At 38.8% G+C, this 72,089-nt stretch overlaps 2 protein-coding genes across 2 annotated transcripts; one reads left to right on the top strand and one right to left on the bottom strand.

The window, feature by feature from the left end:
- Nucleotides 1-2,282: 2,282 nt before the first annotated feature.
- Nucleotides 2,283-15,112, bottom strand: slc26a2 (solute carrier family 26 member 2). The gene is made up of 5 exons (XM_042493789.1): nt 15,032-15,112; nt 11,759-12,375; nt 11,241-11,531; nt 9,377-9,825; nt 2,283-5,676 (listed from the first exon to the last, which is right to left on the bottom strand). The coding sequence occupies exons 2-5, from the start codon at nt 12,359-12,361 to the stop codon at nt 4,848-4,850; spliced, it is 2,172 nt and encodes a 723-aa protein (XP_042349723.1). The 5' UTR covers nt 12,362-12,375; nt 15,032-15,112; the 3' UTR covers nt 2,283-4,847.
- A 4,548-nt stretch (nt 15,113-19,660) lies between these two features.
- Nucleotides 19,661-60,494, top strand: pde6a (phosphodiesterase 6A, cGMP-specific, rod, alpha). Its single transcript, XM_042493607.1, has 23 exons — nt 19,661-19,989; nt 22,158-22,299; nt 27,787-27,939; nt 30,148-30,237; nt 31,116-31,256; nt 32,780-32,854; nt 34,016-34,080; nt 35,109-35,175; nt 38,791-38,838; nt 42,373-42,522; nt 43,453-43,596; nt 44,541-44,606; nt 44,992-45,138; nt 45,726-45,833; nt 47,169-47,278; nt 48,584-48,671; nt 49,976-50,076; nt 50,769-50,876; nt 51,806-51,869; nt 56,080-56,154; nt 58,893-58,976; nt 59,343-59,511; nt 60,451-60,494. Exons 1-23 carry the CDS (start codon nt 19,661-19,663, stop codon nt 60,492-60,494), a joined length of 2,568 nt encoding a protein of 855 aa, XP_042349541.1.
- The last annotated feature ends 11,595 nt before the right edge of the window (nt 60,495-72,089 follow it).

The following is a 72,089-nucleotide window of genomic DNA, read 5'->3' on the forward strand; positions in this document are numbered from 1 at the left end:
TTCAAGAGGGTGGGGCTGGATGGTTTAAAAACAAAAAGTAGAGGAAGTGCAAGCCCCAACAATGATGTTACACAGAGCAACATTCCTGCACAGCGGTTTGCGATTGTCAGAAGTGTTCTGTAAATACACAGAGCTGCATTCAGTCGATGACAGTTAAACTCATTCATATTTGTACAGCCGCAGTAAAGGCCTGGTGCTCTAAGGCTGACAGTGGGACTATTGATGCTCTGTCGCTAACAGATTATAGTTAATTCTAAACACAGATTCAGTAAAACACACAGCTGCTGGATTTCCTTGACTCAGAAAAAAACATACACCATAGCTGTTCAATCACAAATAACCTGGATACACAAAAACAATCATTTTGAGTGCTATTTAGGCAAATATCCTTGTTCATATTTTATTTCATAAAAATACTATGATATATTAAAGCACACATACATGTTCAGTATATGTAAGACACATCTTTGAACAGTGACAAACAAAAACTCTGCACTGATATAGTTTTGCATAGTTTTAATATATGCATATATATTTTAACATGACATGTAAAATAAGGGGATAACTGGAATTTAAAATGCTTCAACCAGCAAATAGATTTCCAAAGAAAGTAAAAGTGAGTAATAAGCAAAGTAATACAGATTTGAACCAAAATAAACTGTTTCTTCTACATTTACTTAAGATGCAACATAAAAGCAGATGAAAACTTCTGCAACCCCAAAATCCCAAGTCAGCAGCTTTTTTTGCAGTTACATTTTTAGCTTAAAAAGAAAAAAAAGGATGAAAAAGAAAAAAACTAATGTAAACTACAAAAGGCTCTTATTTATATTTCATATAGTGCTGTCACATGTCACTACTTTATTAGAGAAAATACCTAATGTGAACTTTTTAACTGTTTCCGTAAGTGCTTTAAACTGTAAATAATGTTACTAGGTAGTTGTTACAGAAACAACTAAAGCTACAAACACAATTACAACAAAAAGTATCCACTGAGCTTATACCCAACACTTATTATTCTCCCTCCATGTTGGTGTGTGAAAAGCAAAGCATATTAAGGCAGATTAATTTTATTAACATCTGTCAACAAGGCACACCTGATGTGACACACCGGTTAAAAAAACACACAAAAAAAACAGGAAGGCATATTCGTCTACTGGCAATGGAAATATGAGTCTATTGCAAATTTTTAGCAGATTTTCCCCTATTAAAGAAAATAATAAATCTGGGTTATAAAGGTTAGAAATAGTCCTGTGATGTAGTACTGGTTATTAACTGAAAAAAAAAGAAAAATGTTGCTCAAAGTGAAGTACAGGTGTTGCCACTGTGGATTTTCACTTTTTTCCTACATGCACTGTATACACTGGCACCATTTCTGTGGAAGAGCTAAAATAGTTTTAGCATTTAACATGTGAAACATTAATAAATATGTACTTGTCTGTGGCAGTCACGTAGCATCTGTCAACATCTGTTAACATTAGACATGAACGTAAAGCAGTTTGAACTGAAAGACATAAATCCAGTTTTTAAACATACCGCCTTTGTTTTCTGAATTTCAGTTCACATGTTAACGATTTATTTCTTATATGATTTTATTCATTTAATTGAAATAAGTTCTCATGTGAGGCCGTAGTGAGCACTGTAATAAATCTGGACTGCCCTCGATTCAGATGACCCGATTCAATCCCCTGTGACGGTATTTACCCTGCACAAGTCCTTGAGCAGAGCCATTCCCTTTAGCTCCAGTACACCTGGTGTTTTGGGGTTTTTTTGGCCTTAGCTGCCTACCTGACATTCAGCACTGCTCCTCCAAAACCTCCTCCTCCCTCCAGCAAAGGCAAAAGCTATTCAAGTCAAGAATATCCTGTCTTTTCAGCTGCTATTTTTGGGACGTTGTTTAAAGGTGCCCTGTGGAGTTTGTTTACAGTTACTTGACAAAGTGGATTGTGTGTGTCCTTTAGGTCTAACAAATTAGTGCTTTGGCAGGGTCCCTAAAAAAATCAGGCCCAACCCTCCATGATTGTACAAGGTTTATGTCTAAGCCCTACCCGAGCCTGACCCATGGGAACAATTTGGGGTCCGAGCCTGATTAAAAGCCGGAGTCTTTTTTCCAGCCGCTCTTTTCAGTGCCTCCGCCGGTGTCCGCTCCGCTGGCGTTCTCTGCCGGTGTCTCTGAATGTCCGCTACGCCCTCATTCTCCGCCGCCGTCTCCCCCCTCCCCCCTCCCTCCTTCTGCTCCGTGTGTGTGTGACGGGGACATGATGAGAGGACACGCTGGGCGCGGTTTGAGTTCAGGTGTAGTGAGTTTCCAGCTCTGTTGTGCTGAAAGAATAAACTGATATCTGATGTTTGATTCCTTCCACAACAAAGTTGTTAAGTTTTCTTACATACCTTTAAATCAAGAAGGCCTCACGACCCTCTGTGAAACTTTAAACAACTTTTGATAAACAGTATTTAGTGTGAGACCCAATCAAAAGTTCCACAGCACTGCCATAAGTAAAGAAAATCTCCACAGGGTACCCTTAACTTAAAACACAGCATCGTGTAGTCAACCCTGAGCATTCCTGTATTACCGAAAAGAAATGACTGGACCTCCATAATTTAAATAATAACAATTTCTAATAATTTATTAAACAAAAAACTGGCTTGCTTTCTTGAGCCAATTTCTTACACACAAAGAAATGAGCTGTTTCCAGGATTGACGACGCAATTCAACATTATATTGAACAAAACAAACTCAAGGAGGCTGTTTTGGTGTAAATCTCACATGGCACTCACTGCAGATCACAGTTCCTTAAAATCGAACTTTGATCCCATTCATCACACAGCTGACAGTTGTGTAATTACCGAGTTACAGTAACAGTCAGTAAAGCTGTCACCCTCAGCAAACATAGATTGTAGACAAACATAAAGCACTATATCAAAGTGACATTCAGTACAGAGCTTCCAGCATAGAAAAAACACCAGAGCTGAGGACATCTGTCCCGAAACAAGGTCGATCATTTCAAACAACATAACCTTTTGTTTTTATAAAATATCTGCAAAGAAGTTAGAGGTTGTAAAATCAAAAGGTGCTCTATGCATATGTCAGAAGACCTGATAAGAACAAATGTAGAATTTAAATATTTGCACAATATACAGATATCGCTAAAGGCACAGAAACGTGAATCTTGCAAAATACAAAGTAAATGGAAACTGTACTGGTGTTTGTCTGCGCGAGTCAAGCACTCTCTCCCATTCATCTAACAGTCAGTGTGCATTGACTGCATTATGGCTTTGTAAACATGATCAAGTATTTCCCCCAAAAAAACCCTTCTCCTTTGATTATCACTGGTGTTAGAGAAAACTGCATTATGTAACTTTAATCAGTTACATTACAATCATGTTCAGAAAAAAAAAAATATTAAAGGCAGAAAGTAAGATTCTGATCTGTAGAAAAACTGCATGTTTCATTTTAGAGGATCAGACCTTTAGAGTGATGACTTGTGAGATCATAAACTTCATAAACATAAGTTTCAGAGTTCCTCTAGAAACAGATTTCTCCACTACAGACCTTTTTACTTTTTTGCACATATCCCAACCTACAACAGACATTATCTGCCCTCACAGAGTAACAGGTGGAAGTTGCACATTTTTCCAGGATTGCAATTTATGGGCAAGGACTCTGTGAGTAAATTATATATAATTTTAGTTACCTATGGTCCTTTGCTGAGATATATAATAAAAGTTATCAGCAACTCTGGATGCCACTCAGTTGCAGGGGCACTTAAGGTAGCATTAAAAACTGATCATTAAAAATGCACTATTATACAAAACATGTTACCTTAACATTAGCTGTAACTTTAAGGGTCACAGTTTTAAAATGAGTTAGGATGTGACTCTAAAGCCACTTTCTCTATAGAAAAAAAAAAACAAGAACAAAACACCAACATCTGGCTTTTGTCTTAAATAAGAACGGTTACAATCAACACCGGACCAATGACTGCATTAGTCACAGCTATTCCCCGTCTCCAGTTCTGATCGACTTTGATTGGCAGTGATAAAAACATTACGCAGTTATTGTTGTTTTTGCTCCTTTTCTGGCCTGATGCAATGACGCACCACCATAACCTCCTTCCATTTCTGTACAAGCAGCGCTTAAAAATTGTTCCAAATTAGTCAGTCAAGTTTGAAAAGCAACTGAATAGTAACAATAACAGATAAAAAGAAGGTAACCGCTGTAACATTTTCTCTGGCCTCCATGCTGCGCTAATCCCATAAAATCATATTGTCTATTACCTACTTTTAGCGTGTTCTCTGGTGTTTAAACTAAAACAAATACGGCCACAATCCACAATAAATTATCTTAAATCAATCTTTGAAAATTCATAGACATGGAATAAAATTTCCCCTTTACCTTAAGTAATTGATGTTGGTACATGTTTTTTTTCCTTCAATATTGGCCACTGTAAAAAAATGTCAAATTTAAATTCAAGTGGCATTAAAAGAGTCTTAAAAAGTCTTAAATCTCACTGGCTTGAAGTAGTCAGAGCCCTGAATAACTGTCGGTGCAGTGTTGGTGGGTGACTGTTTATGAAGCTGTTTGGGTGTACGTGTGCAAAAAAGAGAAAATGTAACTTTAATTGAAGTACAGATGTTGCCATTGTGCAGTTTCACTTTTTACTATAAGGACTATGTAATTTGGCTCCATTTAAAAGTTATTTAAAAGTTATGGAGGATAGATGTGGGATTCTTGCATTCCAGAAATCACTGCAGCATCACAAGGCACCGAGGCTGTAATGGACCTTTGTCTTTTACTGTGTGAACTGTAAAACTGCATTTATGTAAACAGATATTTGGATGGACCTTCCTTAACATTTGGTGTCATAATCTCCGTTCGGAGCTGAGAGGCTTTGGACATAATGGATGGCATCTGCGATGGTGAAGAATATAAGTTTGTTCTCTCCTTCATCACTTCCTTTTTTGTCGGGGAAGTATCCGCCTCTCTCCAGTGCGTCCAGTACTGAGGTATTACAGTGAGCCAGGACCACTTTGATCCCAACTTCTCCATAATCTTTGCGGACCTCTTTCAGAGCATTCACTCCAGCTGTATCCAGGAACAGGACGGCGCTGCAGTCGATCGCCAAGCTGCGTACGCTACGGGAAGATTTCTTGTCGAGCATCAAGGTTGTGGTCGCACCGGCTTCAGCGTCACCCTCTTTCATTGCACCGTCCGACTTCATATTCTGGACTCCTGCAACCTCTCCTTGCTGTCTTTTCTTCTTCTTGAGCTTCATTAGCCGAGTTTTCTCCTTCAAAGGATCGAGTCCTACGCACCTGTAGAGAGATTTTTTGAACAAGCTCTGGTTGGCGTAATAGATTGGAGCTTCGTACCTAAAAACAGCCACTCCAGGGTGTGTCTGAAGGCCGCGGTAAGACGACAGGTCCTCGTAGTGCTCCCTGGTCGGAGCCCGACCAAGCTCCAGGACCTGGGCTTTCTGCGTTCGGCCCAGGACGCAGAGCGCTGACACCAAAACCCCCACAAGCAGACCGAGCTCTGTGTTGACCAGCGCAGAGGTTGCCATGGTGATCAGCCAGATGCACGCATCGACGCGGTTGACGCGCCACATGGCGGGAATGTCTCTGAACTTCCTTAAAGCTCCGCGAAGGTTAACCAGGATGATGACGGCTAATACACATCTGGGCAAGAGAGGGAAGAAAAAAAACAAGCAGGAAACGCCAAAGTTTAAGAGCGTCAATAAAGGTATTCATGGAAGAAAGCACTTATGCCACATTACCTCTACACGGTACTCAACTCACTCTTTTTGGTGTTCTTTTACCAAAGGTTGCGGTTAGTATCAGGTACTCTTTTTTTGGTACTGCCTCGGTCGAAGTCGTGGAGACAGTGGAGTTAAAACACTGCAGATCACTGATTAGTACGAGAGAATCATCACTAAAATTGTTACTTTTCTCAGGACACCCTGCAGAACCCCGCCACTGCTGAATAGCTAAGTTACCGTCTAATTCACTTGACTCAGATTTTTTTTAAAATGGCAGCCCTAACTGTAAACTACAAAGGTACAATTAATGTGGTACGGACGTTCTTCTGTTTGGATGCTGATAAAAGAATTCACACAGTGGGCTCGTTCAAGATAAACTGCGCCTCGCCCGGAGAGTAGATGAGATCAGGCAGCAGCAGCAGCAAGGGGCGGTAACAAAAAGCTGCAGTCAAGTCTGACAGATTCAAAGATCCTGTATTTTCAGCAACCTTCAAAGAATATATAGTACTATATATACTACTATAAACGTTAAATATTACAGTTAAAAGGTTCTACAAAATGTGATGTCTCTGGTTTAAACACAGAGCCAGTCCGCTCTTTGATCAGGCTGCAGCCACAATGCCCTCGGTCATGCAGGCAGTCAAGCAGTCGGTGGAGAGCAGCTGCAGCTCCAAAAAACCTCTAAAAGCTGCATCGGCCTCGATAACGGAGAATATCGCTGCCCACGTGTGCATGATGTCAAAGCAAGTTGGTCACAAACCTAACCGGCGTGCACTGTGAAAACTCGGCGGCCGTCGAGTCTGTGCTGGCCTGACTCATCTCAAACAAGCCTAGTGTCCCGTTGCAGATGATTAAAATAGAAATAAAATGAAAAATAAAAATGAAATAGAATACAGGAAAAAAAACTGGTACTAAATATGATTTGAGTTGACCTACCGTGCAGTAGAATTTAGTCACTGCTCTGACGAGTGAAAGCTAAAAGGTGTTTAAAAAAACCCAGTTTGAGTCCTCACTTCACATTTACAAAAAGAAAGCTTAAAATTGGAAACAGCATTTGACTTCAGTTAGCCTAAATGTTTTTAAACTGCCAGTGTAAGTTTTGCCAATTGTTTTTCATCTTACATTTTTTAAAAGCAAAACCACTGAGGGGAGATGGTGACGCTACTGGGAGCACCAGACAGAATCAGCTCGAGAGATTAAAAAAAAACCAAAAACTACATCAATAAAGAGAGAAGAGGATAATAAAAGAAAAAGGGAACAAAGATATAACAAGATGTGGCCTCATTGATGAAGCTACTGTATAAGATCACAGTGTGTTTCTGCTACACAGTGTGTGTGTGTGTGTGTGTGTGTGTGTGTGTGTGTGTGTGTGTGTATGTGCGTGCACGTAGATAACACACCAGAGGAAGATCGATACCACTCATCAGCTGCACTCACACTGTTTACTCTCTAGTTGGTAATGAACTCATTCTTTTGAGTCATATTTCTGCTCCTTGTTCTTCTTTATTCCATGTTTTTTTTGTTTTAGTGTTAAATGAAAGCATTTTAAAAACTATTTCTCTGCACTACAAGGCCGTTACCTGAAGATATTTGAACTAGTGCCGCTTCTGCAGAGCGAGCAAAGTCAGCATTAACAGTGAACTGTGTATTTGTCGACCCTTGAAGTCTCTTTTCATGGCAAACAAGATAAGAACCACCAGCAAATGTTTAAGTAAACCCGAAAGAAAACCCTTCAGTCCTGCAACAACTGAAACATTTGAAGTTTTTTCTTTAAAAAAAACTGTATCGACCAGGGCACAAAAATCAAACATCATGTGGCTGCTCAGCACCAAAATGTGCATGGCTCTCAGCTGCACGTGGCTGATGCTCCATAATGATTAGTCTGCTGAACGTGCAGTTTTCAGATTAGAGATAAATGCCGTCTCAGGTTTGGAATCTGACTTTGGCCTCTGAGAGCAGAATAGCTGCTTACAGGTGAAAATCATGGAATGAGTCAAACAGGCACAACTGCCCTGGCCAGCTTTTTGCAGAAGTAGAAACTATTTTTAGGAAAAAGTTACAGCTTGGAGTCACTGAGGATTTTCTCAGTTACTTTCGACTTGACATCTGTACTTTTTAAAGCCAGATTATTTTTCTTATTTTATCACCCCCATCCATATGGTTTGGACCCGGGCTTCTTAAACTTAATATTTAGAGCTCCGAATCTGATTTCTGTTCAAGGTCAAACGTCTGGAACGATTGGTGCTAAGCAAATGACTTTTATTAAACTTGCTTATAACTGAATTCTCTCGAACAGCCTCAACTATCTATCTGTCGTCAGCGCTGTATTCTGAGGACATTGCTGTGTGAATGTCTGTGCTTTGTGTCGTAGCGGCGTTTAACATTTCCACTCTTCACAGCTCCAGCTGTCTCTGTGTAAATTAAACACATGGGCTTCGTGCTGGATTGGGGCAAAATGAAAGCGTATTTCTCTGTCCACTTTTCGTTTCATTTGGACGCTGAAGTTTCACTTTCTCGTGCTCAGCAGGACAGAATGTGAAAGCCCATTGCCGTTAGCTAACTTGCTAATTTTGAACAGGCGCCTGTTAGCCGATTCCTAAACTCTGACACGTGATGACTTAAAGTCAACATCACCATGACAACGATGTAAAACATAATAATAATGATAAAGTAAAGAGAAAGGACTCCATTTGGGCCCTAAATAAGTAAAAGGGTCTCTTAAGTGTGCAATGTAAAACTAAAAGCTTCTAGAGTTAATTAGGATGTTCAATCTTAGACCACAGTTGGGACACACCCTGGGACATGATCAGCCCCGGCGGGCCCGAAACACTCAGTGATCTCAAGGTCCACTACTGATGATGTGTCCAACATTTAATCATAGAGTGAGATTAAATCATAGAACAAGTAGCAAATACATTTATTTCTGCTGTATATTTCTCTCCTCTGAGAGAGATGGGGATGTGATGGGAGGAGGAGGCAGAGCGACAGCCTGATCCGGCGCGGAGGATATAGTCTGATCCGACCTCCCTGGTTCTGCTTCCTCTCTCTGTCTCTCTCTCCTTCCTCTAACTTATGTTGACCTTCCCACAGAGTCTTCATAGCGTGTTTCAGGTGTGCAATTAGAGGATAATAACAGCTAGTCCTTATTATTATCCTCTCTCGCCTGCTCTGAAGTGGTGAATTTACAGCTTACAGCACCTTAATACCACTCAGTCTCTGGCTTTAGTCTGGTAACGTCGCTGAAGAAACACATCGCTGATCTGTCGTTAGCACCGTTATGCTGCTGTCTCAATGAACGTCCCGCTGAGCCCATTCGAACTTTAAAAACTTTATGTGGAAGACAAAAAAATCAGCATCATAATATTCAGAATTGTCAAATCTCAGTTGACTGATATATTTTTGAGTCTGGTAACAACATATTTGTGTAGCAGAGGTCAGAGCTAATGCCAGGATTGGCTGAAGGAGTTTGTTGGTCAAGGCGAGTACCTCAGTTCAGACTGATACAGAGAACGAAGCAGGGTTGAGCTCACGTCATCAGGATCTTGGTCTTACTGGGCTTACTGATAAGATTATGCAGGTTGTCATTTAATGACAATTAACTAATGATATGTTGTACTTACTTTTGAAGGGAATAGAAAAGTGGCGCGATAACCAGCAGCACCAGCAGCAGGACCAGAGCGCTGACCAGCCCTGATACCTGAGTCTGGCACCCTGTTGACTCCTTGACGAGGGTCTTGGTCAGCGCAGCGCTGGTGGTGAAGCAGCGGAAGAACGACGGCAGGATGTTGCAGAAGCCGATGGCGTACATCTCCTGGTTGGCGTCCACCGTGTAGCCGTGCTTCTTGGCAAACATCTCTGACAGTGAGACGGTGATGGCGAATCCCACGATGGCGATGGAGAAGGCGTCCACAGCTACGTTGGGGATCAGACTCCACATCGGCAGCTGGGGAGGGAGGAAGCCTGTGGGGATGTCACCAGCCACGCCCGACCCGTAGTCTTCGTTGAAGCGGCCAAAGTGAGAAGCCAGCGTCGCGATTACCACCACGAAGAGCTCAAAGGGGATTGGAGCCTGGGTAAGAAAAAAAAAACACGACACATAACTCTAGGATGGATTCAAAATTAAGACCACTGGTGGGTGACGAAAATGTAAAGTTTAGTCTGAGGGTGGCGAGGAGAGACCAACATACTAGATATGTTCAAGAGTTTAATGGGCTTTTTAGGAGATTTTAGGCTCAGATTTCGCTTAACTTTCGAAACTTCTGTTTTATCTGCAGTTTCTATTCGTCAACTGTCATTTGTCAGCCATCTTTTCAACACTCTGCTCTGCTTAAGCTCAGCTGTGCCTTAACTACTATACCAACGCAGTTATAATAATAACAATAATAATAACCTTTATTTCTGTAGCGCTTCTCTAAACCAGTTACAAAGTGTTTCATAATACAATACCATACAAGAAATATCATTCTTCATCATTCACAGAAAATGCAATTAAATTCAAATATATACACATCCATATATGTAGACTATATCCACACATACAAATACACACACAAATATACATACTTCCATATATACACACACTACATACCAATATATACACACACACACATACAAAGTAATACAAATGGCAGTGTGTACAAGTGTGTTTTTAAACTGAGGAACTGACTCGGCTGATTTGATGTTGATGGAAAGTTTGTTCCACAGATTTGGGGCTAATTTTAAGCTCATATCAGCATTAACAATGTATAGCTGAGGCTAATGTGTTTAAATGGATCCCATCACAGTCTTACATTTCATTCCCACATCAAATATTTATCTAAAGCCAGGCTTCGCTAAAGCTCAGCTCAGCTCAGATTACAGGACGGGCTGATTTATCCGTGATTCACCTCACAACAATCAAAGTAAAAATCTGGTTATTTTAGAGGTTGACAGGTCAAGTCTTAACCTCCTCAACTGCTTGCAGGCTCCTCAGGGCTGCCCTGGTAATTTTAAACGTTTGATATTTAGTGTTTTAAATTTGGATAATTATGGTTATGTCACTAATAAGCAGCTGATGATGTTGGCAAGCAGCAGTAAACATTCCAGCCCTTAAGGCTAACGTTACCTCGCCTACTTCTGTTGACAGATATCAACACTGACAGTTAAAGGCTCACGTCTAGTTCTCATTCAAGAATAGACGACACATTTTCTCATCCAGACTTGTTCAGCCTTCTGCTTTTGTTTCTCTCGTTGTCACAACTCAACACGTATTAAAGCTATTAAACAAATGTGTGGAAATAACCTGAAAAATGATATTTTAACAAGTAATTTCATTATACACACAAAATTCTATGACTTTTTAAAAACTTTTTACAAATTCAACAACTTTTCCATGCCTGGAAAATGTCACTGTAACATTCCATGACTTTTGCCAGTTTTCCATGACCGTGGGAACCGTGGAGGACTAACGTCTGGAATGAACTCAGCAGTACTTTCTGTGTTTACCTTGAGTTTGGCTTTGAAGCGATCGTTGAGCTCTTTGGTGGGTATCAGTACCAGCAAACACACCAAACTGGTCACCAGGTCACAGATGTTGGTGTTTCCCACGTTGGTGAGCACACTGTACCAGGTCTTAAACAGAGTGAACCAGCCCTGAGGTCTGGGGATCTTCAGGCCCAGAAGGTACTTGAACTGGGACGTGAGGATGGTGAGGGAGGCTCCTGTAGCGAAGCCGCTGAGAAGGGAGTCTGAGAGGTAGACTGAGACGAAACCAACCTGGAAGATGCCCATCAGCACCTGAGAGACAGAGAGAATAAGAAGAAGTGAGGGGGACATCCAAGGACATATTTGGAAAAAGACACTTGCGATATTCTTGTCTTCATTGCTGCCAGCCAAAGAGAAGAATAGATGCTTTTGTTTACACAGCATGTAGGGATGTCCTGATCCGATCTGAGTCATTTGATACTATCTGCCGATACCGAGTCCCAACCCAATACTTGAAATGATCGCCCCAGCTCACTCACCTGGTAAACTCCGGCGGTAAACGTTACGGTAGCTCCCACTGTGATTGCATAGCAGCTTCGGTCACATTCCACGCTGCCGTTCCCCTGGCCGGCCAGCAGGACGGCGCTGCTGTTTCCGCTGCTGCCGCTTTCTGTGAGGTATCCTGCCAAAGCTAACTCCCTGTCCACAACCTGACCCACCAGCAGGCAGAGCACCCCAAAGATCCCCACTGAGATGTGCTTAGAGGAGCCTAAGAGGGCGTAGATGATGGACGAGAAGAAAGAAGTATAGAGACCGTAGATGGGGTCCTGACTGGCTAACAAGGAGTACGCAATGGACTGAGGGACCAGCAGGATTCCCACAATCAGTCCCGACATGACATCGCCCAGGATCCACTCCCTGAGCTGGTAGCGCGGCAGCCACGTCAGAATCGGGACGAAACCCAGTACTTTGGATTTAGCTTTCTTTGGGGTGCACGAGCAGTGTTTCTTTAGACGATGTGACACAACGGATTTCCAGCTTTTGGACTTTTCCTTCTCGATTCTTTCCAGGATGAGAGGCTGCAGCTGGTCGCTCTCCGCTCCGTCTTCTGCCGATGTGCAGCAGTCATCGCCATGAGTCATGATCGAGCCCTGATCTGTGGAGATTTAAAGAAAAAAAATTCAGTTTCACGCAGACACACGCCAAACTGAATTTAGACAACTAGTGGTGGCGAAAGCCCCCAGCTGCTTCATCGTGTCTCAGCCAAAACGTTGGAGATGAAAACACCAAACCAACCGCCGAGCAGCACGTGCGATCGGTGTCTGCTTGAGTGGAAATATCCCTTTAGCAGAAAGCATAGTCTGTAATCGTAATTCATAACGGGAAACCGGAAGACCGTCTTGTCGCAAGTCAGGCGGTTAGCTCATTAACAACATAACCCAGTGCTGAAGAAACAAAGCGTATTTACCGTGTGCACGAACAACAACGCAAACAATCAGGCAACAACTTTACCATATATAATAAATTTCAAGTTTCAATCTTGATTCAGTGATACTCAACTTAGGGCCTGCGGGTAAAATTTACCCGGTCTGGGGGTAAAATCTGGCCCCCAATAAGTTCCCAGTTGGCCCCCCACCATAATCATCATAATAAAAAAAATAAAGACATCGACACTGGGAATATTTTTTGTACTTTAGTATACATAAGGTGTCAGAGAACATAAAACAGCATCAAAACAGAGCTTGTTTATTTAAAAAAAGTGCCTGTGGAGGATCCCCCACACCCCCTAAAATCCTAAAAACATTCTAAAATTCTAGAAATGCCTTAAAATTTTGGAAATGTCACATTTATTGGCCTGCTGCAAATGGCCCCGGGCCTCTTGTCATTTTGCAAAAGTGGCCCTCAAAGCAAAGCAAGTTGAGCATCACTGCTTTAACCCTTTGTTTAAATTCCTCACTTCCATACCTCTACTCATGCACTGCGGTGGAGGGAGAGAAGATTAAATGTCAGGTTAGTGGGTGTGGACCTGACTGTATGTGTATGACATTTTACCAAACAGGAGATACATTTCCTCCTCTGATGTAGCATCAAGATAAGAGAAATGCCACTTCCCCTTACTCTTAGAAAAACAGCGTATTCTTTGAAAGTGACTAATGAAAAATAACTCTGACTGGTCATACTGATATCTATCAAATTAAGGAAACAGTAAGCAGAAGAAGCTAAGAAGAATCACAAAAACCTGCAGTAATAAAACATTTACTTTATTACTGCAACTGAAACTTCTGATTCAGTGAGTCAGGGAGTCAGTTTGTACGACAGACCTCTTTTACTGTTTAAGCCTTTAAAACTTATATATTAAACTATATTTATATATATATATATATATATATATATATATATATATATATATATATTTTATTGTTATTTTTATATTTATTTATTTATTATGTTTTTATTAAATTTTTTAAAATTATTATTGGGGTTCTTTTGGTGATGATTTTGTCCAAATCCACCCACTCACAAACATTTCAAAGCTAATTTTCAGGTCATTTTCATGTCAACTTTGGCGAGTTTCTTGTAATCTGCAGGACATGCACTGCCAAGTTGCTCTTTGTCTATTTTCTCATGTTTTGTGAAGAAATCGAACCACTTTGTTTAGGTTTCGGAGCTTTAAATACTTGTAAAAGGTGACAGAACTAAACACAACTGATGTTGATCCAGGTTTTAAAGGGTTAAACCACAGAAACTCAACTGAAAGCTGAAAGTAATTGAAATATTGGTCACACCTTTAACACCTGGATAGAGGTCAGTTTTGTAGTGCTGCATTCAAATGCATTTTATTAACAGAAAAACCTTTGAAACCTGTGAAAACTGGTTTGATATCTTTCAAAAATACATGAAAAAATATAATGAGCAACTTGGCGATAAATATCCCACAAACTGCCGCAAATTAAATAAAGGCGATTATTACTGTATTATTGATAACAAAAAATGAGGGAAAAAAATGAGATAAAGCTTAAAATTCTCTTAATTATATTTTTTAAATGAAGTTTCATGGGGAGGGAAAAAGAAAAAAATGTGTGTGTGTTTTTTTTTTTTTTTTTTTTTTTTTTTTTAAAAAAATGTATTTATTTTGTACTTTTTTCTTATTACTAATTTCTTGTATATTTTTGGTCTATTTCATGATAAGTTGAGGTTTAAAAGTTTTAAATAACACCCAATCACGTTTTTTTTACCTGGCTAATGTCCAAACCGTGTTTACTGTAATCCCTGCTGCTCATCCATGCCACTTACTGAGTCCACATGTAGTTTCGTTTCAAAGCCATCGCAGTGGTTTCACTACATTAAAGCACTCTAAAAACTGTAAAAATAATAGGATTGCTGTGTTTTATTTGCTAAAAGAAGCTGTGTGTAGTGGTGTTAATGAGATTAGAGGTCTTGAATAGAGGCTCTTTAAAAGCTGGCGGTTAGTATCTTTAGCGATAACGCTCTAACGGTCCGTTTGAGTAACAGCGAAACTATATCAAAACGTTACTAAAAGCTAACGTATACCACAGCGAGCTTTATATATTATTTACGATGTAAAAGTATCGCTACATTAACACTTGAGCTTGTTGTGAAGATGCCTGTCCAGCGCTGTGAGGGCAGCTAACAGTCCCGGACCCGCAGCGATGAATGAGCGTCTTTGTAAACAAGTTGTCAACGTGGACACGAAGTCGAAACTTTGTCCAACTGAAGTAAATAAGTGTCAAACTTTATTCCACCGCAGGATATATGAAAACACGGCGCTGTTATCGTGTAAAGTTACTGACCTGAGCTCGAGTCGGTCGCGGTTTACCGAGTTAATCTCAGGTTGTGTCCAGAGAGCGGAGTGTGTGATTCCGCCTCAAATTCATTTTACACTGTAGCTCCCTGCGTGATGACGTCACGCGGAGTGCGTGGCCCCACAGCACGTGATGCGCTGAGCCCAAGATAGTGTATGCGGTAAGATGCATCACTTTGTAGTTTCAAAAAAAAGATAAATGTAGGAAAATAGGAATAAATAGTTGAAAGCAGGCCCGGTTCTAGACTGCTTTTTATGTGGGGCAGTAAGAGATGTATGTTGATATTAGTGATTCTTTAAGTGTGTCTGCTGAACATTTTTATCCAAAGCTTTTTGATAAACAAGCTCAATTTTATGCCTTTTGGCATAAATGGCCCCCTCTAGGGTGTGGGATGCTTTCCCAACAATTTTCTAATTTACAATGAAAATAAAGTGATTCACTGTGGAAATTTTGTTTTTGTGCTGTTGGTATACATAAGGTCTCAGAGTGCATAAAACAGCATCAAAAAAGTGCCAGAGCATCCCCTGCACCCCTGACAGAGGTCCTAGCTAAAACCTAATGTCCTCAAATCCTAGAAACATCCTGAAATCCTAGAAACGTCCTAATATCCTAGAAATGTCCTAATATCCTAGAAATGTTCTGAAATCCTAGAAATGTTCTGAAATCCTAGAAATGTCCCAAAATCATTGAAATCACCGTAAATGCTAGAAATGTCCTTATATCTAAGAAATGTCCTGAAATCCTAGAAATGTAGTAAAATCCTGAAAATGTCTTAAAATCTCAGAAATGTCCTAAAATTCTGAAAATTTGCTAAAATCTGAGAAATATCCTAAAATCGGAGATTGTCCCAAAATCGTAGAAACATGTATGGGCAAGTTGAGTATGACAATAACTGCTCAAAGTGTGATTTTTTTTTTTTTTTGGACGCCTATGTTTGGAGTTAGTTGGGCAGATGGAGCATTTTGGGGGCATTGCCTCATGCCCATGAACCTGCCTCGGCTTATAGCAAAGGAAGCTACTTTGTGTGGTTATTGTAATTATAATCATTAAAATCAGGAACAACAGGGTTTTCTTACCCATCAGAAAAAGAAATACTGTTTTATAGTTGCTCTAAAGTAAAGCATATAGAATTATAATAAAGCAGAAATTAGGGTAAAACAAGATGTCTGTAAATCTAAAGATAAAATATTAAATATGTACATTATGCTACTGCGTTTACAACTTGTATTTAAAATAATAATGGTAGAGTGGTCGCCCCATGTCCAAAACATTGATTTTTAAATGTTATTGTTTTCATTGTGCAGTGTAGGATACACACACTCACACTGTTTTGCACACAAAATTTGTCATTATACCACTATGCTCTTAGATGAAAAATAAAACAAAAACAAAAAACTTTGTTTTATTTCAGTATACTACATGCTAAGTATATTATAATTATTATTTTTGATTATCACAGTCTGGGATATGTTAGTGATTAGCAGCAACATTGATTGTGACAGCACAGCCAGTGGAAATAGCATGTATTTACTCCATGTGCCAAATGAGGTAAATAATTTCATCATCAGGTGGAAAATAGTAAAAATGACAAATTCCAAGGAAAAAGCCCAAAATGAAACGTAGAAATAATACAAAGCGTGTTTTTTATGCTTTGATGTGTGTGGGATCAAAAATGTCAGTGTTGATGGGTCTCAATGGCGTATATTTTTGCACTTAACAGTCTGAATGTAACAGTTTTGTTTATGCAGCGTGTTTTAGACTTATTGTAGGAGCTGAGCTGTAAATTCAAAGATTAAACAAAAATACACTGTCTTGCTGAAATGTATGCTAGTTGCATGAAACCAGCCACAATTATCAAAATATGAAGAATGAAAATTGTTTAAAATGCACCAAACAGACCCTAAGGGTTAAAATGATCTTTAAAACATTAAATGTTAAGTGTCAGATACCTGTAGATACACTGGACACTGAAAAACCCGACAATGGTAAATCTGAATGTGTCAGCTGGAGCTGTCCCGCCACCCCTCTCTTCTCAGGTCTAATAAGCCAGTTACTCACGTAACTGCTGTTACAGTTTGATTATGGAGTATCCAGGATTAGTGAGCGCTCTTTATGCTTTGCACCTCTCTCAACGGGCCGTCACTGATTGACACCATCCAAGTGAAAGCAGCTGCACAAATCTGAAAGGGTTTATTTTGGCACCAGCAGAGATATGACTTCTGTTCTCGCTGTTTGTTATTCTCTCTCTCGGATTTCTCAGAGAGGGTGTGAGGGTGACTGATGTTTGCAGATCATCACCACATGATGCGTGATGCAATACGAGCGACGGGAGACAGTGAGTGTAATACTGTGACACACTGTGCAGGTGATGCAAACAGGCTGTTAGTTTGAGGCTGATGAACAGAATATTTCACTTTAATAGTCTGTATGCCATGAATATTCATTTTCATGATGCTGCACGAGAACATCTAAGTGCTGATGCTGACCTGTAGTGATACAAACGATTCTCAGTGTTTGGGGCATTTTACGCGCTTTTCAGTCATAATTTTTGATAATTTTGACTGTGTTCGTGCATATGACATACATTTTGTCAAGATTGTGTATTTTTGTTCAATCTTGGAGTTTCATTTATATTGTTAAATGCAAAAAATGCACCATTGCCATCAAAGCATAAAAACAAGCATTGTATTATTTCTGGGTTTCATTCTGGGCTTTTGCCTTGGAATTTGTCATTGTTGCTATTTTCCACCTGATGACGTCATTTTTACCTTATTTGGCATATGGAGAAAATGGAATTTCTACTAGAAGCACTATGACAGTCGGTGTTGCTGCAAATCATTGACATATCCCAGGTTGTGATTAAAATAATATCTACTTTGCATGTATTATATTGAAAATAATTATATTTTTTAATTTCTTTCCTTCTAAAAACATATTGGTATCATGACAAAAACCTGGCATTTAAAGGGTTAAAATTCTGTAAATTAATAAATATTAGATATTTATGATTAGGACTGATGTTGGTTTTAAAAATAAACTCAGTGAAAGTAGAAAATTATATTACTGTATAATTTTTTATAGCCTTATTTTGAAAATCACAATTTGTGTACAGAGTGGTATGAGTATTTGACACTGCACAAAAATAATGTATAAAAATCATGTTGCTGTTAATCATTAACATATCTCAGCCTGTGGTAATCCCGCATTAATAAACAAAATTCTTATAATAATAATTATTAATAATATTATTATTAGTAGTAGTAGTAGTAGTAGTCGTATTTTATTCATCATGGCAAAAACCTGGCGTTTAAAGGGTTAAAATTCTGAAAATTATAAATATTTGATATTTATGATTAGGACTGATGTTGATTTAAAACGTAAACTCAATGAAAGTAGAAAATGATATTTATGTAATATTAAAGTGCCGTAAGGGTTAAACATGCAAAGGTGCATTGTAATCCCAGTGTTGTAATTGGATGCAAGCTTATGTCCACACATGACCGTTTAAAACCATCCTGATAATCCCCTTTCTTTTCTCAGACACCTGCAGATTTGGTTAGTAGGACAGAGGGATTACGCTCTGCTGGAGACAACACAAGGACTATTACAGGTAGGAGCGTTTACACTTTATTAAATGACTCTGTTAGATCTGTGAGACACATGTAATTTACTGATGACTTTCTGTGTGAAGGACCTCGGACATATCACAACATAAAAATTAATATAAACATAATAAACACTTTGAAACAAGCAGTCATAAAGTGCACGGCGCTTCTAAATGTGTAGAAGCTGCCGTATAACGAAACATCATATCTCTATAGATTACAATACACAAAACACAACCCTAAATAATAACCACCTGTACACTACCTGCCCAGCACCAAACCTGAGCTGGACAATATGACTAAAAATATTATCATAATACATCTTTTTTTACATTTAATTCAATTCATATCTTTTATAAAGGACTCAGCTCATTGATTGATTGATTGATTGAACTCATCTGTAGTCCCTTGGCCAAGGTGTTGCACAAGGTTTCCTAAAAAGCAAATTTTTCTATGGTAAAAACAATTTATTCATTTTAAGAGTGAATATCAATAGAAAAGTTTTAAAAGTTTTAAGGAACATTCAAATGTAACACTCAGAACTTTTAAAATCCATTGTAAAATTAATTTGTAGGCTACATGTTTATCTGTAAAGCAGATTCATTTGTAAAATGTAATTTGCTTTCTTTCTGTAAAAAAAAAAACATACTATAGTAATCTGAAAATTCTACAAAGAAATATCAGAATTTCAACATATTCTTAATTTAAAATTAACAGTTTGGTTCAGTGTTTTACCAAATATCCCTTTAATTTAAACACTGTTTCTTTGTTTATTCTGTTTACAGTTTTTATGATGTCATGATTTTACAGCACTTTGCTGTTAATTTTACGGACATTTTTACAGTGTATGCACATATAGAATTATATTGCAAAGCCAGCGGGACCAATAAAAACCAGCATCAAAAAAGAGTTTAGTGCCTACAAGTGTAACTGTTAATCATTCGTTGTTTTATCTGGTTTCTGAGAGATCTGTGAGAGTTTCCTCAGTCTCACTTTGTCCCCGGCAGCAGCCATGGTGGACGCAGCGGCAGCAGAGCAGTTCCTGGATGCCAACCCGAAGTTCGCCAAGCAGTACTACGACGTCAACTTCAGGCCCAAGGTCATCTCAGACCTGCTGGACAACAACCGCAAGGCGACGATAGACATCAGCACGTTCCACGACCTGACCATGGTGGACGAGAGCGAGATCCTCTTCGACCTGGTGCGGGACATTCAGGACAACCTGAACATGGAGAAGGCCGTCTTCAACCTCATGAGGCACCTGAGCTACATGATGAGGGCCGACCGCATGAGTCTCTTCATGTACCGGCAGAGGAACGGGACGGCCGAGCTGGCGACCAGGTTACTGGGGATTTACTTTTAATTTTAACCCTTTAACTCTCAGACGAAGAAATGCCTGTAAAAACAAACCTGAAAATTAGACCAAAAAAAAACCATAGAAAAATAAGGTACATGACCTAAAAAAAGGACTTAAAAAATAATAATTCTGTAAAATAATTTTAAATATATAATTATGACAATTCTAAATATAGTTTTTGGACATTCTCCCTTTCTTCTTTAAAAAATAAATTTCCAAATCTAAAGATTTCTAGCAATTTGTGGAAAGTTCGTTTGTTTTGGAGAGACAGCAAGCTCAATTTGCGGCAGCGGCACCTAACTGTGGCACCTCGTGTGGCACCCCCAGATGCCGCAGATAGGTGCCGCTAGCAGTCGCAGCAGTCGCAGCAGATGCCACTGGTTGCCGAGACGTGCCGGGAGGTGCCAGGAGGTGCCGGGAGGTGCCAGTGCGTGTGCCACTGCTTGCCAGGAGGTGCCGCGAGGTGCCAGTGCTTGTGCCGCGGTTTGGCGGAGGTGCCGGGAGGTACCAGTGCGTGTGCCGCGTTTTTTTTTTTTTTTTTTTATCGGCTTTAGTCCCTAGATTCGTTTGTTTTGGGGAGGTAGAGACTTCTGTGGAGAATATGACTCCTGGACAAAAACAAACCCAAAAAACTCCTGAACAATGAACACTGGAGGGATTTTAACTGGGAGAAGTTTCAGGTCAACCTGCTTTCACTGCCAGACGACACTAAAAACCTCTAAAGTTCACACACTGCTCTTTAAAACACCTTAATCCATTTAATATGAAAATATGATGGCTCCAAAAAAATATCATCTCATTAATTCTGAAAAAGAGGAAAATACATTTTTACACATTTTCTGAGATAAAAATCTGGTTAATTCAGAAAGACAACAAATATTTTTTTCTCAAGTGAAGGCTTTACTCTCCCATAATAAACCCTACAGGACTCAAACTGTGAGTCTGTCACTGTTTTAAAGTCGAACAGCTTCCTGTTTCTGTTTGCATTATTATTTCCTCCTCCTCATCATCACCTGGTGAGGAGACATTTCTGTCCTCTGCCCGCACGGAGCGCATTACTTACAGTTTCTGGCAAATCTTCAGGGAACCAAACTGAATGAACACAGATGCTGTTTTTCACCTGCACACTGATTCATATTCATACAGATCCAGAAACTCACATTTGGCAGCTTTATGAAATAAGAGAATGTTAGCTGAGTGATTCAGCTTTTTTTAAAAGTTAAATGAACAAAACCAATAACATACAGAATATGGTAAACAAAGACGATATGTATAAATATGTGTATATAAAGACAGAGACAAAGAAGGAAAAAAATTAAAAATTAAATACGCATAATAATAAACCATTTCAGGAGAGTTCATAAATCATTCAAAATTCATGGGTGATTTCATGTTACGGGATTATTACATTAGCAGGTGAGACAAATAGAGAAGAAAAAATGTTCTTTTTGCTATATATTTAATCCATTTCAGCTTTTGTGGTACCATCGTGTTAATGCAGTTATACATTTCCATGCCTGCGATAGACTCCTTCAGGTTACTGTTTGATTAGAAGAATACAGTATATATATTAGCCATGACCTTCACGATTACGACTTTTGAAGGGATGATTTTTTTGTCTCAGAAATAATTGCAATCAATAATTGCGGCCACACTGCTACTAATATAATAGCACAATAATGCAAGTAGACCCCTTCAAAGAGCAAGGTACTTTTAATTCTTCAAAATATTTATTCATATTTGAATGTGAAAAAAGCTAAAATATCCTATATAAAAAAACTCAAATAAAATAAAAGTACACAACCAAAACATAGACTTAGCACGACCAGAAATTACATCAAAACACATCTCAGTATAACTTTTTTCTGTCAATTTGGCCTGAAAAAGGGTCCAACCCTTTCAGTGGTTGGGAACACCCTTCTGTTTATTCTGGCATCATGTCGCTGACATGCTTGTGTAAACAAAAACACAAGTAAACACAACGGGCAAATCAGGTAAGCAAAATAATCCAGGTCATGTCCATATATCGTTTGATCAGCCGCTAACTTCATTATCGTGACTAACCTAAATTATACTAAAAAAAAATCAAAGAAGAAAACCTGCTTTAGTTGCTTAGCACATTATACTTTTGTGTTTTTATATTTTCCTGCAGGTTATTTAATGTCAGTAAAGACTCTGCGTTTGATGACTGCCTGGTGCCGCCTGACAGTGAGATTGTGTACCCGTTGGATATGGGCATCGTGGGCCACGTGGCGACCAGCAAGAAGATGGTCAACATTACCGACGTGTCTGAGGTAGATACACATATTTATTGTTTTCGTGTGTCTGATTTTCTCAAGTGATCAAGGAGTGATGTGGACTGAGGGCAGAACCACGTTAATAGTTTAATTATTCATTAAAAAATCTTTCCTTACATGTCTGTGGCAGCGTGCCACAGTTATAACATCTGCTGCCTCAAACTGATTTAATGTTTTTGGAGATGGGCTGTTCATTCAGAGAACTGTTGGCATATATATATATAAAGTCTATATTATATATACCGTTATGTTATTTATAGCAGAGCTCAGACTGCACAGATGGAGCAGCAGCAGGTCATTTGCAGTGAAAGTGAAACTAAAGCTGCAGATTCACTACACAACTTTCACAATCCTAAAAGATTCTGAAAAGACTGGGAGTGTAAACATGATGCCACTATGTCTTTAGATGGAAAAAAACACAAAAGATAAACTATTTTCAATATACTACATGCAAAATAGATTTTTTTATCATCACAGTCTGGGATATGTCATTGATTTGCCGTAGCATTAATTGTGTCAGTGCACCTAGTGGAAATAGCATGTATTTTCTCCATATGCCAAATATGGTAAAGGTGAATACTACAGTCTTTCGAAAATACTAATAATAGGTGGAAAATAGTAAAAATTGCAAATTCCATGGCAAAAGTCCAGAATGACACCCAGAAATAATACAAGTGATGTTTTTCTGCTCTGATGGCTGTGGAATCAAAAATGTCAGTTTGAATGGGTTTCAATTGAGCATTTTTTGACCTGAACAGTCTGAATGTAACTATTTAGTTTCCACATTTGCGCAAAATTTTCAGATTCTTTCATTTCTTTCTTTCATTTCATTCTTTCATCAGTATTTAAGCCTCTGAACTCGGAGCAAATTGGTTCAATTTCTTTCAGAAACATGAGGGAAAAAAAGGCAATTAGCAGCTTGTCAAAAAAGTTCCACAAATTGCAGGATATTAGTAGATTCAAAAATATATTTAAAGAGAAAAGAAAAAAAGCAAGGGGAAATGTCTAAGTAAAAAAGATAGAGGACATTATTATAACTACAACTATATTCACAATTACCAGAAAATATATTCTAAATAATGTTACTGAATTTTTTCAGGTCATTTCCTTGTTTGTTTGCATTGTTTACATTTTTTCTTCTAATTTTCAGTTAAAAATGCTTTTCTAAATGTTTTTTTTTTTTGCTAATTTCTTGTTTAATTTTGGGTCATTCCTTGTTAAGGTGTTCTTTGCCTTCTTTCCATGTTTTTGAAAGAAATTAACCCAGTTTGTTTAGGCGTCAAAGGGTTAAGCAGCAGGAACCCTTTAACTCCCAGTTATGAGATGGAGGGAAAACCTGTCTGCCGTCGCTCTGCTTCAGTTTAACCACCAGATGGCGCCCTGAAACCACCGTGTCCCCTCCACTAATTCCCTCCATCCAAAGCCGGCTCAATCTCATTACAGCCAATACCTTTGACATTTGAAAACGGCAGGCGAGCTTATTCCCACGTACACTTAAAGTTTGCTCCTGCAGGTCCGCTTCACCTCCACCTCCTCCCTCCTGCAGAGTCCTGCACCAACTGTTACTGTGACATTTACACTTAATAAGGCAGCAGCCCACTCGGCATAACTGATGGATTACAAGCCCTCCTCAGTATCAGTTCAATCGCTTCATTTCATGGGAGATTAGAAAGCTCGGCTGCCGACGTACAAACAAAACACACACCCGGGTCGATGGTTCCCGTTTGGTTTTTTTGTCGGTTCTGCTGCCAGGGCCGGCCTGTTGTGCCTTTTGCCGAGAGCCACAACAGAGCAAACATCGGCGTCACGCCGCAGCCTCACACAAACACATGAAAGCAGGATGGGAAATGTGGCGACTGGAACCATATCAAAGCCTCCAAGCCTCAGTCTCCCCCGTCGCAGCGGAGGAATGGCTAATGTTTCCCTATAATTGGTTGGCTTTATGATGCTAATGCACCGAGGACGGCCTTTCAGAGCGATGCAGTGACTGGGAGTCACTGTCTCTCTCCAATCCAGCACAGGCCGCTCAACCAGTCAGGACTCTTGTAGGTGGAATTTGGGATTGTGATGTGTCACTGGGATTATGAGCAGCAGCTCGGCCTTTTCTCCACGTTCTTCTGTTCGTGTGGATTTCCAAACTGAGTGTTGTCTGAGGTGTGGTTATTAATCGAGGGGGTGTGAGGAAGGTGCAGAGCGTCGGCGGGGGAGGCTGCAGATGAAGCTGGTTAATCTGTCCCGAATTAGAGCGATCCCAGATTACTCCCAGAGGTCACACAGGCTCGGAGCCGTTTTCACAGACTCAGCACAATAACGCACCTTTAATCTATTCTGTTGCACGGTATTCTTCCAACGTATTTAGATTTCTTTTTAGGGAGCAGAGATGTCCACCTAATGTGTCAAATGTTTCCTTCGGGGTTTTTTCGTTTTTTTTTCTTCGATGTCATACTATACTATTATGGTTTTTTTTTCATTATTTTTTACGACATACTATTATATGACTTTTTCATTTTTTTTTAAATACTATATAAAGTTTTTTTTCATTATTTTTTACAACATACTATTATATGACTTTTTCATTTTTTTAAAAAATACTATATAAAGTTTTTTTTCATGTTTTTGGAACATACTGTGACTTTTTTAATGATGTTTTAAGACATTCGAAAAACTATAGTACTCATTTTTTATGTTTTCTTTTATTTTTACTTTGTTTATTGTGAAATGAACAACTAAAAAAAATTAAAAGGGGATAAAACAAGTGTTCAATATGATGGTATGTAGGTTAAGTGGCAAAAAAAGAGTCTAGTCAAGTCTAGCAGAACCTGTATACAGGTGTGTGTGTGTGTGTGTGTGTGTGTGTGTGTGTGTGTGTGTGTGTGTGTGTGTGCGTGCGTGCGTGCGTGCGTGCGTGCGTGCGTGCGTGCGTGCGTGCGTGCGTGCGTGCGTGCGTGCGTGCGTGCGTGCGCGTGTGTGTGTTTGCGATTGTAGGATGTGAGTGAGGATTGATTGACACAGTATATCATATATATACAACTACACATTCATACATAGATATACACATACATATACATACAAACACATACATTAGCTGCACACAATCTCACACACACCGTGTGCACAATCATTTGGGAGCAGACAGAGAGTGAACAGCAAAACACACCTGGAATATTTAAACAAAAATGATATGCAGACATAAACAGTGGATATACATCTGTAATTTGTGGGGTTTTTTTGTCATACCAAAATCATGTACTTAGCTTATATTTCTAAAGTGTTGAGCTGTAGGCAAAGGTCACAGCAAAGCTTCAGCTGAGGATAACAAGCAGGATGAAGACTTCTCTGGGCTTTAGGGGGTCAAAGGTCAGCCAATAACAAGCTGTCAAACTGCCCAGATCTTTGGGACGGGTTTATTTGTAAGCTGTGCGAGGCTTCAGTTGAATCAGCTACTGTGTGGTGCTGATCCAGGATCAGCGTTGTCTCGCTCATAGTGATTTCTCCCCCTTCATTTCCTGGACTGCTGCCACACTCCGGGCCAGAAAAAACTTTAGACATTAATGAATACAAAGGATTATTTACTCGTTTAGTCAGCGGTGCAGGATGAAGGCTGCTCTAATCTCATTACTGATGCTCAAACAGATGCACAAATCCAAAATAAAAATAACAAGACTGACAAAGGGCAGGTCTGTGTTTCAGGCAAACATGTCACAGTTCTATACATGCTGTCACGTTCGTTAAATCATCCAGTCTGTGTATGTGCTGCTGGGTAGAGTGAGTTTACTGAGCCCCTTTTTCACTGCACAAAAACCTGCTAACAGCCGCCAACATTACGCTTTTTAATGCAATGGGAAAAGTAACAGCAGGCACTCACACCTGCGACACGAGTATTTATTTGGGGCCAACCAATTTGGTTTTTCAGGGTCGATACTGATACTGATGTGCTAATTTTGGTGTAAAAAAATATGATTCAGGTGTTTTTGCTCTGCGTGTGACAGCAGTTGTATTGAGGGAATTTGTCACCCGCAAAATGATCATTTGCATTTCAATTGCTCATCTGGCGTTTTGTTGAATTTGTGAAGAACATTACGTTTCCACTGCAACAACAAGAAAAATGGAGAAAATTCTCGATGAATTGAACTCATAAGAGTCCACATTTAAAAACAACAAAACTTTAGCAAAACGTCAGTTCACAAACTCTCACATAGCTCCTGTAGTATAATCAAGTCTCATTTATCCAGACTTAAACTAAGCTCTTCCCAAACACGCTTTTCAGCTGAAGCCTTATGACTTAAAATTGAAAGTGAAACGTATTCATGATCTCTTTAAACTCTATTGGCAAAAAGAGTAATTTCATCACACTGAACACGGGAGCTGCTGGTCTACCACCGCCTCCATTGTTTTCTTTGTGTTATTGTGTGACTTTGGTGAGTCCAAAGTCACACAATAACACAAACAGACATAATAATCAAGGCAGCAGTAGACCAGCAGCTCCCATGTTCAGCGAGGTAAAGTTACAGTTTTTGCCAGCAGAGTTTCACTTTCAGTTTAGTTTCAGATTGTGAAGTTTTGGTGAAACGCATGTGTTTGTAATCAGACTTTAATTATGTTGTGGTTATGAGGTGTGTAAGAGTGTGTTATAATATTACTGTTAAACGCTGATGCCTATGACCTTTAATTCATGAAGAATTTTCTCTGTTGTTGGATTTTTCTTTCACCAGAGGCATACAAGAAAAAACATGTTTTCTTCACCAATTTAACTGAACATGATGGTCATTTTGGGAGGTGAAGTATTCGTTTAAGATTTCTGAGGGTGAAGGATGAAGCTTTGATGATGACAGCGTTTGATTTTTAGGAGTTTTCCCCTGTGGGTGAGTGTGAGTTTGGTAAGGGGGCAGATAAAGCAGTATAACAGTAGTAATTTGACATATCTGCTGATATGACCACATGGCAGATATATGTGTATCGCTGTACGTGTCAGCCAACAAAGTACAATAGATTAAGGTACTGCAGTATCAAAGATATGTTTTAGTGTTTGAAACAGTTTCAAGATTTGTTTGTCCACCAAAGAGCAGTTTATTTTTTCAGCTCTAAAATTTCCTGCCCAGTTCTCTGTTGCAGTTGTGAAAAGGGAAAAAAAAAAAAAACTCACATCTTCTTTTGCCCAAATCAGGACTCAGTCACCAATCGTGGTCCCCTGAGGGTCGCTCTCTGTGGGTTTTTGTTCCTTCTTTGCAGTTAATGAGCCGCTCTTCCTGTGTTTCGCCCCGGAGGAACACAATTGATGACCCCTGCTGCTCGGGAGGAGCAGTAGGTGGAGTGCAGCAGAGAGGGCCCTGAGTTTGTGGATAATGGAAAGCGTTTGCTCGCAGCGCTCGTGGATGAGAGTGGTTTGTTCATCAAAGTCGAGCGTGGAAGTTATGAAGGATGCAGAGGGCAAAGAGCTGCAATTACATACAATCACTCTCTCTTTCTGTCCCTTTCTCTCTATAGAGCCCCCATTACAGCGAATTTGTGGACGAGCTGACCGAGTATAAGACCAGGAACATCCTCGCCATCCCCATCATGAACGGCAAAGACATGGTGGCCGTCATGATGGCCGTCAACAAGGTGGACGGGCCGTGCTTCACTGCCAAGGATGAAGAGGTAACGTCAAAAAATACACCCTCAGCACTCTTTATTCTCAGTCACTCAGATAAACTGTTCGGATAAAAGTGTTCAGCTTGATAAAGCGCCTTTTTAAACCCAGTTACAAAGAGCCTCAAAACAAGAAACCAGCACAGGAACAAAATATGTTTCACATCAGCTTTCATGTGTTTTCCCTTTTCTTTTCTTACTTTTGTCACTTCTACAAATGTTCTCTGTCGTTAACAGGCAGACCAGACAGGGATTCAACACAATGAAAGTCTCACAGACTTTAACAATAATAATAATAATAATTAGCTGGGTTTCCATTACAGATTTGCGCTAAACTTAAGTGATATTTTAAAAAAAAATTGACAAAACACAATTGCGAGATGACTGCGTTTCCATCGAGCGATGTTATGCCACTTCTCTCGCAATGTTGCAACTCTTTTCCTCTCGCCATAACATTACAGTTACCATGGTGATGGTTGTCCAAATCTTGGCAGGTTTATTTCTATTGCAGTAAAAATAAAGCCAATCTAATATCGCTTTAATTTCTGTGTCTCGTATCAGATTCCAGACGATCTCGGTCTCTTCCTCCATCCACGAGTCATGTTTTGTAGAATGTCATGCGACTTTGTTGTACTTTTTCTTCGTCTTTTGGTTTAATGGCTTTTGGCATCCATAAAGCCGCAGTACCGCCAAACAGCGTTACACATCACATGAGCTATAAAAGCAAAAAAAAGGTGCAGTTTTCTGTAATATGCCTTTATCGAAGCTCAAATAAAATCTGCTCCCTCTGTGTATTGAAGACCTGTGGCCTAATTTCACTGCAAACCACAGAAAGTCTGTTTTTATCTGACTGAAACAACTGATGTGGGTTTATTTGCATAAAAACATCAGCCATGTGTTGGGTTGGCGCCTTCCTGCTGCTCTGGCCTGCAGCAGCAGCTGTTGTACAAGTCACCTAAACTCTGCTGATGTATCGCTACACAAGTCGAAAGCCTCCCAAATCATAACTAACAGTTCTAATCTTTTAACTTTATGAAAGCTGCAAAGAGAGCATTTTTGTTCTGCCAAGAGAGGCCTGTCAGAGAACATTTGGGGAGAGAGATTCAGTGGGTGCAGAGGGTCGGGCCACAGTGATCAAAGAGTCACAAGGAAAGGCTAAACTGAAAAATCACTGCCTGTTCCCTCCTGCCAAAACAATGGAAACTGGATGTGAAGTGCAATCGCAAAGTCAGTCAGATGTATAAGTTGAGAAATAATTCCTAAATCAAAGTGTGGATTTACATTACATTCTCAGCCTCTGCCAAGCAGCACTAGGCGGGTTTCCAGTAGCCCTCAAATTATGCAAATTGTTAATTGCAAATATAAAATGCACCTAATAGAAACACATCAATTTCGAAAAAACTGAAGTGGTATTTTAGGTGATCCAAAAAAGCCATATTTTGCAAAACTGCAATGGAAACACTTTTTAGTCTTTTCTAGGTCATATGATGTTATGTCTATGTGCTTGTCAGTAGGAACTGGCTCCCTCATGATGCAGCAGGAGCTACAAGAGCTGTTATTGCATCACATAACTCTTTAACAGTTGAGTGGATCATCTGGAAGTTTTGAATCCACATTTCCTCTGTGAAATCGTGAACTATCAGCTCTCAGAAATCCCTCATACATGGCTGCTCCCACGTATAAGGGGCTCGCCTTTCCATTATTGCTCCATAACACGCCTACGTCGCCTTCGATTGGAAATAAATACGGCTAGTTTGATGGCTGCAATAGAAATAAAGCTGCTAATGTTTTGAACATCCATCGCCATGCTTCTTGAAATGTTAGCGCCAGAGAAGTTGCATAACATCATTCAGTGGAAACACAGTTATCTAGCTCTTGCGTTTTCTTGACTTTTTGAAAATATCGCTGAAGTTTTGCACAAATCTGCAATGGAAACCCACCTACGAAAACTGAGACCTTTTTCTTCAATATCACCTGTCAAACATGGAAGTTTGAACAACATAACTAACAACGTTTTTAAATATGTTACCTACCTACAAAGATAAAAGTGTCAAAAATATTATATAAAACTGGATATTGTCATGTTATTGCAGGGTTTAAACTCATTCATACACAGGTGCTGTGAGGCTAAAGGATGCTATCTTTTGGCGAGATTATTACATTTCTCAGTATTAGATGATTCAAAGCAGCTGAGAGTTTGTACTGTTTTTTTTCCAGACTCTAAAAAAGTATCTCAACTTCGCCAACCTGTTGCTAAGAGTTTTCCACCTGAGCTACCTGCACAACTGTGAGACCAGGAGGGGACAGGTGAGGCTGCAGAGCATGCACTGTTTCTGTTGGCACCTGAATAACCTTTATTCCTTTTAAGAAGTTTATTTTCATGCTGTGTTCACAAACACTCAGGGTTTCACAGAATAGTCAAGCCAACACTGTGCATCATTGTCCACTGAAACACACTTCAGTAATAAAGCAAGTTTCTGATATTTTATTCTTATTCCAAAAATCTTTTAATTTGGGGAGCATTCTCTGCGTAAGCTTTAAAAGTGCCAATCAAATAAAGATTATTATTCTGATTATTTCACCCACCCCGAGGTGCATCCTGCCTACATCCGTCAATCCTTTACTGCTTGCATTCAAGATGTTTATGACAATAATTGATTATTGCTATTGGGTGAAAAAGTATGATAAAACTCCCCAGATGAATTGACAAGTCAGCTGCTTTTTGGGATGATTCAATGACTCAAAAAATGCAGTACTTGTAAATGAACTAATGGAATCCCACCGACACATTTTACAGGCCTGGAAAAGTCAAAGAATCAGTAAAAATCATTGAAAATTGTGAAAAAGTCATGGGATTTTGTTGTGTAGTGAAATTGTTAACTGTAATATTACCTGGATAGACAGATAGATAGATAGATAGATAGATAGATAGATAGATAGATAGATAGATAGATAGATCAACTCTATTGTCGTTCCAGATATACACAACGGTGTACATGGAACGAAATTTCGGTTCCAACTGGCTCTGAAAATAATTAAAGTTTTCAATAACATCCATAAGAAGAAACACTAAATAAGTAACACTGTATATAAAATTATATAATAAATTGATAAATAAAATTGCAAAAGTGTGTGCGTGAACTTTGTAACTGCTGTTTTGTGACGTCTCCTGCTGCCGCGTGCAGGTGCTGCTGTGGTCGGCCAGCAAGGTGTTTGAAGAGATGACGGACATAGAGAGGCAGTTCCACAAGGCCTTGTACACAGTCAGAGCCTTCCTCAACTGTGACCGTTACTCTGTGGGTCTGCTGGACATGACCAAGACCAAGGTGGGTTGCCATGGATACACACTCAGAGTCGAGTACAAGCTGGAAAACACACAAAAACGACAGTGTAATCCACTGTCTGTAGATCTCCATCAGTGCTTAAGTGTTTCAGATTGTCGAAATGCCTCAAAGGTGCTTCAACTCATTTTTAGGGGACAGGTCACCTAAATTAAGCTTAAATTAGCCAAACTTTAACCCTTTCAGACCTAAGCAAATTGGCTTGATTTCCTTCAAAAACACGGGGAGAAGGCAAAGAGCAACAAAAGAAGAAATGACCCCAAAATTAGCAAGAAATTATATGAAATACAATGATTTTTTTTTTAAAGGGAATAAAACTGGAAAGGAAATGGAAATAAAGTGATTAAATAATTCTGTAACATAATTTTAAAGTAATTATGATAATTAGTCATAATATAGTTTTCAACAGCTTTTTCCTGACGTTTTTTCCTAGTTTTTAAAAATAAAATTTTCTCACTCTACTAATTTCTTAAGAATTATGGAACATTTCTTACTAAGTTGCTTATTGCCTTTTTTTCACCATGTTTTTGAAAAAAAAATGCACAAGTTTACTCAGAGCTCAAAGGCCTAAATACTCGTGAAAGACTTCTGAAAACAGCACGATAAAAATGATGTCACTCCATGTTTCAAAGGGGTTAATGCACAAGCAGATTTGGGAGCAAGAATCATTTTTTTCTTGTCTCATGAAGCTCGACTGCAGCAATGTTTCACAAAATCGTATAATAAAAACTTTATATTAGCATGAAAAACCTTGATATCCCTGGAAAAAGGAACCTCTGCATATAACGACACACTTACAGATTTAAAACTGAACGCATCCATTTCTTATTAATTATGCACTGATGTGTTTCTACCATTTTTGTCCCAGCTCAGTTTTGACGAGATCAGTTTCTGTTTTCTCTTTTGGGAAGAGATATTTTCAGAAACTCCTTTGGGGTTTCTTCGCCTAATCGGCACCATTTTTCCGTCTCGATGTTCTTTTCTTTCGCTTCAAACCGTTGTGTCGGTGAAAGGAGTATCACTTAAAACCATCTTCTGATCAGAGTCGTACAGTCCCCGTGTATTTGTGATAACTAAAACGTCATCATAAATGCTATTTATTGTCTGCGGCTGTCACCTAATTACAGGCAGCTGCCAGCTGATTCCTAACACCTGCTATCTGAGAACCAACACATGTCGTCTGCAGACGCAGATGGCCGTCTGCTAACAATACTGGATTTCATGAATAAAGCACTTAAAAACAAACAAAAACTCGTGGCTCAGCTTTTGAGTCCGTGTTTTGGAAACTGTGCACTTTGCAAAGACGGACCGAAAAATATTACACGCTGCTGAGAGGCTGGAATTAGCATTTTGAAGCAGAATGGTGTTTCGACGTGTTTCCAATTTACAGTCAGAGCATCTGAATAATGAAAGAACAGAAGCAGCCGAATCAGCTGGATGTTAACGTCTTCAAATCTGCTGTGTGTGTGTGTGTGTGTGTGTGTGTGTGTGTGTGCGTGTGTGTGTAGGAGTTCTTTGACCTGTGGCCGGTTCTTATGGGAGAAGTTCCACCATACGACGGACCCAGAACTCCTGACGGCAGGGTGAGGAAATATTAATCACTATTACAGTTACAGCTCATTAAATAGAGCGACACCGTCGGGTCAAACTGGACGCTCGACTCTCAGTAACCCCCGAAAAACTAACTCTGAAACACATGGCACAGTTTCCATGAAGTGTGCAGGGATGAGTATTTTTGGCCCATAGAGGATGAATCTTTTGTTCTTCTTTTTTTTTTTTTTGGTGACTTTTCTTCGATTACTCCCATCAGGATTAATTTTCCAAATTATGAAATGCTTGTGGTGTTATTAAAAACTTAAAATCAGGGATGATCCTTCAGGGTTTATGTCTTTTTTTATGTTATCTATCTTTTTAACGAGGATATCGGAACAAAACTATTTTAACACATAATCAAGAAACATGTTCACTTTCCCACTTTCCCAAACAACAACAAAAAAAGATTTCCAGTTTCTCAGTATTATTCTACATCCTGTTGTTGTAGCCTGATGGACCCATAAACTCTTCCATTGTTCAGGGTTCACTTCAACAACAAAATGCAATAAGAGTTTTCAGATGATTTAACAAATATTAATATTTTGCACTTAATTTGTTTAAATGTTTCAGTGATAAAGTGGAAATAGAAGACGTTTGCTTTCTCTACAGTGAAGTGAAAATAAATAAATATATAAATAAAGGATTTAATGCCCCTAAAATACCTTTAAATAACTGCTCATATCAAACAAAAATGATATAATTTTACTTTTTTTATATTACTTTATGTTTATTACAATGACACAGTTAAAGGTAGTTTTTAACACGTCATCTCCTCATCGATCTTCATCCTCTCCTTCTGTGTTTGCCTGCACAGGGGATTCTCAGATTGTCTCTCCTTTCAGAAGTTTTGTCCACTTGTCTTTTCAGCTGTATTTGCATTTGTTTTTGGCCCAGTGTTCAAAATGTTTGATTCGTGCTGTTTACTACCTGATTGCCCATAAACGCCCCGACTGCAGCAAAATAAGAAGAAAATAGGAAAATACAGGCAGAGGGCAGATAAATACACTGACAAACACTTGTAGTGGTTCAGAAGTGATGACTGAGAGGAATAACTTCTGAAAGAGTCTATTTTTTAGCAGAATCCTGCATTATATACCTGTAAATATCTTGTCCACACATTCTCTGATTTTTATGTTTTGTGTCTCTTGAAGGAAATTGTCTTCTACAAACTGATTGACTACATCCTCCACGGCAAAGAGGACATCAAAGTCATACCGTAAGACACAACCGAAATCTAGTTTAACCCTTTGAAACCTGAGCAAACTAGTTTTTTTTGGGTTTTTTTCAAAAACATGGAAAGAAGGCAATGAGCAACCTAACAAGATGTGCACCAAAAAAAAAAAAAAAACAGTGAGAAATTAGTAAAATGTTATAAATCTGACCTGAAAATCTTCAAAAATAAACAATGGCCCTAAATATTAAATAAAATATTTTAAGTGTATAGTAAATTTTTTCTTTTTTTTATATCTCATAATCTCATAATTTTCAAGTTTTTTTTTTTTCCAATTTCCCGCACATTTCTTGCAAAGATGCTCATTGCATTTTTCAAATGTTTTTAAAATAAATCAAATCAAAGTAAAATGGGTTGTCTAAAATAAAAAAAGTCACAGTATTGTATTTCATCCAAATTATCATGAACAAGTCATAGTTTAGTATATCGTCCAAAATATCATAAAAACAGTACGTCATCCAAAATGTCACAAAAAAGTCATAATATTAGTATTAGTATTTCATCCAAATTATGCTGAAAAAATCACAGTATAGCATAACATCCAAAATGTCATTAAAAAAACCATAGTATAGTATGAAGTAAAATATAACTTCTTGTCAAAAATATCCTAAAAATGTTCCAGGAAGGAAATATATTCAGCCTGTTAGACCTCAAAGATACACACACTGCAGCACATTTAAGCTGAATAACATGATTTACATTTTATAGAATAAAAGGTTTGAAGAGATACATTCTGAGTAACAGAAAATAGTCTTTTTGACAATAATTATTTGTTTTCCATTATTCAACATTGCTGTACTTATAAATTTTAAAAACTCCTGTTCGCTGCAGAATAATCTCACCTGTGTAAATTGAACGTTGTGCGTGCATTATTTGATTTGAAAGATGTAACAGTGTTTATTTCATCCTGGCAGAGTCAAATTATATGAACACTGAATAGGAAAGTAATTTGCATGATTAATTTACTTCGTGGTTGTTAAATTTTCTGCTTGTCATATTGTGTTCACTCTCAGGAATCCTCCGGCAGATCACTGGTCGCTGGTTAGCGGTTTACCGACCTACGTCGCAGAGACCGGACTGGTCAGTGTCTGTTTAATCTCTGTCCTTCTTTTCCATTTTCAGTTTGCTCTCATATTTTAATTATCTTCAGCACTGAGAAATGAGCACAAACTCTCAGGTCCAGTCACAAGAACATTCTCACACCATGACAGAATAATCTGGCAGCATCATGAGTTTCATTCCCGCATGTTTATCGCCTGATATTATGACATTAATTAACTCTCTCTGAAGAGTCCAAAATGAAACACAGAAAAAGTTCTTCATTCGGAAACTTGCTGTCGTGTGTTGACGGTGCAGCGTGTTTCATCGCTTAATGCTCTTAAAGGTTTCTGCAAAACTGAAATTTAAGACACCAGCTGTCACATTTACACAGACACATGATGATGATGATGATGATGATGATGATGATAATAATAATAATAACAAGAAGAAGAAGAAGAATAACTTTATTGATATAGCACCTTTAAAAACCGAGTTTACAAAGTGCTTTGATAAACAAAGCAAAGCTGGATGGGAGACAAAGACGAAAAGCCAAACAGTCCTACTGAACACAAGCGAGACGAAACTGGGGTTTAGTTCGGCTGAAATTAAAACCAGAGGACGAATAATTCAAGATGCAAAATAAAATGTCAATACAAAATATTACAAAGAAATAGGCCAACAAGAGAAACAATAAAAACAATAATAGAAGCAATAAAAGCAATAAAACTACAAAGAAAAGGAAAATTAAATAAAACATAAATTAAAAAGGTTAAGTAAATAGAAAGAAATAAAAGATAAAAATGATAAACTTTTCTGTCTGCCAGAAATGTTCTCTGAGGTCATATTTTGAATCTTAAGGAATCTCGCTGTTATATCTAAATTCTTAAGTTACAGTGAGCTATTGTCAACTCAGTTCACGTCAATTTTATTTATAAAGACCATTTTCACAAATCACAGTTTGTCTCTTTACAGCGTACGACACCCCTCTGTCCTCACACCCTCACATCGAATAAGAAAAACTCCCCAAAAACTCTAACGGGGGAAAAATGGTAGAAACCTCAGGAAGAGCGACTGAGGACGGATCCCTCTTCCAGGATGGACAGACGTGCAATTACATGTCGTAAAAAAATTCATTAATTACATGTAGCTACATGATGCCTGAGAATATTGACGTGAAGTTTCAACAACTTCTCGGCCGCCATTTAGCCCAAACACGTATAAATTAAACATTAATGGATAATGAGTGAATGGCCAGCCAGCAGGTTGAACACAAAAAATGACAGCTCTGCTCGGCAGGAGAGTTATAAATGTGAGCAAAGCTATACCAACAAGCAGGCAGACAATACTAGATATCATTTTTTGGTCAGTTTACATCACATCTGATCAATGAGTGGAACTGAAATCCCAACAGGAGGTCTGTTTAAACGTCAGCGTGTGATTTACAGATTTTAATCATAAACACAGAGCTGTGTTGCTCTCATCAGTTCAACATGAATCACAACCTGCAGGAAGTTCAGAAGTTCTTCGGTGTGGAGATCGCCAGCAGCCGAGAGGAGGAATTTACAATAATGCTGTAGGATTGCAATAAACCGTTTTTGTAAGAATAATAATATTAATGCCTGCAGCACTTAAAGTCCAGGAAATGAAAGTCTTTAAGAAACACTGTAATAATATATAAATGTCTGACAGTGAACATTCAGCATTCAGTCCTTCAGGTTACACATAATTAAGGACGAGGCCCCTCGCATCTCCACTGCGCCCAAATATGGTCACAAGAAAGTCGCTACGTTTAATATTTGAATACCGTCTCTGCTGCAAATGTAATATTAGTGGTGGGATATGATAATTCGCTGTGGGAAATAATAAACTCTTTGAGGGACTAATTAGCAGCAAAGCAGAATATACAGACAGTTAACATCAGTTCATGCTGATGAACTGTTTTATTCAAATATGACTTTGGTGTAATTCGTCAGACTCGGTGTAGCGTATATTAATGGTGATTGTGCTGCAGCATTAAGGATCGCAAGATTATTTTCATGATCTAGGGCTGCAGCTAACGATTATTTTGATAATCAATTAATTGGTCAATTACTTTTTCGATTAATCAATAAATCAGATTTTTTAAAAAATAAATAAATAAATAAAATAAAATTAGCATTTTTTTTCCTCCCATCACTTTATTCAAAAAACGATTATCGTTGACTGTTCAAAGTGCATAAACAGGCGTCTGCTGGAACTTCCCTGAGCTGTCAAAATATTAAATTATAAATAATAAATAACTACAAATTCAAAAACTAAATGTTGACAGTTTTTACAACAACACACTGCTGCATCATCACCGCAGCATCTAAAACGAAACAAAACACGAAACGAAACACGCTCGCGTGCCGTGCCGTGTCACTTGTGTATATTTTGCAACTAACACACTTTGTTGTTTTACTTTTTGAAGTTTTCGTGCAAAACGTCCTGTCTGCCTCTTCAAAACATCGGTTTCTCCCGTCTGCATATGACGTAAACAGTCTCGCAACACAGCGAGTGACGTAATAATCGCGCGACACAACAAATTGATAATTTTATTCATTATAACACATTTATTAATATTTATAATTGATTTTATCAATTCGTTGTTGCAGCTCTAATAAGATGCATTCAGTTGTTTTCATAGCTTTGTGATCGTCTTCACGTATCACCGGCTGTGAGCGTAAAGATGTCTCCGAGGTGAAAGATAAAATCCAGCTTTATTGGCCGGATTCAAAACTTCCCCTCCTCATTTCTCACTCTGACTTTTAGAGAGCGACTTTCTCCTCTCTGTGCAGGAGTCCGTGTGAAGCCAGTGTCCTTTAAAACATCCTTATCTGCGAGCTCTCTGCATTGGACGCTGCGGGTGGTCAGACGAGCAGAACGCCATTAGGCCTTATTACACAGTTGTCAGTGTGCACGCCGTTGTGGAAATGAAAAGTGTTCGGCCGCACGCTGCTGATGTATAATTGTAATTTCTGCAGCCGCTGCAATTAATCACAGTGTGCTTTTCCCAAACCGCTGAGCCCGCCGTCGCTCGTCCATCCATCCCTCTTTCTGCCTCGTCCCGTCCGTCCTCCTCCCGTCCCGTCCTTTCATTGTCTTTCCTGCTCATCATTTTTCAACTCTGCATCATCTTTCCTCTTTTTTTCTCCTCTTCTACATCATGTAAAATTTTAAAACTTCATTTCCTCAGAGAGTCACCTTTTCATAAATTGAAGGGACAAAGACGTGTCAGATTGACACTAATGATTTCAGATGTGACACGAGAGGGTTTTGAAAGGATTTACTGCGGGACAATTAAGCTCCGTCAGTACCTGAACGCATCATCTGAACGTGTGGAGGGTGAAGGGGGTAGTTTTTTTTTTTTTTAAGTTTCTGGGTTTTTTTTTTTTACATGAGGACATCGGAGCAAAGATGGCCTCCTCTTCCAGCCAGCAACTCTCATCAGTGTCCTCATCCTGTATCTTGTTCACTTTGTTTTTAGCTTTTTTTAATTTTTTTTTTAATTGTAAATCACTTTAGCAATAAATCAACTTTGTTTCAAAATGTGCTATATAAGTAAAACTATTTTTATTATTATTATTATTATTATCTTTAACTTTTTCATTTCTTCTTGTTTCCCTCTTTTCACAGATTTGTAACATCATGAATGCAGCTGAGGATGAGTTTTTTGACTTCCAGGTAAGATAGCTGCAACTTTTTGTTCTTCTTCCTTCTTCTTCTTTTGTGTAAAGGGGATAATACTAATTTAATTTTTGGAGTATGGCTGTATGAGGTGCTTATTTATAATCGGTGTAAAACTCTACAGTAGGTAGCGGTCAGCACGTCTGAGCGATGTTCTGCTGTGGACGGGACAAAGACAAAATGTATTTTAGACACTAAAAAAAAATCAATATCAGTCTATACACGATATATATCGCGATATTTAGAAATCTCCTCTAAATTACTTAACTACAAAATACAAAATTATTATCCATTTATAATGTTACAGAAATAAAAGTATGAAGTTGAATGAAGTACTTTTATAGTAAAGTTCAATTAAATATTCTTAGAATGAAATAATCAAAGTGGGATACATGGTGCTTTTATTTTGAAGAACCCGGCTTTGTTGTGGATTTGAAGCTTCCCATCAACAGTTGGATGTTAGTGTTTGCAGAAAGTTATCTTGCAAAATAAGGCCAGTTAATAAACTCTTCTTTGCTTCCAAATTTAATAAATATGAAGGTAAGTGAAAATATACAAATTATCGTGTGCGATACATAAACATTAATGCATTTGGTGACACTTCTCTCCAAAGCACAATACAAATATGATCATGCACAACCAGCGTCACATTAATTTGACTTCTAATATTTCTCCTTACACATGTATTTATTCAGGGAAGAATCCATCCAGCACGGCTCAGTGCCACCTTCATATTTTAACGCACATTAGCAGCAGTTATTGCTGTGAGAGAAGAGAGTAATATCAACCATCGTCTGTAAATCAGATTTTTATGTAAAGTAATAGATGGCATTAGCATATCGCACTCACATTACAGTAATTGTGTTATATGTGAGCCTTCGCTCATGAGTGACGTGAATGAAACAGAACTCAGAGTATATGTTGAAATAATGTATTAAAAAACTAATTTAGCTGCATAATGAGCCCTCGTGAGCCATAAGAGACCACCAGGGAACAATCACAGGGAGCGATTCTGCCGTATCGTCCCGACTGAATAAATGATATGTTCCTCGTTCTGCGCTCTCCTTCGCTTAAATTACTTTCCTGAGGGCTCTAAAGCGCCCATTGTATTTATCCTTATTATACTCTGTTTCTGATGGCCGCCGCCCCCGACTCACGCGTCGCTCCTGGTGCTGCTCTGCCCACAATTAGGCTCCGAACGTTAACATGGAAATCCACCTTGAAGTCAGTGTGAGGTTCACGGGACGCAGGAGTCATTTTGGGAGATTTATTTGCAGTTCGTCTCATGAGCTCAGGAAGGGTTGTGGTCACGTTGGGTGAAATATACAGTAAGCTGGTTTGTTATTGAGCTGCATTCTGGTCTTTTTGCTCCTTTGACACTGAAAATGAGTCTTTATGGGCTGTCCCAAATCCGTATTACATACTCATCGTATATCGTATGTGCTACTGCTAATTATCACATGATACTATTCAAGGTTTGTAAATCTACATAGTTTACCATTTTATCCCAAACTGGAAATGATGCAGCATGTCCGAGTCTTACTGCCGAGTGATTACAAAGAGAATGGAAGATGTCCTTTGTTTTGGAATATTTTATTATAGGAGTTAAAGATTAAACAAGATAGAAAATAAGTGCACACATAAACACACACAAAGATCGTTGAGGACTTTTTTTAAATCGGGTGCAAACATCCACTCACTCATGGACCAACTCAGTACAATTTGGTGGTCAAAGTCACTGTGACCTTGTGTTCATCTCATTTTTTGAATGCATTTCTTAAAATGTGGCACAAATTTCCACTTGGACTCAATGATGAAGTGATAAAAGTTTGGTCGTCAAAGGTCACTGTGACCTCATAGCATTTTTTGGCCATAACTCAAGAATTCAGGCGCTAATTATGACAGTATTTCACTCAAATCTGTTTTTTTGGCCATTATTTAACACAATATCTCAGGATCGTAAGAGGAGACAGTTGGTCAGACACTGAAATGTGACACTAAACTGTGCTGATGGTAAAGATCTGTCTGATCCTCCGTGCTGCCGGGGAAAGATGTGTGAAACATCCATGTTTTCACAGACAGTAAAGTAAACGGCAGAGCGTTTGACCGCTGTCGTTTTGCTCATCTCTGTTTTCCCTCTTTTCTGCTTTTTATCACCTTTTAAACCCCCTAAAACTGCATGTGTATGAAGTTGATTGATTTTTAGGGCGTGCTCTCTGATCGTTTAAACATTTCTCATCAAACTCCATTTAACTGCTGTAAATAACTCGGCTCATTTGGCCAAATGTCCACGACAAAGAAGCATGCGACCTCCTGAAGCTTTAATTTGCCCACATGATCGTTTCCCGATTTATTAAGCGGCACCGTTTTCCAGTAAAGGATGAAACTATTTTTATTCATCTAGTTCTTTGTAGCTTTTGACAGATAATCCAAGCAAATCCTGTTTTTCTAAACATCTCTGTGATGACGCTGAAGTGCGGCAGTCGTTCACCGAGAGCTCGTTTTAAAACGTGAGACTTCATCAGCTGCTGCTGCGTTCAGATTTACGGAGCAGTGAGCAGGTGAATTATTGATTCCCTCTCGTATTTCCTCCGACTGTAGAAGGTCACATTACGATTCGGTGGAAAAAAGGGCCCATATTACTGTCTTAAACATATCAAAGGAAGAATATTCAATCAGTCAGTCAGACATTATTTTCATAGCACTTTTCAAACAAACAAACGATAACACAGAGTTTCAAAAAGCGCCCACAAGCAAATCAACACTTTGTGATGACATAACGCACCAAAAAAGAGGAGTACTCATTAGGGGTCGACTGATATTGGTTATTCAGGGCTGATACCAATATTTGGATCTGATATGCATTTATAAAAAAAGAAAAATCCTTCTTAGAATTTGAAACATAAACTTTTTTTAAAAAAAATAAAGTCACTTGAAAATTTAAATAAGAAATGGTTAAATAAAAATAGCTCCATGAGGTTTAACAAAGTAAAAGTTCCTCCCATGCTGACACTTTCTTTGCACTTTTTTAATTTATTGATTTTATCTGCGATCATTAAAATAAAATTTTGATACAGATAATCTTTAAAACGCCAAATATCGGTCGCAGTAATCGGCACCATTAAACTCATTAAAACCAGGAAACGCTGCCATTAGTGAGGAAACTCCAAAGGCAGAAAAAAACCCAATAAACAGAAACAGAAAAATAAATAAAATGATCAGAGTTATGATAAAAGATAAATAAGTAAAATACTCGAGATTAATGACAGGAAAACAGCACAAAGTAAAATAATAAATATATATGTTGAAAATATAAAAATAGTATAAATGAAGCAGCAAAACTGCGAAACAGATTAAAATGTTTAAGAAAAAAAAGCTGATACATATAGATATATAAAGTTCAGTTAAAAGCCAAACTGAAAAGGTTGCTTGCATGTTGATGTGTGTGTGTGTGTGTGTGTGTGTGTGTGTGTGTGTGTGTGTGTGTGTGTGTGTGTGTGTGTGTGTGTGTGTGTGTGTGTGTGTGTGCAGAAAGAGCCTCTGGACGACTCCGGCTGGACCATTAAGAACGTCCTGTCGCTGCCAATCGTCAACAAGAAAGAGGAGATCGTGGGTGTGGCCACGTTCTATAACAGGAAGGATGGGAAACCCTTTGATGAAATGGACGAAACCCTGATGGAGGTACAGGCTGTTTGTGTGTGTGTGTGTTTGTGCGTGTGTGTGTGTGTGTGTGTGTGTGTGTGTGTGTGTCAGCACTGAGTCATTGGTTTATAAATACACTCGGGCCATTCAGAGCGTCTGCATTATTTATCATTTGAGCCTGGAGGCTTTTTACTGAAGTTTCTGTATCCGCCTCGCTGCTCTGGATTCAGTCAGAACACACAGCGTGACAGTTTGATCCTCAACTGTTTCTTAAAATCAAAGTAGTTTGAGGAACATTTTTTTCTGCCGACATTTGGATATGATTTGCGTTTCATATTTGCTGCACCGCAAAAAAAAGATTTGACCAAAATCGCCCTCAGAGAGCTTTTCCATTGGATGATTTACCGAATAATGGGCCTCATGCAAGAAACAGTGTACAAACACATTTTCTCTTATTTTTGTTTGTACCCACATTTTTTTCTTATTTTTGGGATTCACCAATGTTTACCAGTATTTACTGATGTTTTTTATGTTGTATGTTTTTATGTGTTAAACACAGACTTTGATTTCAGATTTCAGATTTCAGACAATGCTAATGCAATCAAGCAGACAGACAAAAAAATAAAATATTCACAGACAATGACAAACATAAAGCTAAATAAACATACAGTGACATGGTATACACATTTAAAAAAGAGTGAGAAGTATAAACATATTTATTCCCACCCCTTCTCCGTAAGGCACTGAATTTTATTTTTTTTATATTTTTCAATTTTAGTTTTCTGCTGTATTCTTTAATTGGGCAATTTTTAACATATAATGACAGAAATATTTTTAAAAATTTTTCTTAGCACTGTTAGTCGAATAGACACCTGTCAGCAGTAATAGGCTATTAACTCCCTCTGTGTCTCTCTGTCTCTGTCTCTCACACACACACACACACACACACACACCTGCTGCTGTGTCCAGTCTCTGACTCAGTTCCTGGGCTGGTCGGTGTTAAACACTGACACCTACGACAAGATGAACAAGCTGGAGAACAGGAAGGACATCTTCCAGGACATGGTGATGTACCACGTCAAGTGTCGCAAAGATGAAATCCAGAACATTCTGGTTAGTAAATAAATGTTTCTCCACCGAAACAAGTTCTGCACGCATTAATACCACCAAGTTTTAACATGTATGGCTTTGTTTTGTTTTTTTTTAGAATACACAGTTTCCAAAAATACTACGTGTGAACTAGTCCTAAATCGTGTTTTTATCTTTTAATCAAAATTTGAGCAAAAGAGCACCTTGAATGTAAAGCTTTTGATAGTTGTTCCGGTTAAAATTAAAGAAAAACTATATTCAGTGTATTTTTAAGTAAATCGAGAAAAAGCGGGCGACAGAACACCGCACCAGGTTTCCTGCGGATCCTTAAAACGCATTAAATTCATTCATTTAAAAATAAGGCCTTAATTGGGATTTAACTGACTTAAATTAATCCTTCAAAAGTCTTAAAATGCTCTGACATAGAAAATAGGATTTTATGAATATTTTTACTTCAGACGTTGTGTTATAAAATCTTAAAGTAGTTGGTAATTTTTTTTTTTGTCAAATAATTTAATAAATTCATTTTCTTACTTGTCATGATGGGAATCTAAGCAGAGGAAACTCACTTGCAGAGTAAAAAACACAAATTTGCCCAGACAGCCCTCCAGAAATGCCAGATTTGAAAAAAGTCTGAAATCTTTTAAGTGTGAAGCTGCAGGAACCGTGCACACTAGTTACAGGGAGCATGAATTCTTCTCTTCAGTTTCGAGCTTTATCTTTTGATATTGGTGCTCGACAGAGTCCAGAAGCCGGTCAGTTTCAGGTGATATGGATGATACAAACAGGAGGAGAGCATCGTTTTTAAGATGAAATAAGCTGTCAGATCGTCTATGAGGTGATTTGTCAGTGGACAGAGAGAACAAAAGCAGAGAGAGATGACCTGTTTGACCTCCGATCAGAAATCAGGTGATTGATGCTAAACCGTTTCATCCAAGGTGAGCTGCTGATGTTGTGTGTTTCCCCAGAACACCAGGGAGAGATGGGGGAAGGAACCGGACGAGTGCGAGGAGGAGGAGCTCCAGGAGATTCTGGTAAACAACAACAAGACACATCCAGCCTGCGATTCAGGAAATTCTGCAAAATTAGACAAACATTTTGACATCTAAATATAGAAGATAGATAGACAGAATAGATAGAAGATACTTTATTGATCCCTGTAGGGAAATTCATGTATACAGCAGCTCAAAAAACACATAACAGTTAATATATAAATAAAATCAGAGATTATAAAAAACCCCACAAGAACAAGTTAAGAGCAGAATGCATCATATCATATCTTCCATGCACAGAAAGAACTACATTTCCCATGATGCATAAATCATAGGAATAAAGTTCCTGTTCTGTGCTTTATTCTAAACGTGTAAATCATATTCACACGATCTGAACTGATTTACGTTTGTCCATCTGTGTCCGCAGTCAGAGGTCCTGCCGAACTCTAAAAAAGTTGAGCTCTTTGATTTCCACTTCTACGACTATTATCACACCGAGATGGACCTGGTGAAATGTGGCATCAAGATGTACTACGAGCTGAAAGTGGTGGACAAGTTCCACGTTCCCAGAGAGGTGGGTGTTTGGTTAGTTAATTCAATGATTTCTCCGTTTGTTGCGTATCTTTTTTAAATTCTCGCAAGAATGAGTTTCTCTGATATAAATCTCTAAGGGTGCAATATCAAACTGACTGAGATTCCCAAAGTTTGAATCTCCTATTATACACTTTTAAATTGATATTTTGTGCCAAAAACAGCAGGGCGGCCTTTCAAAATCCACACTAACTTTTTCTAACAATTTTCCTGTGTATTGTTCTTATGTTTTTTCTTCTGTGTTGTGTTTTTAAAAATATTCCTGTGTGTGTTTTGTGATTTTAAGTGTACAGCACTTTGTAACATTGATATAGTGCTATATAAATAAACTTTATTATTATTATCATTATAGAGAAAGGTTTCTGCCAAAGTGTTATGTCAACCGCCCGTCTGTGTTTAAATTAATTCTGTTGCTACAACCAGATAAGTCATCTGTAAATTTGGTGCTTTTTTGAAGAACGTCCTGCCCTCGTTTATGTAATATTTGTTGTAATTTGATCATGCCATTCGCTATGGTTTTGTATTGTTTTGTTTTTATTCAGTTTATTTATGTTACTGTGTGTTTTTTAGGCCCTGGTGAGGTTTGTCTACTCTCTGAGTAAAGGTTACAGGAGGATCACCTACCACAACTGGAGACACGGATTCAACGTGGGACAGACCATGTTCACTCTGCTCATGGTGAGACACACACTCCTCCTTCATCCCTCCCTCACCTCCCGCTCTCGTCCTCCTCCTCGTCTCTCCTCATCGTTCATCCCTCCTGTTCCTCCTCCTCTCTCTGATTCAAAGTGATAAACGTTCCCTCTTCTCCTCCTTCACTCCTTCATCTGAGTTAATGAAGTGTGTCTGTGAATGAAAAGTGAGTCAGTGTTGCTTGAACTGGTCGTTAATAAGAAAACCAGTGAGCGTCGTTATTGTTTATATTTACAGCCCTTACTGGGAAATGTGGTCAGCCTGTATATTTATAGGTTTTTAACCAGTATGAATGCCTGCACGGCATGCATGTGCACATATGTCATCATGTTTACTTATTTATGTAAATAATATTTATAATATTAATTTTAATAATATTTATACGTGTGAAACATGAATACACCCACCTTGACTCTATGAATAACCTGGATCTCTCCTCCCCTCTCTCTTTTAACATTTATGATTTTTACTGATTAATTGAGAAAATTATCTGCAGATTAATCCATTAATGGTTTGGTCGACAAAATATTAGAAAACAGTGAGAAACGCCTGTTACACTTTCCTTTTTTAATCCTTTATTACCTGAGCAAATTGGCTTGATGTCTTTCAAAGGTATGAGAGGAAGAAGGCAAAAAGTAATTTAACAAAAGACATTTACAGGAAATTTACAAAAAGTTACAAGAAAATTACCTGAAAATAACCAACAAAAAAAGAAAAGTTAAAAAAAGAAGAAAAACCAACACTAAAATTTAGCACTAACCATGAGTTAATGCTAAAAAAGAAAAAAAAAAATTTAAAAATGCGTAAAACATGTTTGCTTTGTAGAATAACTCTAAATAAATAATGATTAGCTTCATAAATGAACATTTCTGGACATTTTTCCTGAGTTTTTTGATAAAATCATATAGTCATAAAGTAAATCAAATTAATTTTCTCAGATTTCAGAGGTTTGTTTCTCCACATTATTCACCAAATTAAGAAAAAAAGAAATAATATAATTTATTTATTCCCTCCCCATCATATTTATAACCATCTTAAGACCCTTGAGAGTGTTTCAGTGTCCCAAAGTGACTTCATTAAATGTCTTGTTTTGTCCAACTGACATTTCCAAACCTCAAAATAATAAATTTGTCCTCAAGCAAGATTTAGGAAAGCTGCAAACTGTCACATTTAAAGACCTGGAATATCAAGTTTGGGCATTTTTTGCTTGAAAAATGACCTAAATGATAAATTTATTATCAGAGTAGGCGCTTATTGATTTTCCGTTGATGAAATAAATAAATATTTGTGTAGTCATTGCAGCTCTTTTGTGTTTCTCAGACAGGTGATTTGAAGCGTTACTACACAGACCTGGAGTGTATGGCCATGGTGACCGCCGGCCTCTGCCACGATATCGACCACAGAGGAACCAACAACCTCTACCAGATGAAGTAAGAGCTGCAGGGGGCATAAAGGCGGGAAGGTGTGGGTGTTTCAGCATGTATTTACATTTTTGAAAGGTAGTTTCTGACCTGCAGAGGTAATTTATAATTTTAGAAGTACCGTAAAACTTGAATTCATAATTATTCGCTTTTATCACTTAACTCTTCTTTTGAGTCCCAAAACATTACATCTGCCCCTGGTGATAATAACGAGAGCTCAGCGCGAGCGGCTGGATGAGACACGGAGTGATGCGTCCTGGTGTTTCTAAATAATTCATCAAAAGTCTGATTAAAGCTGAAACTAACACAAAGTAGTCTGTAGCAGTGTAAAGAAGTCACTTTCACCTCTGCAGATGTGTCTGTTTCAGACACTTTGGTGCTGTGAGGAGAAGCTGCGCTCTGTTTGTCTGTCTCACTGTGCTGCTGACAGACCATCAGCTGTTTGATCCGCCATGATGAAATGCTGTGGCTGTCAAACACTCAGCTGTTCGACAGTCAAAGTCGTTTTTTACATGATTGTTCAACACTTCCGTCTCCGCTGTGTTTTCGGCAGATGCGTGGGAGTTAACAGCCCCGGAGGGGAAAGGGTTAACAGAATGTTTAGATAACTGAAATACCCAACATGGCCAAAATTATGTTGGTTAGAGGTTTCGATCATTTTTTGATTAACTGCCCAGCACTACTCCTTAAAAAATATTGTTCTCATTCTTACATTTTATTACAACTTGGCCACGAGTCCGGATAGGACGAAGCTTGGGTCCAGATCCGGACCACGGTCTGCCAGTTGGTGCTGCCTGATGTAGACCATCCAAGTTGAACAATGAAATCAATAAAAACTGAGGTAAAAACATTTAATTAATCAAATTGAGGAAAACACACTAAAATCAAAGCAGTCAGCGAGCAGAAATAAACAACATGATACATTAGAAATATATTGTATTTATTACCTGCTGCCTCGACCCAATTTCTGTCTCTCAGCTTGTAAATCCGACTGTTTGGTTATTCTGAGAGCGTTTAATTGACTCAAGGTGACAGCAGCCACTCCTCCTGCGTTCAGGCGAGCTGACCTCAGCTCTTTATGTGAAGGTAACGTGACACACTGAGAACATCAGTGAGCAGATATTGACCAGATACACCTCCAGCTGCTCGGCTCCACCTGCTGATGGATGAGCCAGTGAGAGCCGCCATTAGCCGCGGACACAGCAGGCCAGGCCCACCCTGGGTTTAACACGCATGATGTATCACAGGGTAACCTCCCAACTCTGTGTGTGTGTGTGTGTGTGTGTGTGTGTGTGTGTGTGTGTGTTTTCACAGGTCTGGCAATCCTCTGGCGAAGCTTCACGGCTCCTCCATCTTGGAAAGACACCATCTGGAGTTTGGCAAGACTCTGCTGAGAGATGAAGTATGTTGCAGTTCACACACACACACACACACACACACACACACACACACACACACACACATACACATGCATACATGTATACAGGCGGGACACATTAACACCTGAACATCTGAGCAATTTCAAGCAATGCAACACAATATTCCCAAAATATAAAGAGCTGAGGCCCCGCCCCTCTCTTAGCCGGCCTCTAATCGACTCAGTGAGGAGGAGAAAAATTATGAAAAATGATCATTTTTCTACCATTCAATGTTTTGTTGATGGAAGCAGCTGCAGTGTAAAATAATATTTTACTGTCTGGTACAGCAGTTCATACCCATTTAGTTTTGACAAAAAATACAGTATATATTGTATGTATTTATTTATGTAGTTCGTAATTTATTATTATTATTATTATTATTAGTTTTTTTTTCAGTCACACATCATTTCTGTTTCACATCAAAGAAGGCCTGTTTGAGTTTCTTCCTGCTCCTCATGTGTGGTGTAAGGCTTTGAGATCAGATCTGCTACCGTACACATACTACTACACACAATACTTTCTTTACACTTTGAAACCTAAACAAATTGCCTTGATTTCTTTCCAAAAAAATGGGCGAAATGCAGTGAGCAATAGTAATAACCCAAAAATTTAGGTGGGTAATAGCCCAAAAATTAGCAAGGAATAGGAAAAAAGTACAAGAAAATTACCTGAAAATTTGTAACCCTTGCTTTTTATTATTTTTTTCTAAATCTACTAATTTAACTTATTAACTATATTAAAGCAAACACACAAGGAAATCCTAAAAAAGTGCCTAAAATGATTAAAATTCTGTAATGTATTTTGACAAACTTGATAAATATCGTTTTCCTCTAGCTTTTTCTTTTTTCCCTTGACATTTTACCCTAGCTTTTTTTTCTAAATATACTAATGTACCTAATTAAATTTAAAAGCAAACACTCAAGGAAATGATCTGAAAAAAGTGTGTAAAATAATCCAAATACTGTAATATAATTTTACATATGTAATGAAATGATTTTTTTCTGTGGCTTTTAATATTTTTCTAGACATTTTTCCGTAGCTTTTAAAAAATAACTTTCTAAATCTACTAATTTCTTGCAACATGTGGAACATTTCTTGCTAAGGTGGTCTTTGACTTTTTCGCCATGTTTTTGGGAGAAGTCACACCAGTATGTTCAGGGTTCAAAGATTCAGATATTTGTAAAAGACAGCACAAGAAAAGTGATGTCACTCCAGGTTTCAAGGGGTTAAACTACCCAGTATTCGTGTTGATCTCTGACTCTTTTTTAAATTTCCTTTTGTGTTTTAGTCGATGAACATTTATCAGAATCTGAACCGGCGTCAGCACGACCTCGTCATCCACCTCATGGACATCGCCATCATCGCCACTGACCTGGCGCTCTACTTCAAGTGAGTACAGCAGCACGCAGACAGATTTACACATCAGTTATTGACCGAACAGAGACACCGTTCACAGCTCGCATCAAAATGTGTCTCATAGCCACATTGTATCCTGAAATGATTTCATTTAGTTACATTTACACCCAGTTTGGGTCTAGCAAATACACACAATAAAAACGTATGACACACAGAGATGTGCGTAACTGTGGAGGACTGAAAATGATGAAATAACAAATAAATAAATGTGTCAATAAATAAGTGAAAATGCCAAAAATGGCAATATCTATTGAATTTCCATTTTATTTACCAGTTTATTCATTTTTATATTTATTTGCTTATTTATTTATGCATTATTTTCCTTATCGCCTATAAATACATTTATTTATAATAATAAACGTAGGGTGCTGCTACTATTTTCTGGGCTCTGGAGCTTCAGTATAAAATCAGCAACAAATAATCGGATCTTCAGTCAGGAACATGTGGACGAGGTCTCAGCACAGTGTTCCTAACATCAGGAAAAGTTTTTGTATATCAGTCCGTGGAGTGAAACTCTGGAACAGTTTAATGTGGAGCTAAAACAATGTCCAAAGCAGAGCTGAGTGATGTGTGGGAGACGGTGTCACTAATGCCGGTAAAGAACATGCAGTAAAGACAAACAAGACATTAAGTTTATTATGAAATACTGTTTTATTTCTGTGCAGGAAGAGGACGATGTTCCAGAAGATCGTGGACCAGTCCAAGACCTATGAGAACTGGAACGATTGGACCAAGTACATGATGCTGGAGACCACGCGCAAAGAGATTGTCATGTAGGCACAAACACACAAACGTGCACTCACAAACTAAAGCGCCGTCCACATCAAGCACTCTAACTGTGACTATAACTAAGACAATAACGGGGGGGGGGGGTCCACACCAGAAAAAAATGGATGTTGATGACCTGCTACTACTGTACGCTGCGAGGAGGTTAAGTGAGATAGTCTTTGGTCCAGGACACAAGGTGCAGGTCCACCAGCATCCTGTCCAGCTTCTCACAGAGCAGTGAGGGTTGGATGGTATTAAATGCACTGGAGAAATGAAAAAAAGGTGATTCTCAAAGTGTAGCCCCCCCGTGTCAAGGTGGGAGTAGGCCCGCTGCAGTAGGTAGATGATGGCATCCTCAACGCCCACCTCCTCCCGGTAGGAAAACTGAAACGGGTTCTGTGCACGCTGACCTGATCAGCAGTGATGTAGGGAGGGGGTTGATGGGAGGCTGCTGCATTGGTGGGAGTCACAGCTGCATCATCCAGGTCAGAGATGTCCTGAAAATGAGGCTTTAACGGAGTGAGGCTGATGGTGTGCTCCGATATCGGTAGTTGTCAGAGCAGCAGCAGCAGCAGCGGTGAACGTCGCAGTGGTAGCAGTGGCGATGGTCATCCCAGGAGCAGCAGCAGTGGTGGTTGCAGAAGCAGCAGCGTTGGTGGTTGTCGTGGCGGCAGCAGGGGTGATGAAGAGGAGGCAGCCGGGGCTTGGCAGTCAAATCATTATAATTATTGCTATTTTTATTATTATAGTTATCGTCGTAGTTATCATTAACGTTAAAACTGTCGTTATAGTTATTGTTAACCTTATAGTTATCATTATTGTAACAATTATAGTTATAGTTATCGTTCTTGGTGTGGACGGCTCTTAAAACACGAGGGAGGCACCAACAGAGATATACGGAAAAACAAACCTGAGTCATGTGATGTGTTTCCAGGGCCATGATGATGACTGCCTGTGACCTGTCCGCCATCGCCAAACCGTGGGAGATTCAGAGCAAGGTACGAACCTGTGTGATCTCCACACAAGGTCCTCTTCATACTTCACAGCAGTCGGTGTAAAAAAGGCACTCCAGCCTCTCTGACACCCAGCCGTTCACAGTAATAAGGCGCACGCTCGTACACAGGCACCATGAGAGGCTCTGCGAGGGGCGGACCGATGATAAAGTAGACGGAGAAAGACATTCTGTCAGCGCTGCCATTTCTCCCAGCAGTGATTCCTGACGGCCTCATGCATCAAAAGCAACTCGCTGCTTTTCATTCCCCTCATCACCGCGTGGCAGGCTCGGCATTTTATTTCAGTCAAGTACGTAATATACACATCGCCGCCGAGCCTGCACACACAGGCATATCAATATGAACAGGAAGTGTGTCTGCTGCTATTCGACAGATGCTGCCGGAGGGTCATTTTTTACATTTATTTGTCTGCAATTGACTGGGAACATATGCTTTTTATCAGTTACGCCGGCCTCGCATTCTTATACATGCACAGAAGATGGAAACTCATAGCAATTGCATTAACACAGAGCCCATAAAAAAACAAGCAGTGGCAATTTAAAGCGCAGCTAGTTGAGTCGTGGTGAAGGGTTTCACGCGTCTGGGGACAGAAGAATTTCATTTCTGCATCCAAACTTCTGTTATTTTGTCAGATTTTCTTCCAATCTGTAAATTAGTGGATGATTTTATGTCCCCAGGATGCTAGAAATTATTCAAATAAGATGATTTGTGAAGGAAAAAATGTCTGCTTGAACTGTTCCCACCCTTAGACCTTTACTTAACCAGTAATGAGGGGGTCACAAGTAGACATGGCTTCATTTCAGAGGGTCACGAGCTGAAAATGTTAGTGCTCCTTCTCATTTTCTAGATCAGTAGCTCCTGTGCTGTCACGGCATGCATCATTTAAGAGGACTTTTTTTTTTCCTTCTCCCAGGCTCATTCAGAAAATAAGCCCACTCGGTGAAGGGAGTCTATTGTTGTTAATGTGGAATCAACATTAACTTGCAGCTTTAAACACCAGCCGTGCTCAACTTTTCTTTTAAAGCCGGAGCACAGAACTTTTGTCTCGCAGTGAAAGTAACCAGACAAACTGTAGGTGGGTTTCCTTTAACCCTCAAAGTGCGCATTAAAATTGTGACTATAAAATATGCCTAATGGAACCACATCAATTTTGAAAAAACCTAATTATCGCAAAAAAAGTTTTTTTTAGGTGGTATTTCAGGCGATTCGAAAAGGCCATATTTCACAAAACTTCAATGGAAACACTTTTAGTCTTTTCTAGGTCACATGATGTTATGGCTATGTGCTTGTCAGTAGGAACTGGCTCCCTCATGATGCAGCAGGAGCTACAAGAGCTGTTATTGCATCACATAACTCTGAGAAAGTTGTGCAAATCATCCCGAAGTTTAAATCTACAATTCCTCTGTGAAATCGTGAACTATCAGCTCCCAGAAATCCCTCATATGTGGCCGCTCCCACATATAAGGGGCTCGCCTTTACATTATGGCTCCATAACACGCCTACGTGGCCTTGGATTGGAAATAATGACGGCTAGTTTGGTGGCTTCAATAGAAATAAAGCTGCTAATGTTTCGAACATCCATCGCCATGGTTACTGGGATGTTATCAACAGAGAAGAAGTCACAGAAAATCACTCAGTGGAAACACAGTCATCTTCCAATTGTGTTTTATCAACATTTTGAAAATTTCGATTAAGTTTTGTGCAAATCTGTAATGGAAAGGGGAGGTTAGATGAAAATATTTAATTTGGAAGACTGAAAATACATGATTCTCAACGGTTTGGAGCATTATTTGGGTAATGTGTTTATATGAAGCATCATCATCATCATGTAGAAACCTGTCAGGTCAAGTGGGAAAAGTCTTTAGAAGGGCTTGAAAAAAATAGCATTTTGATGTTAAAACATGCGTACTTTGATAAGAAAAAAGTTTAATGTCAAGAACTGAATACATAAGGAACATAAGGGAAGCTACAGAATGATATAAAAACCTAATAATAATCTTAATAATAATGGAGCTACCCTTTTATTATTTAAACAAACAGCCTTTTCTTCACAATCATCCCTCACCTTCACGCTCCGATTATCAAAACCATGTTACATGTAAATGTCTTTTATGGTTGTTTTTGAACAGGTGCATTATGCAAGCTGTTATAAAACAAAAACATAGAGATGGAAAAATATTTATTACTGCACAAAGTGTTATTGCAAACAGAAGTAAAGTTTTATATGTCTTCAGTTCTCTAACTCCTCCTGCATTGCACAACTACTGCCAATTAGGATATTCCCTTTTTATTTTTAAGCCTTTTTTTTTTTTTTTTTTATTTAACCTTTGCCTGCTCCTGGTGAGTCAGCTCTACATCCCACACACACTGTCAGGGTATCTATCTCCGGCTCCGGCCGGCCTCCTGCGAATTGTGCTCCCAAAGTAGTTTGATGACTAACTCTTCTCCTTTTTAAAGGTGAATTCATATATTTCAGCTGCCCTTCGAAATGTTTTGGTGGTTACCGTGTTCAGAGTCTTGCACATGCTCAATTGTTTGTTTTTAACTGAGTGAATCTCAGCTGCTGCCAAATGAGTCGCTATAGTAGCTCTGCTTTGTGATTTATATAGATAAGATGGTCATATTTCTACACAAAAATCTTCCACAGTACAGATAGATTCTCTCAGATTTTCGCTGATGATAGACGGGTCTCTCTAAGATGTTATTGAGAGACAAAAGCGCCGGCTGCTTCACTCTAGATAAGATATTCCACTGACATTTTTATGGCTGATATTTTATTTCGTTCTCAGTTCTGCCGCCCACGCGTGCAGAATATCTGGCTGCACCAGCCGCGTGGCAATTGTTCCCCAAAACCGGCTTGATGACTAACTCTCTAAAATGAGGTTCCTATCGTGAATGCAGAATTCACATATTGTTCATCGGATCTCACGTTGCTCCATTTTAGGTTTGTGAGGGCAGACAAAACAGGCTTTCATCTCGTCAAGACACAAAGCCCGAAACTGCCTTGTGAGCAGTGAATAAGATTCTCATTTATGGGACATTGTGAAAGCTTTATGGGCTGATTTTAGCCACATGCACGGGAAGACTTCCTGCTTGTTAAAATGCCACTCAAATCATGGAAATGGTGCTCCTGCTGTCTTACAGCCTGTGTCTTACAGCCTGTGTCTTACAGCCTGTGTCTTACAGCCTGTGTCTTACAGCCTGCTGTCTTACAGCCTGTGTCTCACAGGAGAGTTTCACCAGAGAGCACTGACATTATTTGTCATAATCAGTTTATCAACTGAGGGGAAATAAATCCACAACCGTTTTGATAAAAGAGCATTCATACAAGCAAAAATGTCAAACTTTCTTTGGTTTCTTTTATTTAAGTGTGCCATTTTTTCCTCGTCCATTGTGCGTTAAACGTGTTTTGGACGGTTTGTTTGCTTTAAGGGGACCTGTTATGCTTTACCTCGGCAATTTGGTGTAATTTTTTTTTCACACGTGAGTAGAAGATGAGCAACTTCAGAGGAACTGAAAATAAGCAAGAAATTAGTAAGAAGTGCAAGAAAGTTATCCATTGTTTTTGAAAGATCAAATTTGTCCGGAGTTTAAAGGTTTAAAAACTTGTGAAAGGTGTCTAAACGCTACTACACGCAGCTACATGCTGACATCAGGGAAACATGTAGTCTTGGTTGCCAGTGTTGTTAATTTGTCCCTGATTTTCGACCAGATTCCTGTTGGAGCATGTCCTGCAGAGTTTAGAAGCTTTCATTGGTGATTTTTCGCGATAGAAAGTGCCGCTCTTCTCAGTTATAGTCATTCCCCAGCTGCAGTGCAAAGATGCAAAAGACCTAAAAAGCTGACGAATCAGAGAAGGCGGGTGATCCAGCACAGACAGTATGAGGAAAATAAATTGTTTTATGAGCATTAAAGCATGTAAACACGCTCTAGGAGAAACAGTGACAACCGAATGCAGCTTGTTTTTGAAAACCTTGATCCCCAAACTATCAAGTTTTTGGAAACCGTAAAAAGCAGCTTGTTTTGAGCCTAACCGTAGAGTTTATCCAGAGGACTCAAAACAACAGGGAGTGCTGAAGTGAAGATGAGAATCAGCTGAAGGGTTTTACATGTGATTGTTGTTATTGTCACTTTTTGTGTTGTTGTTGTTGTCACCAGCACCACTGACTCAAATCCCCTTTGATTCACGCTGTAGGTGGCGCTGTCGGTCGCTGCAGAGTTCTGGGAGCAAGGAGACCTGGAGAGGACGGTCCTGGAGCAAAATCCCATAGTAAGGACACAAAGAGAGCGAGGCACTAAAAACAGGGGTTACAGAAAGCGTTTGGGGGGTGGAGCATGTTAGATGGCATGCACATGACAGTATTATGTAATGTATTAGTATATTTGTATTGTATTCATTCCTATGAGAGCTGCTCATTGGCACATGAAGCAGAAAACGCTCTTTTTCTGGGTGGGTTTCGGATTATGTAAAATACCCGGATCCACTGGCCCGTCGAGCATGTGTAGTAGAGATGAGCGCGTTCGAGTGTGCCCGAGCGGGTAACTTCCACCAGCAGAGCGACTGACTTCTGCATTAGTGCCTTACTAGCTTGAATGGGGGTCTAAAAAATTAAATCTTCTGGCTCTTTTAGACTTTCCAAATGTTATTGAAGCAGATGGTTTACATCTATAAAGTGATAGGAGTCGTTTCGCAGGGGTTTTGATGCTCACAAAAAATTATTCACTGACAGACGTTTCTTTCCCCATGTAAGTCAGTGGGGCCAGTGTGCATCACGTGACCGACTCAAACGGTGTAATCCCACTTCAGCCACTGTGTAAATTTTGCATCAGTGCATGGCGCTCTTCCCGGGGGCAGAACATTGAAGATGATCAATGTTCTTCACTTCAACTGTCTGTGATTTTAATGTTTTGGTGGATTGGTGTATTTTTACATGAACCTTTTTAAGGTTGACTGTGGAAAATTGGGCATTTTTTTCACGTTACACATCCTGAAGTTCATCAAGGTTCAGGGCTTAAAGGTCTGATCTTTATAATGAGCCTCGGGCTCGTTGGATCCTTTATAATTCAAAGTTTTTTTGTTTTGTTTTGTTTATGTAGCGCCTTTAAAAAAACAGTTAACAAAGTGCTCTGACAAACAGAGCAAAGCCGAGGCTGAAAACTCCAGAGTTAATAAGACAAAGGAAGTTAGTCAATAATGCCGACAAAGGGCAGACGAGATTGACGGCAGAATTAAACAGGAGAGTCGAGGCAGAGAGACGTACGGTAACGAAAAAACGATAATCTGAGCAAACCTGGACATTATTCTGTAGTTTGAAGAACTTAATGCTGCACATCTAAAAAGCTGTTAAATGCGAGATCAATCATTTCAATTAATTTGAATTGAAAAATGTTTTTGTGTCGCCGGATTTTTCTGTTTAATTTTATATTTCCAGTGTTTTCTTTCACATAAGTTTGTGCCAGTTAAAGTTTGAGAGGAGGAGGATTTGGTGGGTGGACAGGAATCATGGGAATTAAGGCAGGACAAGGCTTTCCTTGAGGCTTCAATTTAGGACGGAGAGCGGGAAGGACACGATTAGAGAGAAGGAGAACAAGAGACAGAAACGCAGTTGGAAGACAAAATGAAAAGACAGATTTAGTTCCCCGTGGCGGTGGTGTTGAGCGATGCACAGGCCATTATGTGGAGCAGTGATACAGAAAGAGCGGGCGCTGTGGCCCTAACCCAGCCGACCGTTCCCTCCTCTGGCTCTCTCTCCTCCACTCTGCCTCCGTGTCTCTCCCCCCTCGCTCCGTTTCAGTCCCTCGTGTCCTTGAGACACTTGAAGTGCGAGAAGCACCATCCCACACTCTCTAACCTCGCGGTGCTCCGAATTTAATAGCATCTGTGTCAGCAGGGAAAACTTTTCATTTTGATCAGTTTGTGTTTTCCCAGCAGTCGATTGTGTGACTCACTGTGGTCTGACAGGAAAAGAAAGACTTTGCAGAGGCTGCGGCACAAACGTAGGTGGGCAATTACAGCCAGCGTGAACCCTCTGACAGGTTCCTGCGGTCCAGTGCGCCGCGCGCGTCTTTTCAGAAGTGCCCGCTGCTGCGAATATAATGTAACTTCACACCTTCAGAGTTTTATACATGAACACATATATGCTGTTTATACGTACAGCATAGTTTCAAATCTAACTGGGTGAATTAAGGGTTAATTTTAACCAAACCAGAGCAGGCGATTGTTGGAACAGCAGCGAGACAAAACAAGACGCTTTTTGTGAGTTTTAGTTTGTTTCTGTTGACTTTGAATTTTGTTTAAAGGTGATTAAATGAATGAAATGATGTATATTTAAATGAAGACACGTGAGTTTGGAATTGGTGATTTTTGGGCTGTTTCTTGTTAAACTGAAAGCATCTTACTCTAACAAACAGGTTTATCTCTGTAGGGCCCTGTCCATGATGTTGTCTGACACCTATAATAACAATCTGAGCCTGTCAGCGGCGAAAACCAGCACTTTTAATGGATTTAAATCGATGGTGCAAACATGCACAGAATGGTCACATCGCAGTCAGTTTTTTTGGCTCAATAATGGATCTGTTTTACAAATTGTAGATACTTAAACACAGAATCATGGTAAAATTGGGTCCAGGTTAAAAATATCAGACTTACCCTTTAAGTAAGTTGATAAATCCAGTCTTATTTTATTCCTTTTTTTTCTTCAGTCATTTTCAAGGTGAACACTTGCGCCGCTGTTTGTAATGCAAAGATGTTGTGACGTGTGTGCAGATAATGAGGCAGCTAGGTCGGTTAGCCTGCAGGCTGTCCCCCAGATACAAACCAGGGGCCGAATTTATTTTGGTCAGACAAAGTGAGAAGTGTTGAAGGAGCTTTACTGTCCGTAATTGTCGCTGCAAACTGTATTTATTTAATCATAATACAGATGAAGCGATTAAACCGCGGTGGCTCAGCAGGAGGGTCGATGATCTCGTCAGTATTTGTGTTTTAACCACTTTTTTCTTCTTCTTCAGCCCATGATGGACAGAAACAAAGCCGACGAGCTTCCGAAGCTGCAGTGTGGTTTCATCGACTTTGTTTGTGCTTTTGTGTACAAGGTCAGACATCACACCGAACACAAACACACACTTCTGATTCTCTAAACCGACCGAACACTCGCTGCAGCCGAGCATGAGCGTACAGGTGCGACACCTGTTGAATTTGATCTCAGACTGTTCAGTTCTTCTGCTTTATCTGGTAATTGATGGCATTTTAACTCGATATCGACTTTTCGGCTCAGTAACTGTATTTCAAGATGGTTCAGGTGCACAACTTGATTACAGTCATCGACTCTGCGAGCAGCAACTGGAACTCGTTTGTTAGTTTTATATTTCAAAGATTTCATCAATGTTTGGCTCTAACAAAGCTGTATTGATTGGCTGCGATCTGATTTGTGTTGACTCGTCCTCCCTGCGGCTCTCCAGGAGTTCAGTCGTTTCCACGTGGAGATCACCCCCATGCTGGACCGCCTGCTCAACAACAGGAAGGAGTGGAACGCCCTGAAGGAGGTGCACGAGGCCAAGCTGGCGGCCATCGAGGAGCAGAAGAAAGCCAAGGAGGAGGCGGCGCAGAAAGCTGCGGGCACCAGACAAGGTAAGGAGGCTAAACACACAGATGCATCACTCGGTTTCATGAGTGGCGGAAATAGTTTAAACATTTTGGTTGATGACGTTGAGGCAGATTTGAGTGAGAGATTTATGTCAAACCTGCTGCCTAGGGACCATACGCTGCAAAAAATTCAAAGTTAAAAAGCTGAAATTTCTTCAATTGCTTGTTTTTTGCTTGACCTCATTGAAGTAAACTTATGGCTGGTGTTATGAATAAGTTTGAGGAAAAAGAAATCATAAATATTTTCTCTGTGTTTAGGCAAATGTACTTGTTTTTAGTGTAGTTGACTAGTTTTGAGATATTTTTGAGTTCTGTTGAGACTAGATATTTTTAACAAATCTTAGCACGTAAATTTTCCAGTTCTGTTGCCAAATATTTTTACTCGGGGTTCCTGCGGATTCTTAAAAAGTCTTAAAAGGCATTAAATTCATCAACATAAAATTAAGGCCTTAATTAATATTAAAATGTCTTAAATCAGACTTTCAAAAGAACATAACAAGAAGGATTTTGGTTTTTTTTTTTTCTTATGTTGCACTATAAAATTTTAAAATAACTGGAAATATATTTTATTTAGTTTGGTTATGGTAAAATCAGTCTTAAATTTAATCCGAATGGCAATTTAAAAAGCCTTAAAAAGTCCTAAATCTAACCTGCCTTAAGCTGCAGGAACCCTGTTTACTTATTTCAAGTAATATTTCCACCAATTTACTGCTTTTTTTCTTGTTTTTTAGAGATGACTTTTTGCAGTTTAGTAACAGAATAGACACACAAATATACGCACAAATACACACATACAGGTGTAAAAAAACCTATATGTGCATTTTTCTTATTGTCACGTTAAATGATAGAAAAATAACTTTCTCTCTGTTTTTCCTTCCCTTCCTTCCTTTCTTTCTTTCCTTCCTTTTTTCCTTCCTCCTGCAGCGAGTGCAGCCCAGTCCAATTCAAAGACTTGTGTCGTCAGCTAGAGCTGCTGTAACAGCACCAGGTCGCCCGCCTCACGGTGGCGGTCCAGCGTCCACGGTTTTTTAAAATAAAAATTTTTTTTTTTCCATTGTCATTTTTGAGATTTCACCTGAAATCCAGTTTGCTGAAAGCACATCTCTTTCTCCAGCTCTCTCCTGAACTTTGTCTGCTCTGCTTTCCTTCTGCTCTGCTCCTTCCTGTCCGTACTTTGATACTCGGATACTGTGATACTCGGATACTGTGATACTCATTAGATGCTCTCGGCATTACGATGCCTTCAGGCGTTTGTTAGAAACTCAGATTTCTGCAGAACAAAAAGATTACATGCACAGGGTCGCGATGTACTTTTTCTCTGTGTCAGTGCACTGGTGGATGTAACTTTTAAAATTACGAGCGCCAAAATAATTTCCTTTGTAACAGAACCTCCGTTGTTACTGCACCACTTGGTGTATTTATCCTTCTTTCTTGGCACTTTAGCCGCGGCCAGATCCAATTAAAAAAATACAAAATTGACTGAGATGTGCCATCTCATATGGATCACACAATATTGGTATTATTAATAATTCTTTTTTATTTTTATTTTTTTAAGATTATTTTTGGGGCATAGCCTCTGTAAACGGGGCGCCTGCTAAAAGGCGCTCCATCATTTTCTGATATGATTTTAAAAAAATGATCATCATGATAATTGCAATAATTCGACCAGTTGAAATGAAGATGTCATACTGTTACGCACGACAACAACAAACATGGCTGAAAGCGAAATTGCTACCAGCTTCAAAGCGGAGGAGCGCAGCTCCAGAAAGGGGCGTGGCTTCAGTGGCGGCGTTAGGCCTCGGTTTAAGATGATTTTTTCATGAGTCTGTGGGAACGTAAGCCGACACGGGCAAACTATAACATTAACGCTGACATTAGGGATGATAACAATTGATCAATGATTGATTAATCGGTCGTAGAATTTATTTGAACATGTGAAATTTAATCAATTAATAAATAGACTATGAAATGCTGTCGAAGTAAATATGCAATATGTTTCTGTCAGCTTTGACTAAAGATAAAATGCATTTGGTATTGTCTGAAATAAGCAAAGTTTTTATGTTTTGTTTTTTTTAAATAACGATTAATCGATTAATCGGTCGTAATTTTACCGTTTAAACTATTGAGAGTCCTTACAATTTGTAAACCTAGTTAATATATAAAACTGTACACTTATTTTTTTTGCAATTGTATATTCTTAAAATTATTAAGAAAATATTTTTCAGTAATTTGTCATTTCATCAAGAATATTATTATAGATATGATATATCATATATGATATTATCATAGGGCCATATTCTTTCTAAAAAAAAAAATGTACATGGTCACAGTTAGTGTGATCCCAAACATGATTACATGGAGCATTGTAGCAAAAATCTGAAGGAAAATATTTATTCATTTACTTTATGAGACGTATTCAGTAGTTACTGCTTTCAGCCATATTCAGACACATTTTGAGTAGAAATCTACTGCGCTTTTCAGTTGTGTATTTTTTTTAAATTATATTGAGACTAATTTGGTGATGTCACATATTCGATAAGACTTATTTAGTATATAATTAGTAACAAGTTATTACTGTAATTCGAGTCCTGCTCATGCGCACAAACTTTGAGCTTTGTTAGGGTGCAGTAATACCATCATGGACATTTTTAATTTAGGTGATGTCTCTTATAAGTTAAAATATTGATTTATGTCGTCCTGTAATTATGGCATCACCATCTTCCTCATGTGATTTTCACAGTTAAAGCTCGTAAATTCTGAAAACTGTGTTTCTGTGGACTCATTTCTCGCTCTTAACACACAGTATGTATAACTTTTACTGTAGTTACTGATAAAGAAATGTGAATTTCCTAATGAGTCGCTTTGCAGAAATTAGTAAAAGTATGTCGCTATTTTCCTGCTGAACTGGTGTGTGTGTGTGTGTTTTTACTGAGCTGAGTTTAGATTCAGATAGTTTACTGTAGTGTTAGTGTGTGTGTGTGTGTGTGTGTGTGTGTGTGTGTGTGTGTGTGTGTGAATGCTTTCTGCATCCACAAACATTCCTGTGTGGTCTTATTGGTCTAAACAGAAGATAAATGTGTATATTTCCGGATTAAACACAGGTTTTTGCAGATAGACGGTGTTTGAAAGCACTTCTGTCAGTGTTTCGTTTCCAAGACAGCGACCGTTGACACTCTCTCTGCATGTTTGTTGAACTCTCGCTGCACTTTCATTTCATTCCCCGAGAGAATCTGTTTGGAAAAGTTTTGCGCTCTTTTCAACCGTGAGGATTTACAACCCAGCAAGCTTTTGAATGACAGCAGCGTGCAGGAGCTGGCCAACTGTTGTGCCAACATGCGTTTCCCCCAAAGTAGGTATCCCCCGCTGGTAGTGAGTCCGACAGTTTCAGTCAGGGAAAATAAACAAGAAAATCTTTTCAGCCCAAAGCACAGATGTTTATTGATCATACGAGAAGATATTCAGGCTTTAAATGGAGTTGCTTGAAAAAAAAATATCAGTAAGCACTGAATTACAAAAAGCATCAACTAGATTAAAACTGGGTTAATCCGGTTAACCCTTTAGGGCCCGCTTTAATATTATACACTCATATCGCTTTGTGCACAAAATGATCTTTTCAAAATCAAGCTTTAAAAAATATTATACATTAATCTTATTTTCTACTCTCCTTGAGTCAATTTTTAACCAACATCAGTCCTAAACATAAATAAAATATCCATTAATTTTCAGAATTGTAAAACTTAAAAAAAAACAGGTTTTTATGCCACTATCTTTTAAGATAAAAAAAACACACACAAAAAACCCAGAATTATTGTCAATATACTACATGCAAAGTAGATTTTCTTGTTGATATTCACAGTCTGGGATCTGTCAGTGATCAGCAGCTACATTGACTGTGACAGGTCACCTGGTGAAAATAGCATGTATTTCCTCCATATGCCAAATATGGTCAAAATGACCTCATCAGGTGGAAAATAGTCAAAATGACAAATTCAGAGTCAAAAGCCCAGAATGACACCCAGAAATAATACAAGTCCTGTTTTTCTGCTCTGATGGCTGTGGGATCAAAAATGTCAGTTTGAATGGGTTTCAATGGAGCATTTTTTCACCTGAACAGTCTGAATGTAACTATTTAGTTTCCACAGTGTATTTGAGACTTATTGTAGGAGCTGAGCTACAAATTCACTGATTTCAAATACACAATCTGGACTACATTTAGGACACATGCATGAGCACAGCCACAGTTATTATTATATAATTGTGTTAATTCTGTTTCCAGATGTCTGAGTTTTATGTAACTATTGTAGTGACATCTTTCTAATTATTACACAGAAAAATAAATAAAACTATAAATGCAACATTTCTGATATGCTTTTCATAAAATTACTGTCCACCAGAGCTGCTCGTTTTACTCCCATAAGTCATCTCCAGTGCAGTTTCTGAGAATCTGGCAGTACATCCAACCGATCTGGTGAGCCAGCCCAGGACCTGCACATCTGTCTTCTTCACCTACATGATCCTCTGAGACTAACCGCTGAGACGAGCGTCCCTGAGACAGTTTGTGCAGAAATTCTTTGGTTTAGAGAGGCTGTTCTCAGACAGTCTTGCAGGTGAAGATGCTGGATGGAGTTTGGTGTTTTTGATAAAACAGCTTCAAATCTCTCAGTAAGGGCTGTCTTGGCAAAACCAGATCCACTCAAAAAACACTCAGCTCAAGATTTCTATGATAAAGGGGTGTTAAAATTCAAATTATGCATGAAAATAACAAAGTCAGACCGCTCTGGAAACTGTTTTTGTCCCGTTTTTGTAGAAAACAGATGCATGCAGAAGAAGAGAAGTAAATTTTTTTAGCATACATGTCAGTTTCACTGTTGAACATGTTAATATTTGTTGTGAGGAAAACATCTGAAAACTGGCTGTGAGAGAGTGAATCTGTGTGAATGAGAGCGAATGGTGTGCAGCACTAATGCAGGATCACTGCAGGAAACATGCAAAAAGCAAGACTGACACAACAGCTGCGCTATCCATTTGCATGTTTCTGTGTTTGTGTGCGTGCGTGTGTGCGTGTGCACGCAGCGGTTAATTCTCCCACCTAGAGCCATACATAATACTGTTATAAAACACAACATGACGCCTGAGTGGGATAATGAAAAGTGATCGCCACTGGAGCCTCGATGGGAGGCAGGACTCGAGCTAAATTCATCATCCCCCCTCCTCCCTCCTTCGCGCGCTGTAGTAATACAATAATAGCATGGATATATAACCCAAGTGTGTCGTCACTGGTGTATGACGAAAGTAGCCATGACGTCAGGGCTTGCTGGCAGCGCAGAGCATTGCCGTATATGGTTGTGATGATCAGCTGAGCTCGTGAAGCTCGGCTCTGACGCAGCCACAACCCGTGACTGCAGAGAGAGAGGCAGCAGCTGTAGTGCACCCGTGAACCTGCAGGAAGGGAGCTTCAGCCTCATTCCAGCAGCGATCGGGGGCAGTCGTGACTGCAGAGCTGCCAGCCTGCAAGCAACAGCCGAGAGAGCGATGCAGGACTATTTATAGGACGACTGTGCATGGGTCGGCTGCAGTTTCTATGCAGAAGAAGTCACTTGACTGGTTCGCTCAGGCTTTTTTTTTTTTGCCTCAGTGATGCAGAGTCATCAGCATTTTATGATGCACCCTTGTGTGTGCTGTGTTTAGCTGATGCTCTGAACACAATGAGCTCATATTCTGACAGTCGGTCACCTGCGATTCAGGCAGTGAAAAGTGTAAAGTAACCAGAGCTGCAACTAATGAGTTCATATTTTCCTCCTTAACATCCTGTTTTACCCTCATGTTCCACTTAAGTACATTTAAGGTTATTTTTACTGTTTTATTATACACAGTTTAACTGCATAGGACTAAATGTTCATCAAATATTCTGTATACACAACGTTTATTGATAGAATTTTCATCAAATATAAGCACCCACAACTCTTTTTATAGCTGCACCGTTTCATCAAATAGTGACGCTCTAGTTTTTATGCATCATTTTAGACACATTTTCTCCAAATTCAGCCAAATATATTTGATATTTTTGGAAACCCTTGGATCTTCACCTGAATTTGATATAAAGTTATGTGTGGATGTACAATGTTTGGCAGTACAGCATGATTTATTTAAAAGAAATTGGGGGCTTTTTGCTTTTTTTAGAGAAAGGACAGCTCAAGTGTGAAAGGGGGAGAGAGAGAGGGGATGACTGCTGCAAAGATGTTGCAGTTCGACTCACCCACCATGGGTCACTGTTAATTTATCATTCAGTGAATAAAATATCCAAAATAACAAACAGTTCCCATCACAAATTACAATTGGCCAAAGATTTGTCTTGATAAATGTGAAAAAACAGCAAAAAAAATAACCCAAAGTGTTAATTAAGAATCTTCTGAAGCAAAGAAAAGCAAGAAAATATGATGATTTTTTTAAAGTATATTAAAAATGAAAATTTGGCTTTATTTCTTGGCAAATTACTGATAGACATTTTCATAGCAGACAATATTAACACTCTAAATGGTCCCTTTGTGTTTCCAGTTGGCGTGTTTGTTAATGCAGTAGCTGACGAGGTAATATTCGGATTTTGCGTTGGTGACTTCGGTGACACTTCGACTGTAGTTTATGGGGCGAGCTGCTATAACATAAATCATTTCTGTCTTTCAGCTTTAAATGAAAAATACTTCCACAAATCCCATCACTAACTGGCCAACCTACAAGCTGTTAATGATATTTAAATAAAATATTCAGGAGAGCTAACGTGAGCCAGAGTTCTCGATTATTTTCTCTTTATCTCTCTTTCGTATCATTTCGTCATCTACTGTAATTTTGTAGTTCTTTATGAAATCTATTGCACATCTGTCCGTCCTGGAAGAGGGGTCCAGTTCTTCCTCCTGAGTTGTCTAAGTTTTTTGGGTTTTTTTTCCTGTTAAAGGGTTCGTTGGGAGCTCTTCATAGTCGGTGTGAAGGTTTAAGCACAGAGGGACGTCAGATGTTATAAACCCTCTGAATTGTTATTTTGTGATTCTGGGCTTTATAAGTAAAACTGAAGTCAGGAAGAGGGGCTGATAATAATTATAAATCAGGTCTCTAATCCAGACTGTGAACTTGACATAGTGGCCAAATCGTGTAACTTCTAGTTCTGTGAATGAGGCCGTTTGGCTCCCAGAGAGATCTGAGATCTGAATAGACTTAAATTGGCAGAGAGACATCTTTAAAATCAGTTAATTTTTCTGAGCATCAAACCCCAGAGAATCGACTCCTGTCACCATCAGAATTTGATCCATTTTTTCTAACATTTCAAAAATCTAAAAGAGCAGCAAGATGAAATAATTTTATCAACATTTAAGTTAGTGAAGCGCTAAAGCGATAGTCATCTGTTCGGCTTCTGTACGTTTCCAGATCCCGTTCTTTCTGGGGACAATGTTGCAGAACATCTGGGAAGTTTTAAGATTCAAGATTCAAAATTCCTTTTATTATCATTCAACAAAGACATCAGAAATGCAGAACGAAATCACGAGCATGGCTCGGGTTAGAAACACAGATAAAAACAAAGACCGGAGTAACAAAAATAGAGACTTCAATGAATAAATGTGTGCATCAATGAATTAATAAATAATATAATGATATATTTATACCAGGAAAGTTTTTTAACTTTGTGTGCCACTGAGCAACTTTAACAAAAGGCACCCGTCCCCAACACTGTTACAGTGCCTATTTTCTTGTGCGTATAATTGTTTGTATTAAAAAAATTATAAAAAAAAAAAAAAAAAAAACGCTTTTGGAATTAAAATAACAGCTGCAATAGTTTTTTTTTTTTTTTTTTTTTTTTTAAAAAAGTCATTAAAGTTAAAAAATAAATTAAATGTGAGAGGGAAATGACTTTAGGAGGCTGCAGCGATGGGACCGTTTTCGCCGCGTCTTCTCTTTAATGCATGCAGGAGACAATGCCAAATGATTTCGGTGGCAGCAGGTGTGATTTATGTGGCTGCTTGGATCAACATGTCTCATGAGGACAGTTAAGAGGCTTATCCAACAACTCCAGCAAACTGCAGGATCTGTGCAGGAAACCAACCGTGTCACAAACTGCAGCACGTTGAATGTTCCCTGCATCTGTGCGGTGATATAACACCAAATACTGCTGGACTGTGAAGCCGTCGTTCAGCCTCCAAATCCCTCCGGCTGCCAAGGGATGTTTTTGGGGTAATATAATTTATAGTAGTCAGGTGAAAAAAAGTTTGCTGGATTACAGATATGCTGTTATGTATAACCCGAATGTTTTGGAGTTTGATATCTTTTTCTGCAACCAAGAAAAATATTTATATAGCAGGCAACTTGCAACAGCAAAAATAAACCTTTGAGACCTCAGAAAATTGGCTTGGCGTCTTTTGAAAATAGTGGTTAAAATCAATTAACAACTTAAGACGAGATGACCCAAAAATTAGCAAAAAAAAAGTATAAATACAAGAAATATATCTCAAAATTAGGAAAAAAACAAACAAACAAAGAAAGCAATAAATAAATAAATAAATGAAAGGAAACTACCTGAAAAAAGGTGCTTGAAAATAATAATAATTCTGTTAAATATTTTTAAAAACATAATTATAATCATTATAAATATAGATTTTTGGACATTTAACCTACCTTCTTTAAAAATAATTTTCCAAATCTACAAATTTCTTGCAGTTTGTGGAACAGTTCTTAGCGAGTGGCTCATTACTTTTATCCCCATGAAGGTTTTAAATACTTGTAAAAGTGTCTGAAAGAAGAAAAGTGATGTCAGTCCAGGTTTCAAAGGGTTAAAACATCACAAGTAAATGCAGGAAAATGATTAACGTCAAAATACAGCTGGAAATGTGTTTTGTGTGATTCATCTTAAGGGAAATCTGAAGTTATCAGATGTTTTTGGCCGTATGTTTTCCTGTCGTGTGACTCAGCGTCCGCTGAATGTAACTGTGACCTTTGACCTGCTGCTGCTCTCTGCAGCGCGTTGTGTCGCGCTTAATAAGTTTCCCGAGAGAAAACACTCGCTGTGGCTGAAAACCTCATTTCTAAAATGAATTTATCGGTATCCGATTTAAAGCGTAATTGGTTTTTAGAACAAATTCAGCTGTGATGATAAACGTTAAACATCTTAACACGTTTACACGTTCCTCCTCTGGTCAAAGACGGTCCAGCACGCTCCCAAAATCCAAACTACATCGCTCACATTGTGACGGTGACACGTAAATAAAGTCTGGAGCTGCTCCACAAACAATCAGTGCTTTTACATAATGTTAGAAAAAGAGTTATTGTGTTCGAACGACTAAAAACTGACTTTTAAAAACTAAACGTGTGTCTGAATTTAATCGGACTAAACTGATTTTCTCAAAGTCGGACTAACACGTACGGATACTGCATAAACACCTCAGTCTGACTTTAAATGACTCGTCACAGTCAAAGCGAATCAGTCAAATTTTGAAAATCCTGAGGCTCAACATTTGCTTATAAAATATAAAATATAATATAAGAAATCATCAGTCAAAGCCGGCATGTTTTTGAGGGTCAGATTATCTTTGAGGAATATGTGTAACGATCTCACGATGGAAAAAAAAAACCTTTAAATTTTAAAAAAATTTAAGAATACAGAGGAAGACCTTCAGCCTGTTGGTGTGGACTAAGTAAGGAAGAAAGTAATTTACTATATTACTGCGGATGACAACTACACATAAATTTAGGTTGTTTTTTTTTCTTTTCTTCAAATGCTAGAATTTATTCAGGTTTCAAAAACTGTGGCGGGTCAAGTTATCGGTACTACAGGAGCATGAAACATGTTGTTCAGGGTGTCTGGTGGCTTAGTGGGTAAAGCAGGCGCCCCGTGGATAATGGGACTGTCCTTGCTGCCGCGGCCGTGGGTTCGAGTCCAGCTTGCGGCCTTTTGCTGCAGGTCGTCCCCTTTCACATTGTTGATGTGTCCTTTCTAATAAAGGAAAAATGTCTTTAAAAAAAATGTTGTAGTTGCACAGAAAAGCAGATTGAAATGTAAAGTGAATCAACTATATTATTAAAATACATCTTGATTTAATAAATATAAAATAAACCATCAGCATCTGAGACATTTCACTTGACTAATGCAGAAAAAAAGCTGAAACAAACAAACAAATCTGGCTGATGAGTAACATTTTTAAAAATGCCACAGATTTAGCAACAATGCGATCAGGCCGAGTGGAAAAACAAACACGGTTCAGTCTCAGCACGCTGGGGACGGAGGCGGATAAATGGAGTTCAGGAGGTTCATGGTGGACAGTGGCGTCTTGTCCTGGTGTCCCTGTCAGAGTTAAGCTGAAGCTCATGGGGACGACACTGTGTGTCTAATAACGCTGCACTGCAGAGCAGCTCTGTGTTTGCTGCAGTCACGACTGCCCCACAGAAACAACCAAACAGAGGACAGCAGGACAGGAAACGGCTGACAGGAGGATTTCTTGATTTCTAATCGTCTCTGTCCTCTGGCTGTGGGCTCTACAATTAATCACCGACACCAGAAAAAAAAGGGTTAATGCTTTATTTATACAAAACCCAAAGAAAAGTTAGTCATACATGAATTATTTAATACCCGTCTCACAAAGACTTTTATAATCCAAGTAGAAACACTCGGACGGGACGCCAAAATACACCTAAAAAGCAAACAATACAGCAGCCTTGTAACGAGTCCTGAAACGATTCGGAGGACGGAGACGCTCACCCGGCTTTGCTTAGGGGCCACTTTTGCAAAATGACAAAAGGCCAGGGGCCAGTCGCATACGAGTGTGTAGGATTTTAGGACGTATCAAGGAATAAAGGGCATTTGTAGTATTTTAGGACATTTGGAGGATTTTAGGGGGTTTGCGAGCTTTTTGAGTGTTTCTAGGATTTGAGGAAATTTCAAAGATTTTGGGGCAAGGTTTCCAGGATTTTAGGACATTTCAAGGATTTTAGGGAGTTTCCAAGATTTAAAGACATTTTCAATATTTGAGGATGTTTCTGGGATTTTAGGATTCTCTGAGGACTTTAGAAGGTTTCCAGGATTTTGGGGCATTTCTAGGACTTTAGGAAGTTTCTACGTTTTTAGGACATTTTTATGATTTTAGGAAGTCTCCGGTATTTGAGGATGTTTTAAGGATTTTTCTAGGTTTCCAGGATTTTAGGAAATTTCAAGGATTTTGGGGCATTTCTAGAATTTTAGGATGTTTCTGGGATTGTAGGACATTTCAAGGATTTTAGGAAGTTTCCAAGATTTTAGGACATTTTTATGATTTTAGGACATTTTCGGTTTTTGAGGATGTTTCTGGGATTTTAGGATGCTCTCAGGATTTTAGGACATTTCATGGATTTTAGGATGTTTCTTGGATATCAGGACATTTCAAGGATTTTAGGAAGTTTCTAAGACATTTGTATGATTTTTAGGACATTTTCAGTATTTGAGAATGTTTTAAGGATTTTAGGACTTTCTCGAATTTTTGGATGTTACTGGGATTTTAGGATGCTTCCAGGATTTTAGGACATCTCTGGGACTTTATGATGTTTCTAGGATTTAAGGAGATTTCCAGGATTTTAGGACATTTCAAGAATTTTTGGATGTGTGTAGGATTTGAGGACAAAGGGTCTTAGCTAGGACCTCTCCTGAGGGGTGCGGTGGATTCTCCACTGGCACTTTTTTGATAAACAAATATCTATTTTGATGCTGTTTTTTGCACTCTGGCACCTTAAAATTGGTGCCTAGATTTGATTCATGGTGATTATATTTGACAGACTGTAGCTCACCAAGTGCATTTCCCCTTTAAAGGTATTTACGCAGGTAAAAATGACTGAAATGATCACAGTTAGTCAAATAAAACCCCCAAGAATTAAATCTAGTCATTTTGAGGCATTTTTATAGATTTCAGTTGGTCAATATCTTTCTCCGGACTTCAGGTTTTTAGTGTTTTTGTTTCTCCATCTTGTCCTGCTATGATGCTCTAATGTGAGACATCCTCGCTGTATCAGAGCTCTATATTTTATTAACCATGAAATTGTGTTTACTCTTATTTTTATCTGTAGTGCTTTTCCTCTGCCCTCTCAAGGACCTGGTGCATTTAGATTTTCCTCCTCCCTCGTAGCCTTTGGGGTTTGTGAAACATAAATGTTCCCACGTGTTTGTGCTGATGTGGGAGTGACAGGAGACCAGAGAGCATCAGTACAACAGAGCTGGTATAGTGATGTCCCGTGCACAGACATCATCAGTGCAGTCACTGACATGTGAATCACAGTCCAGCCAGGCGGAAAATTGCCAGCGGCTTGTTAATAGGATGCTGTTTAACCAGGGGAAGACTGGGAAGAGTGTGTGTGTGTGTGTGTGTGTGTACGCTTTATGAAGCTGAACGTCTCCACAGCACAGAGAGATGATCACAGCAGCACAATATACATTCAGTCTTGTGTAAACATGCAGGCATACGAGACGATATTAAGCAAACGGTAATTCTTAAGATGAATAACTGCTCCGAAAAACTGACATTTGTTCTGTTCTTGTGTGTTACTGATTTCAGTGAGAGAGA

This window comes from Plectropomus leopardus, chromosome 9 (genome assembly GCF_008729295.1).
Source record: "Plectropomus leopardus isolate mb chromosome 9, YSFRI_Pleo_2.0, whole genome shotgun sequence".
Classification (NCBI taxonomy): Eukaryota; Metazoa; Chordata; class Actinopteri; order Perciformes; family Serranidae; genus Plectropomus; species Plectropomus leopardus.

Coding starts and splice junctions, on each gene's coding strand:
- slc26a2 (XM_042493789.1), bottom strand. CDS start 12,361: ATGACTCATGGCGATGACTGCTGCACATCGGCAGAAGACGGAGCGGAG. Junction 9,826..11,240: donor GCTTCAAAGCCAAACTCAAG/GTAAACACAGAA, acceptor TTTCTTACCCAG/GCTCCAATCCCCTTTGAGCT. Junction 5,677..9,376: donor CTTTTCTATTCCCTTCAAAA/GTAAGTACAACA, acceptor TCTCTTGCCCAG/ATGTGTATTAGCCGTCATCA.
- pde6a (XM_042493607.1), top strand. CDS start 19,661: ATGGTGGACGCAGCGGCAGCAGAGCAGTTCCTGGATGCCAACCCGAAG. Junction 22,300..27,786: donor ACATTACCGACGTGTCTGAG/GTAGATACACAT, acceptor TTCTCTCTATAG/AGCCCCCATTACAGCGAATT. Junction 48,672..49,975: donor AGACTCTGCTGAGAGATGAA/GTATGTTGCAGT, acceptor TTTGTGTTTTAG/TCGATGAACATTTATCAGAA.